The following is a 70,790-nucleotide window of genomic DNA, read 5'->3' as shown; positions in this document are numbered from 1 at the left end:
AGATGAGTCTCAGATGCCAGACCGAGAAGTTCATGCTGTATCATGTAAACACTGCGAAGCCACGAGTCATTTCCAACAGGGGGAATAATATGGAGAAAAATGGCAATTTTACGAAGAGTAACTAAGATAGATTTATACTGTTTTGGGTCACACTTCCTTCCACCCACCCTCTCCTATTAACAAATATCCCAGGGAGATACAAATTATGTCTTTCCTTTAGTAACACTGAAATTTCAAATTTTAAAAGTTAAGAAAGAATATAGATTGATTTTTTTTGTTTTTATTCATGGGAATTCATTAAAACAAATATATTGTCTTCTCTTTACAGTTCATCATCATCATAACTAAATATGAAGTTTTCCCTTGTATCCAATTTAATAAAACTGCATTAGGAAATGCAACATGTGAAACAGTGCCGTTAGAGTTGTGGTGATTAAATCACTCGTGGTACAAATAAAATGCCTCGCCTTAGGGAACAAATGTGCAGTCACAGTGCCCTGGTGATAACTAGACCAGATTTTCCCATTTGCTGGGAGACCCTCATTTTTAGTCAACGTTCAGTCACTTCTCTAATTTCTCCCTCTTAAATAATCTTATTTAATTCAGTTGAAATTACATTCCTTATCACCAATTATAATTTTTAATATTGATATCTATTTCACAGATCACTTTTGAGCAGAAAAACTTAAGACTACATACAACTGAAAGAGCATAAAATTATTTCAAAATGAAAGGAGGATCAGAGCAAGCTAAAAGTTTTGATTTATTTCAACAAACCCCTTTCAACCTATTGTCCAGGCATCTATCAGTTTCCAATGCATTAACATAGGAAACAAACCCACAGAATCTAATGTTCTCATTGTAATAATTATGACTTTTATTCAGGAATTATCTGGTGGGAGATGATATGCATGATCCTGACATTCTGCATGCCAGGGCGTCCATATCACACCCGGGCTCCCTACATGGAGGGAAGGAGAGCCTCAAATTACCTGGTGAGCCACGGAAGTGGAAGCCAGGTGGGAATCTCATGCATTAAATCAGGATGGCATTTTATTTATCTTAGATCCTCTGTGCTATGCCGAAGTGTCTGAAACAGATCAGTTCCTCAGTAAGTACAGATATATCACAAAAATAAAATATTTATGACTTAAGAAATGATTTGTGTATGCACCTATTTTTTCCTCAAATTGTAAATTCCTCAAGGCTATGTGGCCATCTCCCGTAGTGTTTGCTGGAGTGATCTGAATTTTAACCAAAAACTAATCCTTGAATAGAACAGAGTCTCGTTAATAAGGGCAACCTCTTACAACAGAGCTGAAAACTCAACAAGCCAGAAGCGCACAGAAGTGGGTATTATGATTTCTTCTGACCGGAGATCTGGAGACAGCGCCAGAAAACTCACTTTTCTTTCTTTCTTTTTTTTTTTTTTTGAGACGGAGTCTGGCTCTGTCGCCCAGGCTGGAGTGCAGTGGCGCGATCTCGGCTCACTGCAAGCTCCGCCTCCCAGGTTCATGCCATTCTCCTGCCTCAGCCTCCCGAGTAGCTGGGACTACAGGCGCCCGCCGCCATGCCTGGCTAATTTTTTGCATTTTTAGTAGAGACAGGGTTTCACCGTGTTAGCCAAGATGGTCTCGATCTCCTGACCTCGTGATCCACCCGCCTCGGCCTCCCAAAGTGCTGGGATTACAGCGGTGAGCCACCGAGCCCGGCCTTTTTTTTTTTTTTTTCTTTGAGACGGAGTCTTGCTCTGTCACCCAGGCTGGAGTGCAGTGGCGCGATCTTGGCTCACTGCAAGCTCCGCCTCCCGGGTTCACGCCAGTATCCTGCCTCAGCCTCCCGAGTAGCTGGGACTACAGGCGCCCACCACCACGCCCGGCTAATTTTTTTGTATTTTTAGTGGAGATGGGGTTTCATTGTATTAGCCAGGATGGTCTCATCTCCTGACCGCGTGATCTGCCTGCCTTGGCCTCCCAAAGTACTGGGATTACAGGCGTGAGCCACTGTGCCCGGCCCTCACTCATGTAATTTTCACTGTTGCTGAAAACCATCTCCTCATTAATATAGAATCCAAGTTCACATCCTTTGTGAAGGCCAGGCAGAAGTCATCTCTCTCCTTTTGGTTTCTAAAGTCCTTTTACTTTGTCTTTCTATTATGTATAACAATCATTTATAACTGTTGTAAAGTCCTTAACAACCTTATTTGCTGTGGCTTGAGTGTGTGTGTAGTTTTTGTTTGTTTTGTACACAGCGCCTAGAGCAGGTTCTAGTCTCTAGCAGGTATTAACAGATGTTTGAAGAAGCAGAGGCTCAGAAACTTAAGTGGCTTGCCCAATATCACTGAGCTACTTCAGACAGTTTTGAGACCTCTGGTTGAGTGTCCTAACTCTACATTCAGTGGCCTTTTTACCTCCCGCAGCTTACATATCTTATTACCTTCAAAAACGTAACACACCACTAAAACATTTCCATTGCACAGGATGTCAATAACCATCATCTGGACCTCTCCAGTGGAAGGAAAGGACCTGAATTTTTTCTGTTTAACCTCAGAGAACCCATGAATACCAAAGAACTTCCCAGAATTCCCAAACTTTAATATGCATACAAATCTCCTGGGCATTTGTTAAACCGCAGAATCTGCAGTAGATCTGGGACAGGACCTAAGAAGCTACAAGTTCATAGTTAATGGCAATGTTATTGATGAGAGTGAAGTTATATATAACCATTCGTTAAGCTCAATTCCCCAGTTTCCCTAAGGATGAAAGAAATTAGGGCAATGATTTACCGTCTTGGCCATGTGTTGGAATTACAAGGAAGCTTTAAAAACACCCACTGATGTCTGAGTACTGCCTCCTCGGATTCCAGTTTAGTTGGTCTAGGAAGCAGTCTGGACATTGGAATTTTTTAAAACTCTCAGATGAATCTAGTCTGCAGCAAGGCTAAAGACCACTGTTATAAGTGATCTGCTTTATGATTGCAGTGGGAATGCTGAGGACAGACATTCAGGCCACATATTCACTGGCCAGTGCCCACCTGAGACCAGGGTGGACTCAACTTCAGAGTTGCTACTACTCTGCCAACAGTGATGATAATTAAAAAAAAAAAAAGCTCTCTTGTACAGCTGCTGTGTATCAGGCAGTGTTTTGAACATTTTATAAATATTATTAACCCCTCAAAACATGCTGTAAAACTATTATTATCATTTCACAGGTGAGGAAACTAAGGGATGGAGAGATCAATTAATTTGCCTAAGAACAATAATTCAAGATTCCAACCCAAGTAATATGGCTCTTGGGCCCATGCATTTAACCAGGTAGCTCTACTGGCTCCCTACTAAGAATATTCCACAGGTCCTGTTAAAAGCTGAACTGTGGCCAGGCACGGTGGCTCACGCCTGCAATCCCAGCACTTTGGGAGGCCGAAGCGGGTGGATCACAAGGTCAGGAGATTGAAACCATCTTGGCTAACACAGTGAAACCCCAACTCTACTAAAAATACAAAAAATTAGCCGGGTGTGGTGGCAGGCGCCTGTAGTCCCAGCTACTCAGGAGGCTGAAGCAGGAGAATGGCATGAACCTGGGAGGTGGAGCTTGCAGTGAGTGGAGATCGCACCACTGCACTCCAGCCTGGGCTACAGAGTGAGACTCCGTCTCTCAAAAAAAAAAAAAAAAAAAAAAAAAAAACAGTTATATGGCTGACATAATAACGGAATCAGCCTCTTTTTTTCCACATGCATCAGGCAGAGTGCAGAAGTACTGCAGATATCCCAAGTGTTCCACAACCCCCATCTGATCACTGACATGCTGGGCTATTTGAAGAGGCTCTGATTGGTATCCCAAGCCCAGCCTTCTCTCCTCCAATTCTCCCTTCTCTCAGGGCTGATGGTGTCACCTTTCTTCTACAAATCTCCTATGGGTTCCCATGGCTGCAGAGTATATGTGATGCCATAGCTCGACATCCAAGGTCTTCACAATGTGGCTGACCTCTTTTATGCTTTCTCTCCTCCCCAACTCTTCCCCACTATCCTCCCTTCATCTACTCCCAAATGCAGACTCCGTGCTCCAGCCAAAATGCACACTCACTGCCCACCACCATCCTAGAGTGCTCCTCCACGACCTCTCCTCTTCTTTAGTCAAAATCCCACTCTTCTTGCAAGACCCAACTCACACATGCCCCACCATATGAAACACAGAGCGCTGTATCTCATCAGCATCACTCTCTCCTCCCCTGTCCTCCAAGGCACCCTGTAGAGACCTCATGACCACACCTGTCACAGACAGGCTTGGGATTCTAACAGTTGTTACATGTGAGCTCTCTAGGGACAAGGATGCATCATATTTCTCTCTGCTTCCTGGGTACCTGGAGCAGTGCCTCGCACAGGTGTTTGGTAAACTTTTATGGACCCAAATTTGCTAGGTATAATGCACGATTATGTCCCTGAAACACTGTCCTGTTGGAATGCCTGCGGAATGCTCAATGTAGCCTTTAATGAGAGTTGTATGAGCTATTTACTGTTTCAGAAATCAAATCTCAAAAATTACTAAAGCAGCCAAAACACAAGATAAGAATATAAGCAAATTATCCAATAACCAAGACTTTTCCTCTCACTCTTGTAAGAGCTCTGAATTGATTATGGCACATCTCTTTTAGAACCTACAAACTGGCCCAAGGGGACAATGAACCCATTAAAAAATAGGAGAAAGGCAAGTGTTTGTAAAGCCGTTCCAGCACAGGGCTGGACACATTTCACACCATGAATGCAAAATGTGTTCTCTCTAGAGATCATGCCATTTCTGAGTGTAGCCAAGGCTTGAATCCCTGCTTCCTTCTTTCACTTTGCATTTTCTCAATTTCAGGCCATTAAGAGCTGAGAAAGGGGTTCAAATATCGCCAAATGCAAAATATACTGAAGAAGCGATTTACAATGATTTGCATTCTCAAGAAACCCAGCCTCTGCTTTCCAAGGGACTTCTTCCAGGGTATTTGTCTGCCTGGTGCCCTCCAGGTTCCTTGGCCTTGACTAAATCAGTGCTGGCTGTCTGGAAGTGACCCCTCCTTCCCTGGCATTTCAGCAACTATAGCCAATTTTACCTTCTCGCTTTACCATGAGCTATTGTGTTTTTAACCTATCACAGAGGACAGGACAGCCTTAGAGATCTTTATGGTCCCCTCTGTGTTTAGCATCTAGTAACTAATTAGTGAATACTTATTGAATTTAAAAGAAAAGAATGTATCTAGACGAGAAAAAGTTCTAAATTGTCACCATGCCTGTAAGTCAAAAATCAGACTTTCCCCACACTGACAGGGCTCTGTTTCTTCAAACAGGCCAAAGAGCCCAGCCAGAGACGAGGATCAGCAACAGGAATGATTATCAGAACATATATCAATGCACATTGCTTGTATATGATGGCTGCTTAAAAAAATCAATCAAATTCCAAAATATCAATGGTAGCTTTGAATATTTTGGTGGGACTTTGCCTTTACTTCCTCAGTGATAGCTTTGAGCTCAGCAGAGAGGAAGGGAAAAAGGATTTTGTTGGTTAATTTGGGTCTCAGAGGTTTTTTTAGATCCCATACTCTTCTCAATGACTATGTAGCTAATTTTTTTTCAATTTCTCCCAAATACTACAGGTGAATTTATACTTAGGCAAAAGGAAGCCAATAAGTGCCAGAAACTGTGCTGGGCTCCGGGGAAAGAGTTGGAAGGCTAGTGTCTGGAGTTTTCCAGGGGACAGAGGAGGAGGAAAACAATGAACACAAGGAAATGCTTTAAAATCTAGTTGAAAAGTACAGTGAAAAGGGCCAAAAAGAAGTGCAGATAAGCTCTCTTAGTCCAGTGGGAGAGAGGAGAGTGAAAGCAGTGTCAGGAAGGGGATTCCTCAAGGAAATGCTACCCGGGCAGAGGGAAAGATAATTCTATATTCAAGTTCACTAGATCATCTGACCAACTCATTAAAAGAGAAATACAAAGAGAGAATAAACATATGGGGAAAACAACTAATTACACTGACAAATGTCAATCAAAGTATCAACAATATATTATTCATTTCAAATATGATATTAACAAAAATGAAGCTCTTTAGTGATAACCAGAGTTTGTGTGGATATGAGAAATGAACCCTCCTATACATTGGCAGTCAGGGTTTACATTAGGCAAACTGTTGTCAAGAATCATATGGTAATTTTCTGTTTCTGGCATTTGTTGTCTTTCTGGGGTAATGGATTAACAAGAGTGTGGGTTACATGGGTATATGTGTTTGTCAGACTCATCAAACTGTATACATAAGATGTGTGCATTTCACTGCTTATAAAGTAAACTTCAGGTGGGGCACAGTGGCTCACACCTGTAATCCTAGCACTTTGGGAGGCCAAAGCAGGCAGATCACAAGGTCAGGGGATTGAGACCATCCTGGCCAACACGGTGAAACTCCTTCCCTACTAAAAATAGAAAAATTAGGTGGGCATGGTGCTGTGTGCCCGTAGTCCCAGCTACTCGGGAGGCTGAGGCAGGAGAATGGTTTGAACCTGGGAGGTGGAGGTTGCAGTGAGCTGATATTGCACCACTGCACTCCAGCCTGGTGACAGAGCAAGACTCCAGCTCAAAAAAAAAAAAAAGGTACTTCAATAATAAAAAATAAATAAATCATAAATTAATGAATTCACCAAGCTAAATGTACTTGGGCATTCACTACCACATTACTTGTAATAGCCAAAAGGTGCAGATAACTCAGGTGTTGGCAAATATGGACCTAGTAGAATAAACATGACGTATCTATTGAATGAAATATTAGGCAGTCAGTTAAAAGAATGGCAACTAGGAGGGTACACATAAACATCAAGCAGAGTAGTGTCTCTCAAGTGTAGCATGCATCAAATCACCCAGAGCGCTTGTTAAAAACACGGATTGCTGGGCCCCATCCCTAGAATGTCTCACTCAGTACGTTTATGATGGGACCCAGGAATTTGCATTTCCAATAAGTACCCAGGTGATACTGATGCTGTGGGTCCAGGGAGCACATTTTGAGAACCACCGTGTTAGAGAAATTCCTACTGGGTGTTACTTCCCCAGAATAGGCTCATAAAGCCTTCCTCCTCTCTCACTCCCTCTTCTTCCTCCTCATTATCCCATTCATCATCATCATCAACATCATCACTGCCATCACCACCATCACTATAGAGCAGGTGCAGGGAGAAGTCTTGTGCATACTAGCTGTGGCTCATGCACACACTCCTCTAATGGGAAGCCTTATCTGTCTCTTTCACAATCCCAAATGACTTTGTTGCTAACTAAGCTCTGAAATTACCTGTCTGTGCACAGCTTCCCTTTTGCATTGTAAATATCTTGAGTGTATGAATCTATTCTTTGTAACCATAGACCTGTGACAAGTACAGAGTCAACTGCCCTTTCTAGGAGACCTGCGCCCCAGCCAGTTGCCTGACAACCTGTCAGTCACTCCTTCCTGTGCCTAGGATGCAAGACCCACAGCTCTAACCTGACCAACAGGACCCTTCAGGGAGGGGCAGCCCCCTTAACAGCTTCTCCACTGGACTCAATTTGAGCTGTTCACCACACCCATCTCCTCTCAGAGCTTCCAGGGCTGCACGTTCTCATCTCCCCTTGGACAGTAATAACTGCCAGGCAGGGACCCTCCTTCCTGCCCTAGTCCTTTACTTTCATGTCTTAGCTTTAGACTTCAACTCCTCCAGGAGGCCTCCCATGATTGAGCCTCACTGTCCCACATACGCACATGCTAGTCCCCCTCTTGCAAAAAGGTCTCATCGTATCACTTGACACACTAAATGTTACTTCAATTTGTGTGTCTGTCTGTCTGTCTTTCCCAGTAAAACATAAACTCCATGAGGGCAAAGATCCCATCTTTTAGCTCACCATAGTATCCCAAGAGCTCAGTACTGATGTTCCACAGCCCTTTTAAAAAATAAGATAAAATAAATGCTTCCTCTTTTTTTTGAGATGGGATCTCACTCTGTTGCCGAAGCTGGAGTACAGTGGTGTGACCACAGCTCACTGCAGCCTCAACCTCCCAGTTTCTCAAGTGATCCTCCCACCTCAGCTTCCCAAGTGGCTGGAACTACAGGTGCATGCCATTGTACCTGACTAATTTTTGTATTTTTTTATTATTATTATTATTATTTTTCTAGAGCTGGAGTCTCACTATGTTGCCCAGGCTGGTCTCGAACTCCTGGGCTCAAGTGACCCACCCACCTCAACCTCCCAAAGTGCTGGGATTACAGGCGTGAGCCATGGCACCCAGCCAATAAATATTTCAAGAAGAAAAATCTAGCAATGAAATAAAAAACACATTAAAATCTTCAAATCATGCCTAAGGATTCCTGATTAAGAGCCTACTTTCTACCTCTCCTGTAATCTTGATTCACAAATTTGATAGAGTATTTTTACAGACCAAAAGTTCCGGTCTTTTGATTATTGATTAACGTTAAAGAGGCTTTGGCTGGTCAGTGTTGCAGGCTTTAACAGGCATCACAATAAAGTCTCAGTCTTTTTCATTATCCCACAATGTATTTCAGACCCCTGGACAGTAGGACTGAGGAGATTCAATCTGGAATTTCCACGCCTTTGCCTTCACTCCCGTCTCTTTAGTGCTTGAGCATCACATGGAGCCACCAAGCTCCTGCAGTCTGTGCCCCTTGGATTCCTTCCTCTTCAAACCTCTGGTTTTAGATCAGAGGAACTAGAATCCCCTAAAACACTGCAGCAATTTACAAGGTCATACCACGAAGGAGGAACAGAGCAGATCAACTGCAGCCGTAGTCATCTGAACGGCAGGTTCTCTGCAACGTGTTCCCTGTCTCCTACCTTCCGGTGAACGTTTCTGAAAAAAGAAGATATCTAATTTGATACGTTCTGTATTACATTTCCATTTTCCTTTCACACAATGCAATTTACTTTCCTTTGGTTTTTAATGCCAATGTTTAATTCTTATAAATTCATTCTAATGGGTTTTTTCCCCACTAAATGATTAACAGCTGTGAGCTCTGGAGGGCTACACTGTATGTAAGCACCACATTTTGTTTATCCATTCACCCATATAGAGTTGGAGACTTGATTGGCTTCCACCTTTTGGCTATTGTGAATAGTGCTGCTATGAACGTGGGTCAAAGTATTATTTTTAAACTGCTAATTTCCACCAAGGCAGGTAAGAATCAATGCGCATCCATTTCAGCTGGAGATTTCAAGACAAGAGAAACACCTGATTGCCAAAGACTGCATTTTAGATGGAAAAGACTTCAAAAGGTTTCTCTCTTCCCATGACTCCCTTTAGATGGCTCCACCCTTCCTCACATTCCAGCCTCCTGCATACACCCCAATAACTGTGGGTTCCACCTTTTCCTCTGGCTCCCTCACACCTTCTATCAGAACTGTTCATTCAGGAATCTGTATTTCTGAAACCTAGACGGCCTCAGCTCCAGAGGGGCCTGAGGTGATGTAAGCAGTGGGGACGGCAGTGCCCAGAAGCTTTCAGACACAGCTGAGCAGCCACAGCTCCTGTGACTGCTGACACAGCCCAAGGCTCCTGTGTCATCTGTCCCTGCCTCTCTCCTGACACTTACTTCCAGTTAACTCCAACTAACTGATGACATCCAGTATCCAGTGACTAGGAATAACCTGAGCTATGGATTGGAAGCCAAGCAAAGGCTGTGTTTGTGTGGGGAGAAAGTGGTTGCCTGGAGAGGAAAAGCTATTGGGTGGCTTTTATTAAATTTCTCCTATTTTAGGAATAGAAAGATTAAAGGAAATAAATCATGACCTTCACAAAATCCTTCCTTATTATGTTGACATCCTATAATCCTATTACAAATTACAAACGAGGTGTTTGGGTGCAGAGCAGGCCTGGGCCCAGATCTGTGGATGGCAGTGCTCAGCTGCATCCCGTGGTACAGGCAGAGAGCAGCTTGTGTCCAGGCTTCTGGCCTTTTCCCTCTTGTTTCTTGATGCCTTGACTCCAGAGTGTAGGGCAAAGAGACCTTCAGATACAAGAAATGTTTGGATGCAACTGTCTTGGAAATCTTTCCTCAAATGCGCTGATGAAAGGAAAAAAATATATCTCATACTGCAATGGCTGTGGGAACATGTCCTGGAGCCGCCATGTCAGCTGAAGAACAGAGATCATGGAGCTAGTGGGGGCCATGTGCAATTGTAAAACTGGATTGCAGCATGCTCATCAGTGTTCCTCTGAACTGAAGAAAATGTGTAATTTTTTTCTATCTCATTGATAAATATTTCTAACACTTTCAACGTTAAATAGAATTGACAAGTGATGAGTGGAGTATGCGCTTCCATTAGTTTTAATATTTTTTTGAAGGTAAGTTTTATGCCTATGTGAATTGCTGCTAATATATTTATTTTAGGTTGTGAACTTCAGTCGTAAAAAAATAATAAAAATTGTTATTTTCCAGGCTTCTGTTTATGATGAATTTGTCATTTATAGAAGACCCACTGGGAAACTGTAAGAGATATTTTATTTAGATTTTTGTGGAGGTATTACATATTCTTAAAATATTTTGGTCCTCAGTCATTTTCAGGCTCAATAATTTTTTTAAAGCCAGCAAGAAAAGAAATGCAAAGATGCTGAAGGAAAAATCAGCAATACTATGGCCCAAAAGCTCCAGCAGAAATCCCCCATCTGGGCCTCAGATATGGTCATTGATATGGATGGGAGCTGGGGCTGGAAAGTCACCCCCTTCCAAGGCCTGGGGGCTGGACACTGTCCCTCGTATAGGAAGGGTCCCAGTGCAGCCTGGGGAAGCTGTTCCATGAAAGACAGTCAGTCTCATCCAAGCTCAGGATCTGAAAGGTTTATGGGTTTAAAAATAAAAATGAGAAACTGAACAGACAATATTATGTCATTATTTTCAAACGGATATAAACTATAAAGAAGAGAATATTGCCTAGAGGCATTTAGGGGAAAAAGAGGAGTTTTTATTTCATGGGAGAAACATTTGTTCCCAAATGGGTTTTTTTTCCTGTGGGCCAGGCTAATATTGTGATTAAATTGTAATTTTCTTAAAAAACAGGCAAAACGGCCGGGCGCAGTGGCTCCCGCCTGTAATCCCAGCACTTTGGGAGGCTGAGGCGGGTGGATCACGAGGTCAGGAGATCGATACCATCCTGACTAACAAGGTGAAACCCCGTCTCTACTAAAAATACAAAAATTAGCCGGGCGTCGTGGCGGGCGCCTGTAGTCCCAGCTACTCGGGAGGCTGAGGCCGGAGAATGGCGTGAACCCGGGAGGTAGGGCGTGCAGTGAGCTGAGATCGCGCCACTGCACTCCAGCCTGGGTGACAGAGCAAGACTCCATATCAGGAAAACAAAAAACAAAACAAAACAAAAACAGGCAAAACAATCATAATAGCAGATTCCTGTTTGGTTGTAATACACTTTCAAATAAGAGATACTTTCTTGGCATCTGTTACATGTCACAGCCCCTGGCAATGCTATTTTTCCAATGAAACTAGCCCTTTAAAACATTTGCATTAGGCTGGGCACGGTTGCTCACGCCTGTAATCCCAGCACTTTGGGAGGCTGAGGAGGGCAGATCACAATATCAAAAGATTGAGACCATCTTGGCCAACATGGTGAAACCCCCTCTCTACTAAAAATATAAAAAATTAGCTGGGCGTGGTGGTGGGTGCCTGTAGGCCCAGCTACTTGGGAGGCTGAGGCAGGAGAATCGCTGGAACCCGGGAGGAGGCAGAGGCTGCAGTGAGCCGAGATCGCGCCACTGCACTACAGCCTGACAGAGCGAGACTCTGTCTCAAAAAAATAAAACAAAAAAACACTTGCATTAAACATTTTGTTAAACCATGATTTTTGGAGTTGAAATCACACAGAAGGAAGAAAAGAAGGAAGGGAGGGAGAGGAAGGAAGGAAGGAGGAAGGGAGGGAGGAAGGGAGGTCTCTGACTATAAGCTTTAAAATTCTTCCTACAGGGTTTATTAAGGCTTACATTGTGACCAGCCAGTTTCCCTGGTAGTTTATCTTTTAAGCTCTAAATAAACAAATGAGATTTAACTGAGCATCACTATTAACACTATCAGGCTCCAAGACCATAAGATTGTAGCCTCTAAGATCTCGTGGCAATTTAGAGATGATGGCCAGGAGGCAGCCAGGAGCTGGGCACGGCTATTCTTGGTCACAGCATCACTGACTGGGTCCTCGAAGATGCCAGCAGGAGCGGGCCCTGTGTCCTTGGGCAGTTTCTAGTCTGCCCAGCCCACATCACCAGCCAGGACCATGAGCAACGTATGTCCGGGAGATGAGAGAGGGAGGTCGTGAGCCTTTCTGGAGTAGGACACAGAGATGTGTTGGTCCCAGAACTAATGTCTGTGTCCTCAGGAGCTGTGGGGTCTGTGTGCATGGAGGCTGAAGCCACAGGGATGGTGACTCTAGAGGTGTGTGTAGTTCCCTGCACCATTTCCAGGCTGGCTGCATAGCACCTGTGCTCCAAGGAACTCCCTGGGATTGTCTATCATTATCTGACAAACTCATGCCATGGCCATTATTTTATTATTTGCCCATTCAACCAACATATACAGAGCACCTGCTAAGTAGTCAATAAAACAAAGTCCTTACCCATGTGGAGCCTTCACTAGTGAATGCATTCATTTTATTTTTGAAGTCATTACCATCATGATTATTACTGACACTCCCTAACCTGAGGATGCTGGTGTAAATTCTACACCTGAGTGAGGCGCTTGTGTGTCACTCACTGTGAAGTCAGAGGACCAGGAGCTCACGCACCCCTCCTAAGCAGGGCCAAGCCTCCACAGACAGCGGCTGTTGCCTCCATACCCACGTTACTTCCCGTTTCCCGTCTGTAAACCAGAGAGAAGGTGCTGGTCAGGGAGGCGCACAAGTTTCCCTCTGGTTTGGGGGGTAGAGTTTTCCGACAGGGCTGTAGTGAGAGAGAAGCTCGGGCTACACATCCAGCTTCTGTGGTCCAGCGTACTCCAGGGCAGGATGACCGCAGAGGATCATTTGGTACTGTCTTCCGTGAAGCTAGGGGAAATGTGTCACACTTCAGGCACAAACCCCAAATGTGAAGAGCCAGCGTAGAATTCATGAGGATTCAAAACACGAGGATCAGCCTTGGCCAATACACCCGTGATAGAAGTTCATTAATTCCTCCCCTTTGTGAGGCAGCCCTGGAGAAGGCAGACCCCTCACAGTGCTGAGTAAGCCAGCCAGAGAGGAGTACAGATTCACAGCATCAGAAGCAAGGTTGGGACTTCCCTATTCCGGCTTTGGTAAGAGCTGAGAACCAACAGGTGGCCCCCCCTGGCTGAGATGAGGCCTTTCTGCCAGGCGGCTGGTCAGCAGGACCACTCCTGCCCACCGCCCTTTCATCTTGGGTAGGACCAGCAGTGCTGGCCCTTGGGAGAGAAGGCGGGACCTTTAAATAGAGCATGTTGCAAAATACTCCGTCCCCTGCTCCTATAGACATTACCCAAAGCTTCTCCTACTGGGGTGGTCCATGGGGTTGCAGCCTGCTGAACCTGTGATTCACTAGCTCCTGAGGCTGTACTGCCCTCAAATACAGCAAAGTCGGAGCACAACAAAGCTCCGCACAGCGGAGAAGGCATTCTCTGTAGCCCGTTATTCCCCCACAGCAAGCAGCAGCCCGAGTTCAGGCATAGGAGAGATCGCGCTTTTGCACTAAGAAATGTGTGAACAAACCCCAAGGCTTCCAGCCCTCAGCAAGATCCAGGACTGGGATTGATGGGCCCCAAAAGACCTGAAATCAGCAACCCTGCTAACAGCTGCTCCAGACCCCAGGGCGGCCGGGACCACTCTCTAAGCAATCTGCCTCTGCTCCGCTGGCTGGGTGCAGAGGGTATAAATCAGCACAATCTTTCACAAGCAGTTTCAAGTGCATATCAAGCACTATCGCGCTTCTCAAAGGCCCAAGAATGATACAATGGACTCTGGGGACTCGAGGGGAGGAGTCGGAGGGGGTTAAGGGATAAAAGACTACAAATATGGCGCAGTGTATACTGCTTAGGTGATATGTGCACCAAAATCTCACAAATCGCCACTAAAGAACTTACTCATGTGATCAGATACCACCAGTACCCCAATAGCTTATGGAAAAATTAAAAAATAATAATAATTTACATTTTTTTTTTGAGACGGAGTCTCACTCTGTCACCCAGGCTGGAGTGCAGTGGCACGATCTCGGCTCACTGCAAGCTCCGCTTCCCGGGTTCATGTCATCCTCCTGCCTCAGCCTTCTGAGTAGCTGGGACTACAGAAGCCCGGCTAATTTTCTGTATTTTTACACGTCATTCTCCCGCCTCAGCCTCCGGAGTAGCTGGGACTACAGGCGCCCGCCACCGTGCCCGGCTAAATTTTTGTATTTAGTAGAGACAGGGTTTCACTGTGTTAGCCAGGGTGGTCTCAATCTCCTGACCTCGTGATCTGCCCGCCTCAGCCTCCCAAAGTGCTGGGATTACAGGCGTGAGCCACCGCACCCGGCCAAAATTTTTTAAACATTTTTTTTTATACTTTAAATTCTGGGATACATGTGCAGAATTTGCAAGTTTGTCACATAGGTATACACATGCCATGGTCGTTTGCTGCACACATCAACCCATCATCTACATTAGGTTTTTCTCCTAGTGCTATCCCTCCCCTAGCTCCCACCTCCTGACAAGCCCTAGTGTGTGATATTCCCCTCCCTGTGTCCATGTGTTCTCATTGTTCAACTCCCACTTATGAATGAGAACATGAGGTGTTTGGTTTTCTGTTCTTGTGTCAGTTTGCTGAGAATGATGGTTTCCAGCTTCATCTATGCTCCTGCAAAGGACATGAACTCATCCTTTTTTATGGCTGCATAGTATTCCATAATATTTTTTTTAAAGGGCTATCTTGCTTCTGTGCCCCTCAGCCCAGTGACCCCACTGGAGGGATGGTGAGGATGGTGGAGTGTGCTGCTGAGTGTGCAGTGACCATCCTTCCCCGGTTCTTACCATGAGTCATGACTTACATACACCCAGCCACTAGCTTGCTTCTCACTCAGGACCTTGTATGTAAAGCTTTATTTAATTGAAATTATGGCTTTTTGCATTGCTTAGTTTAGCCTAAATTAAGTGTTCCTGGGCAGTGGGTCTCATCAGGGGATGCCCTTTAGAATCACCAGGGAAGCTTTTAAAATATTTCTTTTCCTGGAACCCATTCTCCTAGAGATGATCATTCAATTTGTCTGGGGATGGGACCCAGGAATGTGAATTTTAAAAGCTGCCCAAGTAGTCTGTGTAGCCAGGACTGAGTCCTTGTTTCATCTACAGTCAAGCAGCTGTGTTAAGGGCATTGGGGTCAGATCCAAGGAATGAAGCTCTGTGAGGCAAGCATCAATTTTCTCAACTATGAAGGGGAAAGAAATGGAAATGGTGGCATCCAGATCCTAGGGTCATTGTGAGAGTGACATTAAATAATGCCTGTGCATTGCTGAGCTCAGTGCCCATCTTATAGGAAGTGTTCAGTAAAGGCTTGACAAATAATTACAATTTCTACTTAGGAACATGAGTCATTTCTTTAGGGATAAGTTTAATAAGGATATTTCTATTCATAGAAATATTATCAGGACTAACTTAAGGTAAGGTTGTTTGACCTTCCCAGGGGCAGACGGTTCCTGAATGTGAACTGTTCTTTCTCAGAGCTGCCCACTGTGGATGGCCAAGTGATTGCAGTTGCTCTCTCTTTAAAATATGGTTGTTTTCTGTCAAGGCTACACACTGGAATCACCTTGAGTGTCTTTAAAAAAATAATAATAAAGTGGGGACTGCCCAAACAGTGGAGTCAGGAGCTCATCAAATCCTCTCCCCAAAAAACAATAATGAAACTTGACAAAATTGTCAAAAAAGTATCATTTGAGGAGCCTGAAAATCAGCCAACATCGATCAAATTGAGAAGCATTTATTCAAGAAAAACTACTAAATTTAAGGAACGGACAGTGGGAATCTGTGATCTTCCGCAGCTCTACCCACGCAGAGCGTTTGGTGGAAACCAGCAACTTTGCTGCCAGAGGGCACTGCCTTGATTTCAAGTGGAGCTCAGAAAATTCAAAACAGAAGCAATCTTGGTTTCAAATTAGCAGGGAAGACCAACAGTACAACTAGACTGAGATTGCAGCTGTGGGAGGGGCAAACAAAAGAATGGCAAACTAAGAAGAAATTAACAGTGAGATCCAGGAATGGGCCAGCCACAGGGGACTTTGGTGAGCTCAGACAGTCCCTGATGGTCTGGAGGCATGCACATAGCTGGGTCCCTGAGCAGGAAACCAGAAAGAATACTAGCTGTCCACTTATCCATGGCTCACGCTGAGGCCACGTGGATACCCAAAAGAGACATGAGAAATGTGGCAAAAATCAAAAGCTGGAGAACATTTGTGGACTGCTTGAATTTTGAATGCCTTCTTCAACCACACACAGAGCCATCAACAAACAGTGGAAGACTTACTGGCTCAAGATGTTTGAGCACAAACCATGACCTATCATTGGTTGCCCACGAAGCTGAGCAGACAGAAGGGCAACCCCTGTAAAGCCAGGCTTAAAAATAAAAGCAAGAATGAAAATTAAAAACTGAGCCTAGGCATTAGCAGTCACACACCATAAGAAAGAAAGACTCCACAGATTAGCCCAAGCTAGTTACTAAACAAACAAGAACACAGTTTCAGCCAGGTGGGGTGTGGTGGCTCACACCTGTTAATTCCAGCACTTTGGGAGGCTGAGCGGGGAGGATTGCTTGAGTCCAAGAGTTTGAGACCAGCCTGGGCAATGTATCGAGACCTCATCTCTACAAAAAAAAAAAAATTAGTTTAAAAAAATTGGCCAGGGGGCCGGCTGCTGTGGCTCACGCCTGTAATCCCAGCACTTTGGGAGGCCCAGGCGGGCGGATCACGAGGTCAGGACATTGAGACCAACCTGGCTAACACGGTGAAACCCCGTCTCTATTAAAAATACAAAACATTAGCCAGACATGGTGGTGGGTGCTTGTAGTCCCAGCTACTCGGGAGGCTGAGGCAGGACAATGGCGTGACCCAGGAGGCGGAGCTTGAAGTGAGCCAAGAACACGCCACTGCACTGCAGCCTGGGCGACAGAGCGAGACTCCGTCTCCAAAAAAAAAAAAAAAAATTAGCCTGCCGTGGTGATAAGCCCCTGTAGTCCTAGCTACTTGGGAGGCTGAGGTGAAAGAATCACTTGAGCCCAGTAGGTAGAGGCTGCAGTGAGCTATGATTGTGCCACTGCACACCAGCCTGGGCAACTGAGTGAGACCCTGTCTCTAAAAATAAATATTTTTTTTAAATTTTTTTTTTTTTTTAGACGGAGTCTCCCTCTGTCACCCAGGCTGGAGCACAGTGGCATGATATCGGCTCACTGCAACTTCCCCCTCCTGGATTTAAGCGATTGTCCTGCCTCAGCCTCCAGAGGCAGGAGATTACAGGCTTGGATTACAGGCACTGGCCACCACGCCCGTCTAATTTTTGTATTTTTAGTAGAGACAGGGTTTCACCGTGTTGGCCAGGCTGGTCTTGAACTCCTGACCTCAAGTGATCCGCCTGCCTCGGCCTCCCAAAGTGCTGGGATTACAGGCATGAGCCACCACGCCTGGCCTAAAAATAACTAAATTTTAACTAAAGAACACAATTTTATAACTCCCCATGTTAATGTTGGGGACAGATCCTGCATCCTCAGAACCCAGCACAGTGCCCAGCACAATGCAGGTCTACAGAGAAAACGTTTGTTTAATAAAAATGAAATCATAAATACTTCATCCGCCTTCTTTTTTTTCTTCAGCATCTCTCCCTCCCACAAACACTCTTCTTTCAAATCCAGATAATTTATGGTTTTCATTTCCCTGCTTCTATTCAATTTTCCCTTAAGAGTATGTCACCTCTGATTAATAATCCCTATTTGTCATCATTATTACCCATCTTACAAGATCCATTTCTCAACCATCACTTCTCATCCTCTTCATCTTGTCCTGCTTGAGAACACTTCCCTGATTTAAAAGCCATTTATTTACAAGATTTCATTTACAATTTTCTTCAGGTAGGGCAATGGATATGCACACTCTGAGGATCTACATGTCCAGAACTATGCATCTTTTGCCTTGACGGGCATAGGATTTCTGGATCCTGGTTCATTTCCCTCAGTGAGCTAAAAAGTCTAGCCAGATTTCTTTTCTCTTCTAAGTAACCTGTTCTTTCTCTTCAGAATCTTAGCCATTTTTTTCCTTTGTTCTTATAATTCAGAAATTTCACCAGGATATTTCCAGGTGAGTTTCTTTGATTTTGTTTTTCATTAATTCTGCCCTGGGGATCAGTGGTTTTATTCAATCTAAATCAAGATTTTCTTAGGTTAGAAAAAGTTGCTCCTGGCCAGGCGCGGTGGCTCACGCCTATAATCCCAGCACTTTGGGAGGCCAAGGCAGGTGGATCACGAGGTCAGGAGATCGAGACCATACATGGTGAAACCCCGTCTCAACTAAAAATACAAAAAATTAGCCGGGCGTGGTGGTGGGCGCCTGTAGTCCCAGCTACTCGGGAGGCTGAGGCAGGAGAATGGCGTGAACCCAGGAGGCGGAGCTTGCAGTGAGCGGAGATGGCGCCATTGCACTCTAGCCTGGGGGACAGAGCGAGACTGTGTCTCAAGAAAAAAAGGGAAAAAGAAAAAAGAAGATGTTGCTCCTAATATATGCTGAACAATCACTTTTCTTCCATCTGTTCCTTTTTCACCTTCTGACTCTCCCACTACTCACATGGTATCATAGGATCTAAATTTTCACTCACGCTTTCCTTCTTATCATGACTCAGTTTCATCCTCCAGAATAGCTCTCTGGACCTCCTCAGTTAACACGCTCTTTTTTTGGTTTGTATACTAATTTCTTTATGATTCCAGAAATCATGCTTTGTAAATGCCAGATGTTTTCTGCAGCTGTGTCTCCTTGAGCGGTCTTGTTACTCTTTTGCACAGAGTCTCCTCAGACTCTGGTAGCTGGCCACCTGTCCCATGGACAGGCGGCTTCACTATGTCTGTGTCAGAATTGACTAGCAGCAGCTGTAGTTAGAAAGGAATGGTTGGGATTTGCATTTAAAACGCATTTTCACAACAAGCACACAGCTCTTACCTAGCTTGGAAGCTGGGGGCGATAACAGCAGCGGGCTGAAGTTGGGACAACCTTTGGCAGGGTCGCTGAATGGGCTTGCTCAGCTTGATCTTCCTCCCACAAGCTGCTGAGTCCATTTGAATAAGCTATTACTTCATTTGGTGGACTAGTCCTCCGCCTCTACAAACACCAGGTTATTTGTGCCCCAGAATGTAGCAGACCAACGCTGCCTTCTAGTGGCTTCATGGCCCCAGGAACCACGCATTTATCCAACCCTGACAACCTCCCTTACCCCAGCATCACTGACGTCCTGCCAGTCCTTGGGTTGATGGGGTCCACTCACCTGGGAATATTTCATTTGCCCCTATTTTTTCTTACATGCTTTCAGGGATATGAAATATAACTGAAAATTGTACACTATCATCTCTCTAAAAATCCTTCATTAACTTATATGTTCACAGCCTAATGTGGTAGCATTTTTCATTTATTTATTTATTTATTTTGAGACGGAGTCTTGCTCTGTCGCCCAGGCTGGAGTGCAGTGGCGCGATCTCGGCTCACTTCAAGTTCCGCCTCCCGCGTTCACGCCATTCTCCTGCCTCAGCCACCGGAGCCGCTGGGACTACAGGCGCCCGCCACCACGCCCGGCTGATGTTTTTGTATTTTTAGTAGAGACAGGGTTTCACCATGTTAGCCAGGATCATTTATTTCTTTCTAGGGTCAAATCTATGGACTTTTTTCTCTCTTTCTCTTTATTGTTTTTCCAATCACAAAAGCAATATGTGCGTAACAAAAGACAAAGCAATACACTTTTTTACAAAGAAAATATTAAAATTCTCCTATTTGCCCATACCTTTGAGATAATCATCATTAACAAACTTGGAATAGAAACATTAACTTTCGCCAGGTGCGGTGGCTCACGCCTGTAATCCCAGCACTTTGGGAGGCTGAGGCAGGAGGATCACAAGGTCAGGAGATTGAGACCATCCTAGCTAACATGGTGAAACCCCGTCTCTACTAAAAATACAAAAAATTAGCCAGGCGTGGTGGTGGCCGCCGGTAGTCCCAGCTACTCAGGAGGCTGAGGCAGGAGAATGGCTTGAACTCGGGAGGCGGAGCTTGCATTGAGCCGAGATCACACCACTGCACTCCAGCCTGGGCAACAGAGCAAGACTCCGTCTCAAAAAAAAAAAAAAAAGAAACATTAACTTTCAATTTTTATACACATATACACATTTCATATATACATATATAATGTATATATATCATTCATACTGATGTGCATATATTTTCATCTTACCAAGGCAAGTTCATTCAACTCATATACACATGAATATTCCACGACTTGTTTTATTTTTAGTTAAGAAGTAATAATTGTACATATTTATGGGATGTAGAGTGATATTACACATGTATACAATGTGTAATGATCAAATCAGGGCAATTAGCATATCTAGCACCTTGAATATTTATCACTTCTTTGTGTTGTGAACATTCAAAATCCCCGCCAAAATAAGATGTTTTATTTGGTAATCTCTAAGCCTCTTCTAGTCCTAATGTAATAATTCTATCATGGTGTTGCCCTAAAGTCTGTGTAAGGGTGATGGGAATAAGTAAGGTAATAGGAATAATAAGCCAAATGGTTCTTACTCACAGAAGGGGCTGATCCTGTGTCTTTCCAGCCCTAGAGCTGGGCCAAACCACTGGGAGGGTCTGGGTGCCAAATAGAACACTCAAGTTGATACTATGAAATCTGTTTTCTATCACCCTCTTCCTAGGTCTCATCTGTTAGGGAAAGGTGAAAGTCAGTGCCAGTGAGACTCAGAGGCAGCTGGGAGTTGTGGAGCTACAAGCATTAAGCTTTGAACTGTTTTATGGCCTTAAACATACCCCTTAGTGGCCGGGCATGGTGGCTCACGCCTGTAACCCCAGCACTTTGGCAGGCAGATCACGAGGTCAGGAGATGAAGACCATCCTGGCTAACACGGTGAAACCCCATCTCTACTGAAAATACAGAAAAATTAGCCAGGCGTGGTGGTGGGTGCCTGTAGTCCCAGCTACTCGGGAGGCTGAGGCAGGACAATGGCGTGAACCTGGGAGGCGGAGCTTGCAGTGAGCGCAGATCATGCCACTGCACTCCAGGCTGGGCAACAGAGCGAGACTCCATCTCAAAAAAAAAAAAAAAACACCCCTTAGCTACAGGCCCACTTGACATGTCTGATCTTTCTACATCAACACACTGTAAGTCTGCATAATTCCTTTCACCAATGTCCTGTCATTAGACATCCGTCGGTTTGCAGTTCTTTGCTGTGATGAACAATGGCTGTCCTGACCACCCTTAGACCTGTAACCATATCCACTTACTGATCAGTTCTGTAGGATCAATTGCTGGCGATGAGACTCTAATGTTAACTTGCTATGTAAGATATGGATACATATTGCCAAGTTACCCTCTGAAAAATAGTTTCTTTAATTACAAAAGAGTGAAAGAATAATGGGCTATGGCCTTTCTGGAGGGCCATCTGATGTCATTGCCCAAAATGTGAGGGGCCACTCTCATTGACGCAGCAATTCCACTTTGGGGAGTTGGTCCTACAGAAATGATTGCACCAGAAACTGTTTACTAAGGAACTACTGACACTGAAGCTTTGGGACCACTCACTTGTATGAACCTGTTAAAAGAAAAAACTTTAGACAAATTAAATTTAATACAGTTTAATTGAGCAAAGAATGATTCACAGATGGCGCAGCTCCCCCACCACTCCCTACAAGTCCCTCCGAACCAGAATAGGCTCAGAGCAGCTGCGGTGCTGCGCGTGGTCAAAGAGGATTTATGGATGGAAAGCGGAAGTGAAGCACAGAAACAGCTGGATTGGTTACAGCTTGGTGTTTGCCTTATTTGAACACGGTTTGAACAGTTGGCCGTCTGTGATTTGCTGAAACAAAGTGATTGGTACAAGAGTAGTTCACAATCGGTTGACACTCCCAGTTAGTAAACAGGTCACTGTATACGAAGAAATATTTAGGTCCAATTTAAAATAAGTAAGGAGACAGCTTTAGACTAAACTTATTTTAACACTTCACAGCTACTTTATATTTTTTATTACCAAAAGAATGACGCTCTCATATATGCCACAACATGAATGAACCTTGAAAATATTCTGCTAAGCAAAAGAAGCCAGAAACTAAAGGTCACATATTTTATGATTCCATGTATATGAAATATCCAGAACAGGTAAATCCATAGAGACGGAAGGCAGATTAGTGATTGCCAGGGACTGGGGGGAGAAGGGAATGGGGACTGACTGTTTAATGGGTGCAGGGCTTCCTTTGGGGATGATGGAAATGTTGGGGAATCATACAGGGATGATAGTTACACAACATTGTGAATGTACCAAACACCACTGAATTGTACACTTTAAAATGGATAAAATGGTGAATTTTATGTTATGCGTATCTTGTCACAGTAAAAGTAATTGATTGATTAATTTTTTTGAGATGGAGTCTCATTCTGTCTCCAGGCTGGAGTGCAATGGCTCGATCTCTGCTCACTGCAACCTCCGCCTCATGGGTTCAAGCAATTCTCCTGCCTCAACCTCCCGAGTACCTGGGATTACAGGCATGTGCCACCACGCCCAGCTAATTTTTGTATTTTTAGTAGAGACAGGGTTTCACCATGTTGGACAGGATGGTCTTGATCTTTTGACCTCGTGATCTGCCCGCCTCGGCCTCCCAAAGTGCTGGGATAACAGGCGTGAGCCACCGCACCTGGATGATTAATTCATATTTTAAAAAGGGCAGTGGGCCAGATTTGGCCTGAGGGCCACAGTTGCTGCTCCCAGGTCTGTAGCCACACTGCTGATCTGTGTGACGGCAGGTTCCTTAGTCTCGCTGTGCCTCAGAAGGTTGTGTGAGGATGAGAACAGTTAATACTTACAAAGGGCTTAAAGTAGTGTTTGGAACATAGGACATATGCCAGAGATGCTCGGTGTTATCATTGCTGTTGTTGTTAATAGTAAACCTCTTAGAGTCATGGAGCCCTTTGAGGATTTAAGGAAAATTATGAACCCTCTAAGAAAAAACAATGCGCCTATGCATACATGAGAAAGTTCCACAAGGTTACAAGCCCAGGCAGAGCCAGGGGCCTAACTTCGAACGCCTAGATATCTGTGTCACCCAGCTGACACCATCAACAGGATTTAGTGGCTGAGAGAGAAAAGAGGCCCCAGGAGTCTCCACCTGGGAAGGCACAGCCATCAGGAGGAGGCCAGAGGAAACAGAAATGAAGGTTGAGGGGGTGCCTGAGAAGAGGACAGGAGGGTCTCAGAGTCAGACTCTGCCCAGGTGGTGGTTTATCTAGACACTGCTATGGCTGGGTTCCCCTGACCATTCACAGTGGCTAGCTGCACCCAGGACACAGCAGGCTGGGGGGCAGGGCTGCTGGCACCCTTTGCCTTAGACAGAGCTAGCATGACAGTGAGGTGACACCGATATGGGAATGCCATCCAGGAGGGCCTTCCAGCAGTTATCCAGACCGCATCAACTCTAATGTCTTATTTTCCATATTCTGTGTGCACTGACATTTGGAGCCCTGATCCTGGAGAACCTGCCCCTCCAGGGCAAGCTAATTCCTGGAGATAGCACGTGTCTCCCTGCAAGCACCCCTGTGATATGCAAGTCAACCAGTCCAGAGCCCACACCCCACTATCTCCTTCCCCAAACTCTCCACACCAAGCCAGTATTTCCTTTAAGCCACCCAGGACCAGGAACCAGGCAATAAAGACCACCCTATGGCCCAGAGCCCACCAAAGTTATTCAAACTTGTCAATCCTAAGGTCACCATACCCATCCCTTCCTGCAAAAACCCCAAAAAAGGCTCTGGTCCACACTGTCCCCTCTTGCCTCTCTCTGCCTCCTGACCAACCCTGGTGCTTGCCGCATGCCCCTGCATGGCACGATGGCCGTACCTCTTCTTCCTAGGGATTTGTAAATATGAACTTCTTCCCTCATGACAGTCATTTCTGCATCTGCATGTCTTACTACACTTGATTAAAACAAATCCCAGGTACAGATTTTAATACACATACCTCACAGCTATACTGGAACTGGTCATCACACACACAAAGGAATTGGACCTCAGACTAGCTCCATGATGATGGGAATAAAGGGCTGGATGGTCAAGTGCTATCCACATATCACACGTGTCCAGGCCATGGCCAATAAGCCACTGGTATTATATCTTGCAATGCAAGATGTGAAAACAAGAAGTTTGGAATGAAACATCCAGCAAGAGACCTCCAGTTCTCTATTTACTGGTTCCTGTTTCTTCCCTCCCCACACAGGCCTGTAGGTACATCATTGTCACCCCCTTCTCACCCCACCAGACCCTCTACTTCCAGAAGGAATCTTCCTGGGGCTCATCTGTGAATGTAGATTGGAGCTTGAAATTCCCAGGGCTCTGTACTCAGGAGAAGGGTTAGGTTTCTAGTTTACAGCAGTGCCTATCACTGGGGAGGCTTTCCTTGGCCTGTTTGGCAGATAAGGTTTTTAAATAAATATAGACCTGATTGTCTTCTACAAGATATTTTGTCTGTCTGTGCTGTTTCTTTTTTTCTCTCCTTTACATCTCTTCTTTTGGGTCCCAGAGTCCAGTTGGTATGTACACCTCTACTAAGTGTACAAGATGCTCAGTAACCCCTGGGGCTCCCCTTCTCTTTTGGGTGGCAACATCAGGAAGGAAAAAAAATAAAATTCAAAAAGTGAAGTGGCATAAATTCCCTGTTTCAAAATAAGGAGAAAGAAGAAATGCTCGGGGTAGTAATAACTGTATTGATGATAATGGTAATAATAGCTTCCATTGAGTAAGTGTGCTTTTGTCCTAAAAGCTATGCGGGGGGGCATCCCTGCTTAAATTCTTGAAACCAGCTCCCCTTAATGGGTTCCCCGCTCTGCTCCTCCACCCATTGGGACCCTGGGCCACGGGCAGCTCTTGCAGCCTCTGCTCCTCCTTCCAGAAGTAGGGTCTTGCAGGGGCTCTGACCTGAACACATGTTCTATTGTCTCTTCCTCTTTCAGATAAACTCCTTGTATTGGTAGGGGAATGAATAGTGGAAGTGCTTGGGGCTTGGGCAGAGACATGTGCTGAACATCTCACTTTAGTAAGAGCTTGAGTCGGACAGCCTGGGTTCAAATCTTAATTCTGCCACTTTCTAGCCATGCGGCCTCTGTCTTCCCAATCAAATCAAAGATAAAGTCAAGATCAAAATGTGGACATCCCTATACTTATAGATTAAAACCTTATTTGAACTAGGAAGAGCATAAATGCTCATTCCTTAAAGTGGAACAAATTGTTAATTGTGCAAGATTCTATATTAGTAGATTAAGTAAGTGTTTACAGAATTGCTATAAGCCAAGTGGAGTAACACCACATAAGAAATAGTTTGATAACCTTTCTCTTGGAGTCTTGCTAATGGCTTCAATAAAGGCTGAGGCATCACATGTAGCCAAAATAACTTTCACAGGAGAGAAAGAAAAGGAGGAAAGAGGGAGGAAGGGAGGGAGGAAGGGAGGGACGAAGGAAGGGAAACTAACACCTAGTGATCTGTTAGCTGCTAATTATTCAAGTTTCTCTATATTTTCTTAAGTGGAAATATACAAATATGTATATAACTTCACTTCTGTGATTTCAGTATACTCCTTAGAAACATTTTTGTTGAGTTTTTTCTCTTTAAATTGTTGATTTTATATAGGTGGGACCCTGCATGACGGTTTCAGAATTAACTCCTCTCTTTCCTTACCAAAAAAAAAAATTTCATCTCTAAAATTTGGTTCTGCTATTAAATAAGGCATCCAGCTTAATGTAAAGGGGCTTATTAAAACACTTTCACAGACTCAACATTAAATATCACTTCAGCAGGATAACATCTGAACATCAATATTAGATGAGCTTGACATGTATAATGTAAGTTATAAATTTATACTCCACTGAACCAAGTAACGGGTGTGCAATTAGTAGCATAGTTAAAGGATTTGATAAAAACCAAAGCTATTTTTGTTATCAGATGAGTGAGGATTCTAAATGTTTTTCCTAAGGACAAAATGTGCTCCTCCATCATGGGATAAGAGCCACTCTAAAATGAGAAGTCGATCTCACTTGGATGCATTTTATTGGAAAACACTCACCGGGGTCAATTCCTGCTCCAACTGGTAGAGAACTCAGCAGACCATGATATGTCATCACCAGATTCCATTCAAGGATTAATGGCTCCAAAGAACCAGATGCCTCTCTAAGTCTTCCTGTAATGTTACACCCAAGTGTAACTCGTCCCACCATTCCAGTCCCCTTTACACACCAAGGTGCAGAGACTGGCTTTTCACAAGTCACAGGGGAATAGGGCACATGGATAATCCAGCCTCTGCTCTAAATCATCTCTCTTGGTTCAGGCCAAGTCATAGTACTTGTGGGACCTGCCAAAACAGAAGCTCGCCTTCTCTGGGGAGGGTGGGGTAGTACGAGATGGGATTTGTTTAGAGCCATCTCTCACCACGAGGGAAGGCTACAATGTCCCTGGAAAGATATTGTCTGGTTCTGGTACTAATTTGGCTCAAATGACCTTGAAAGGTTAAGGGATTTCTGTAACTCCTCCACTCCTTATATAGGGGCTGCAACAATGTGATTTCAGGACAGCATCTGTGGCCTTCCTGAGCCGGACCTGAGGAATCAAGAGCAGGCCCGGGAGTCTTGCCCTCCTTTGCACCCTAGCCGGGTATCACCTGCAAATTCATCTTTAAGGTACAGTACATTGAGCTTGTGTTGTCAAGTGTGGGAACATCTTGCAACTTGGGCTGAAAATTGAAACAGACATCACCCCTTATATGTGTGTCCTTTATTGACCACTTGAATTCATTTTCTCTTCACCTTGAACACCTACGCTGTACCAGTTGGGAATAACAGATGGGCCAGTAGATTTTTTTCCATCTCTGATGTTTTTCCATCTTTTCCTAAATGTCAATGATGCAGAAATTTCATGTTAAAGAGTGTGGAAAAAGCAAGAAATTCGGGTAAATCTCACAGAGCAAGGCTTTTTGGAGATTAACCAAAATAAAGATATGTCTCATGTTGGTTGATGGATAATTTAGTCCCAAGGAAATGTTCATTGTAGATGCTGGATCATGGAAGCTTCTCAGGAAGCTGATGGTGGGGTGATTAATCATGAATTTGGGGTTTTTACTTGACTAACCTGAGACCTGGGAAATTCAACTGTAGAATTCCCTTTCGTCTGAGTTGATACAGTTGACTCTTCCCTAGCCCCTCATCAGATAGACTCAAGTGCATGAGCCTCACACAAAGTCAAGCTTCAATAAATGTTATTTGATTAAATTGATATTTAATTTTTATTATAAAAGTGAGTTCTAGCACTCTTTAAGTGTAAGTTAATTAGAAAAGTAAACTTAAGAACTGCTGTTGGAATTATGACTTTTCCAAATTGGTAACATTTTACTGAAAATAGAACTAATCCTCTCAAGAGATGTACACTGTAGAAAAAACTACTTTTGCTGGGGGTGGGGGGGGATGCAGAGAAACAGAATTGCTTATTTATCGAAGAACAGTCTCCTTTTGCTAAAGCCTAATTATTGATATTTGCCCTTCACATATGTGCAAAGCAACTAGATACCCTCATTTGAAGGTGAAAAAACTGAAACACAAAGCCCCTGTAATTTTGAAGATACAGATTATTCCCTTGAACTTGAGGCTGATGATTTTTTCCTGACTATTAGAGCCAGATGGACCTCAATGAACCTGTAGATCAAACACCTCAACTCACAGATGAGAAGACTTACGTATCTTTTCCAAACTCTTTTAAAAAAAATAACTATTCAAAAAAGTGAATGAAATTCATAAAATAAAAAACATCAAAATGTATTTTAGAAATAACTGTATGTTAGTATTAATATGGTAACTCTAAGCCAAATATAGCATTCAAAGCAAATAGGAGAAACAAATTTTAATTGACCATTTAAAATAACTATCTACAGTTAGGACTTTGAACATTTTTTTTTTTTACTTATCTCAAACTATGTATATGTCCTATTAGCATAAGAATGCAATGAAACTGATTAATGTTTATGTTTATTTAAATTATAATTATTTTTTATTTTTGATGCAAAATTGAACTGAGAAATGTATTGGTTACTTCTCTATGGGCCCTGCCATGACTCATCAATTCATTAATTCAGCACGGTATTTTTTTGAGTTAGAAAAGCCAATTGTTTTCCAGGGTCTGTCTTAAGGTGGTCCATTCAGATATGTTCTCCTGAGTCCAAGACCTAAACCTGTGCTTGTCTTTTCATTAAGAGGTGAATACATTGACAGCCCATACTGTTATGTCATTGAGACTGAAAGGACCTCTACAGAAGAAGTTCTGCTAAGTCCACAAACATTCCAACACTTCCGTGACAGCAGAAGGCAATATGGAATTATGCTGTAAACATTTCAGGGTACCTGGACTTTGACCTGCAATTATACTTCTAGGAGTTTATGCTACAGATGTACTTACAGATGTGAACAAAACATGATTTACTCTGGAATTTTTTGTAATAGACCCAAGCAGGAATTAATTCAAATGTCCATCCATGCTAGAATGGTTAATTATGGCATATCCATAAACAGATTACTACACAACCATGAAAAACAATGTATGCTGACAAGCAAATATTTTCTTAGTTGAAAAAGGCAAAATGCAAAACAGTGTTTATTGTATGGCCCTGCTTGCAAAAACAATATTTTGTACACATACGTACGCATATATATGCTTCCAATAAGATGGAAATACAAATATGACATCATTAACAGTGGGTGTCTTTGGGAAGTGTTGCTGACTGCAGTAAAGTAAAATGGGAAACACTTCTTTATTTCATATCCTTCAGTGCTTTTTGAAATATTTTACCATGTGCACAAAACGACGTTCACATTTTTAAAAACAGAGTCTTAAAGGAGCATCTTTGCTAACAGTGTAAAACTTTGTAACTCTTGGCCGGGAGCAGTGGCTCACGCTTGTAATCCCAGAACTTTGGGAGGCCGAGGCGGGCGGATCACGAGGTCAGGATATTGAGACCATCCTGGCTAACACGGTGAAACCCCGTCTCTACTAAAAAATACAAAAAAATTAGCCGGGTGTGGCGGCGGGCGCCTGTAGTCCCAGCTACTCAGGAGGCTGAGGCAGGAGAATGGCGTGAACCCGGGAGGCGGAGCTTGCAGTAAGCCAAGATTGCGCCACTGCACTCCAGCCTGGGCAACAGAGCGAGACTCCTTCTCAAAAAACAAACAAACAAACACCTTTTTAGGGTGAGACCACTACTACACTCAGAGTCTCTCGCTATACTCAAGAGTATTTTTTAGTAGAGACGGGGTTTCACCCTGTTGGCCAGGATGGTCTCGATCTCCTGACCTCGTGATCCGCCCGCCTTGGCCTCCCAAAATGCCGGGATTACAGGCGTGAGCCACTGCGCCCGGCCAAAACTTTGTTAACTCTTTGACCAAATTATGCTGGGGATTTTCTTTGAATAAATGATGGCATGCAGTAATTTCCATGAGCATCCCAAATATGTAGACCATCCCAAGAAAAGGGAAACAAAGGGAGAAGCAGCCTAAGAGAGGGAAGCCGAAGCCCCTAGGAGCCCCCTGCTCTTTGCTTCCCTGGGCGCTTCCCTCCACACCTTCCCGAGGGTGCCGAGTGTGCCGTTCTTCCAGATGCCTAACTGCGTCCTCCGGGGGCTGTTCCATTTAGACCTGGCTGCCTCTCTGGGGTGCCTCAAATTTCTGAGGAGTTACACTTGATTGATGGAAAGCACACAGTGTGGGGCAGGAATGTGGGACATCCACCCCACAATTCTATTCTCACTCAACAGGATGACAGAGATCACTCATGAGCCTTCGTTCCAGGTAGTCCATTTCTAAAAGTAAACAATGTTTCTGAAAACGCAGCTATTTTGGGAAGTCAGTTCCTGGCTAGAGCGCACTCTTAAGAAATATACATAGCCCGTTTCCGGTTCAGGAAAAAAGTAACATTCATTAGTGAAGGCCAAATAGCCACTGGACTGGCAGTTTGGTGAAGCAGAGGGGAGAAACAATATGTTAGCCAATTTTTGTATTTTAGCCACCTTGCCTTTTTAAAAGCTTTTAATAGGAGCAGAATATAACATTTTCTAGAGAAGTAATTGCTTTTAGCTCTAAATTCTTTGGAGAATTTTGACTGGCAAGTGGCATGAGGGGATGACAGGTTCTTTGTCCACTGAGCACACTGTGTGAAGGGGACCATTTTTTAAAAAAATTATTTTATTTAAGAGCGGAGTCTCACTCTGCCACCCAAGCTAGAGTGCTGTGGCACGATTTCAGCCCACTGCAAGCTCCGCCTCCCCAGTTCAAGCGATTCTCCTGCCTCAGCCTCCCGAGTAGCTGGGATTACAGGCATGGGGCACCATGCCTGGCTAATTTTTGTATTTTTAGTAGAGATGGGATTTCACTGTGTTGGCCAGGCTGGTCTCGAACTCCTGATCTCAGGTGATCCACCTGCTTCAGCCTCCCAAAGTGCTGAGATTACTGGCTTGAGCCACCGCACCGGGCCAAGGGCACCATATTAAGTAAGGTCCTTGCCCCACAGTAGTTAAGGGTCTAGTTGAAGGGACAAGATTATGGGGTCAAAGCCCAAGAGAAAAGAGACCTGCCTCGGCTCCTGGTCCCAATCCAAACAGGCATAGAGGCAAACCCAGGAGCATCTCTGTGCATGGCAGAATGAGCTTAAGGACCTCCCAGTTCCCTTCTAGTCACAATTAAGTGACTAGACATCAAATTGAACAGCCTGGTTGTGACCAATAAAACTGCAGTGGTTAACAGTAACCGGGGAGGGGTGGTGCTTTCTCTAATTGCTTTCACTTTGTTTTATTTCGACTCTATGTGCACCCAGTGTATGTTTCTCCAGGAAGCTAAGGCATAGTTAGCTACATGGTCCATGGGGAACTCAGAAGTTTTCTCTATTAATCCATATGGACCTCAAAAACTAGTGACCCAAAGGCCAAGTCCAGCCAACAGACATATTCTGATGCTCTGCACAGAGCTTTGAAATGTCTGTAAATTATCATCAACATTTAAAAATAAAGAAATTACATAATGTTTTAAAAATCAGATTTCCAGCTTCTTTTGAAAAACTTGAATATCAGGTAACTCTGGGACCATGCCCCATGGGCAATAGTTGCTTGGAGTTGAGTGGCAGTGTCTGTTTGAAACAAGCCATGCATTCAAGAATTTGCCACAGAGCCTTCTAAACACACCAGGACTCCACAGGCTTCCGAGCTTGTGGCCTCTGACCTATCAGTAATCTACATAAGGATATAAATTAGGCAGTCCAGGATTTTATTAAGCACTTATTGTGTCAGGCAAAACATTTTTCACAGCAGCCTTTTCCACTGAAAACTGGTTAATTGGGAAAGTACATGTTGTTCCATTTTACAGATGAGAAAACAGAAACTTAGTTCAAGTAACTTGCCCTGTAAAGAGTGTGGGGGGGTCTCCTAACTCCTAGTCCTGGACACATGACACAGGGCTAAACAGCAGGACGCTGCTGGCTCCAGGACGGAATATCTCTTTGTGCACTGAAAATGTTCCTCAGGCAAACAATGCTCCTTAATTCCTGTCTGCTGATGGTGTCAGGAAGATGCATGTGCTTTTTACTTTTTATTTCAAAATAATTCTAGATTTAGAGAAAGTTACAAAGATAGTACAGAGTGTTCCCATATACCTGTCACCTAGCTTTCTCTAATATTAACATCTTACGTAGCCATGGTACATTTATCAAAACAATAAAATTAGCATTGGTACAATAAAATTTACTGCAGAATTTATCAGATTCAGTCTTCCACTACTTATTGTCTGTTTTTCCTGTTCCAGGATTCAATCCAGGATGCCACGTTGCATTTATTGGTGTATATATCTATCAATCATATCTCCTTATTCTCCTCCAATCTGTGACCGTTTCTCAGTCTTTATCTTTCATGACCTTGACACTTCTAAATGAACAGTGTTCACATATTTTGTAAAATATTCCAGAATTTGAGCTAGTCTTCAGTTTTCTCATGAATAGACAGCATTCTGGTGTTGGGAGAAGTGCATCATAGAGTCAGCGTGTCACATCATGTCACATCAAGGGACACATGATATCCACAATACTTATTAGTAGCGCTGAGAGCCTTAACCACACTTATTTAAGGGGGTATTTGTTTCTCCACTGTAAAGTGACTACTTTCCCCTCGGTCACCAAGTCATCCCAGACTGAAGGGGAGGGGGACTTAACTCCACCTTCTAGAGAGAGGGGAGTATCAGACAATTTGTGATCGTATGTTAAAACCACCACAGTAATTATTAAATTTTTAGAGACATATCTTTGATGTCATGCAAGCATTGTGTTCCTCCTTAAAATGTCATCCACTCATTTTTACCACTGATCAATGGATTCTGCCTGCAATAATTATTACTGTGGTGTTCTCATGGTGATTTTCTCTTTTCCTCATTCTTTCTACACTTATTCACTGGAATTCTTCTGAAAGTAATAGTTGTTTTTTCTCCTCCATTTGTTTATTTCAATAATTTCTATCAATTTGAATTCATTCTTTGGGTTGTAACTAACATCATGTTGTTTATTTTGTTGTGCATATTGTTCCCTCTTTGGATATTGAGAACTCTCCAGTTGACTAATTCTGCAATGCCCTTCACCTATTTTTTTAAGCCTCTGTTACTTTGTGACACTACAAAATGTGTTCAGGGTTTATTTACAGAGATTGGGGCTCTGCATAAGAAGTTGTGAGGGGGAGGGCAATAAATGGAAGAGAAACAAAGTAAATAGCAATTTTTCTCTTGAAAGGAGATAAAAGTAGTGCTTACTTTTTAACATTCATTTGGCAGTAATTTCAAAATTACAGAAAAAATAATTCAAAGAATTCCTCTATAGCATCAGCCAGATGCACCTATCATCACCATTTACCTTGCTTATCATTTGCCTTGTCAATCTATATCTTTTCTAAATCACATGAGAGAAGTTGACGCATCATAATCTTTCCCCTCTAAATGCTTCAGTGGCTACCTCCCAAGAACACAGTCATCTTCTTACATAATTACAGCACACTCATCAACTTTGGGAACTCCATAACACTGATGCAATCCTGTAATTGTCCGTGTTCCAGTTTTGTCCATTGATTCAATACTGACCTTTACAGCATTTTGAAATCTAGTTCTTGAACAGATGATGAAATCTAGTTCTTTTTTTTTTTTTTTTTTTTTTTTGTTTGAAACGGAGTCTCACTCTGTAGCCCAGGCTGGAGTGCAGTGGCGTGATCTCGGCTCACTGCAAGCTCTCCCTCCCAGGTTCACGCCATTCTCCTGCCTCAGCCTCCCGAATAGCTGGGACTACAGGCGCTCGCCACCATGCCCAGCTAATCTTTTGTATTTTTAGTAGAGATGGGGTTTCACCGTGTTAGCCAGGATGGTCTCGATCTCCTGACCTCGTGATCCGTCTGCCTTAGCCTCCCAAAGTGCTGGGATTACAGGCGTGAGCCACTGCGCCCGGCCGAAATCTAATTCTTGAACTAGACTGATGTTTATGAGCCTACTCATCATGATCCCTGGAGTGGTACCTATCACTCCTCTACTGGGTGAGGTTCCTATTTGATTTAGTCAGCAAGGCTCCCTGAGCCCACTCACAACCTGGCAGGATTGAGCACGCAGAATGGACCTGGATGGATCCAAGCGAGACCCTTGCAGAGCATCTTAGAATAATTTTAGTCTATGATGACAGATGCTAACTAGTCTTTATTTTTCTAGGGCACACGAACTTTTCCCTAAATGAAGGAGGGAAGTGGCTCAAACTGTGGGGGGTGAAGACAGGACTTTTGGCATCAGACATTGTGGGTTCACAGCCCAGTATCAGCACTGACTGATTCTGTGACTTAGACAAGAATTTAAACCTTATTACCCCTGGCTTCTTGTCTGGTTACAGGGAAAATAATAAGATTTATTTCCCAGAGCTCTTAATATCATTAAGTGAGATAATTTTAAGATCATATTAGCAATTGCCAAATGTGATTCATTGTTCACTGTCACTTCTGTGATGTCAGCACCCAATGAATAGACATTCTGGGTGCTGTGAAATCAGCAGGTCTGGACTCCTGGCTCTCCCCATCATTAGCTCTGGAGCTTGGGGAAAGTCAACCTCTCAGATTCACTTTCTCGCTCACGAATACAGGAATAGTAAAATCTAGCATAATATGCTGAGGATTAAATGAGATGGCATTTGGTACTGTCTGCAATGCAGGTTGCTAATAGAAATATAGATAATGATGATGAGACACATTTAATATTGAGCAGATACTATGTTAAGTACTTTTCATGCTCCAATGTCTCATTTAATTCTAAGACCAATGCATTTTTCATGTGATAAAAGAAAGCTTCATAATGGTCATATGGACTAAAAGTCACAGGGACTTCTCTCATAATTGTGTGTCCCTCTTTCATGACTTGGTGTCACTGCAGTGAATTCAGGTAAGCTCTGAGGGAATAACAGGGCTGAGTTATTGTGGACACGTCCAGTATAAGCTTTTTTCTCCTATGTAAGTCCTTTTTTAGTTAAAACTCCAAGCTACCCAAGAACTCAGTCATATTGCCCAGACGATGTTGTATTTCCCCTGAGCCTCCTCCTAAGACTCAAATATACTGCCGGCAAAATCTGAGGTGGCTTTGAAGGATGTTAATTATAAGGAGATTGTGCAGAGGGACTCAAGACTGAAATTCAAGTAGCCTGATGGAATTTTGGAGGGGAAGTTAAAAAGAAAATGTCTGTAATCCCAGCACTTTGGGAGGCCGAGACGGGCGGATCACGAGGTCAGGAGTTCGAGACCAGCCTGACCAACATGCTGAAACCCCATCTCTACTAAAAACAAAAAAAATTAGCCGGATATGGTGGCACGTGCCTATAATCCCAGCTACTCAGGAGGCTGAGGCAGGAGAATTGCTTGAACCCTGGAGGCGGAGGTTACAGTGAGCAGAGATCGAGCCACTGAACTCCAGCCTGGGTGACAGAGGGAGATGCTGTCAAAAAAAAAAAAAAAAAGAAGAAGAAAGAGAGAGGGAGGGAGGGAGAGAGAAAGAGGGAGAGAGAAAGAAAAAGAAAATGTTTTCTGAAAAGGTGTTAAGCCAAGAAACTAAGGAGAGCACTCCCACATTGCACTCCAGCTTCCATCTGAGAAGGTGAAAGAGGAACGGGAGGAAGCTCAATCTGCCCTCTGTCCAGTGGGGCCTGAAGGTGGGGTGGGAGGAGAAACCCGTCCAAATGCATACGGGCCACAGTCAGGTGGAGCCATCTTAGCTCCCAGACCTAGAAACTTTGGACCTAAAGGTATTTTCACCTTGGGTGAAAAAGACCACCTGAGTGGAAATGGAGTGACAGTGAGTCCCCTGCACCTGTGGAAGCAGAATCTCCATGTGAGGGGGCTAAACAAACACGTTTGGTGCTGGTGTCAGAGGGAGTCTAGTTTTTGTTTGTTTGTTTATCCTTACCATGACCCACTTGAAACTGGCCACAGCGAGCACTTCGACAGAAAGTGCGGAGAGGAAAAGGGATGTGTGTCTTGATGTGATGCGCAGAGAATCATCTTGGGAGAAAGTTAATCTAGTTCTGCTTTGAGAAAGCAGTGATGACTTGCACATTGCTCTCAACAGATTTAACTGGATGCCTGCTTTCTCGGTATCCAGCTGTTGTCATGAGCCGCCATCTCTCTGTCCCGTGGCTGGGTGGTTTGCTGGTGATGACACGGGCTTGGGAGTTGGGTTTGGTTTAAATCTTAGCTCTATCACCATCAACAAGGTGACTTCGGGCAGTGGCTTGCCTCTTTGTACGTCCTCTGTAAAATGAGGATAAGAAGACGCTTGTTGTGGGAATTGAAGGTGAGATGTAGAGCACTTTGAAGAATAAAAGGCATTCCATAAGCACTCAATAAAGAGCATAAAAATAAGCCAGAGACCACAGACCTGCAGCCCACCAGCCAGTAGGCAAAGATACTGTGGGCAGTTTTGTCTGACCACTTAGTGGGGGCAGACCTGCTCCATTTCTGAACTCACTTCCACGCCCTGTCGTTGCAGGGCTGAGTTTCATTGGCCAAAACCAATGCATTTCCCCCCACTGCCTATACTTTAAAAAGGAGAACTATTGCCCTCTACCCATGAGTTTATAAAAACTGGGGAAACAAAAAGATAAATGCAGTAAACCTGATTTTTAGAGGTGGGAGTCAGAAGCAGATAATATTCCTAAGTGTTTATTATAAAAATAACCAGAATAACTCAAGTATGTGGCCTTCTGGACACTACAGTTATTTAAATTTCCTGCTCCTGCTTTTTGAGCCCCTGGGGAATGGAAGACAACACAGTTATCTGGGTTCTAAGAAAAATAAATGATCTTATATTCTGAGAGAATCTCAGGTTTAGAGGGAATTTAAAAGACATCAAGGCCGAGCGCTGTGGGCTCACACCTGTAATCCCAGCACTTTGGGAGGCCGAGGCAGGCGGATCACGAGGTCAAGAGACTGAGACCATCCTGGTCAAAGTGGTGAAACCCTGTCTCTACTAAAAATACAAAAATTACCTGGGTGTGGTGGTGTGCACCTGTAATTCCAGCTACTCAGCAGGCTAAGGCAGGAGAATTGCTTGAACCCGGGAGGCGGAGGTTGCAGTGAGCCGAGATCGAGCCACTGCACTCCAGCCTGGCGACAAAGCAAGACTCCGTCTCAACAACAACAAAAAGACATCAAGAGCACATACACGCTCCCCTGAAAAGTCTCTTCTCTTCCATCTGCATACACATGGGATGAAAGTAGCAAGTGGAAACTTAGAAGGCACGTGAGTGTGCACCTCTGAAATTGAGTTTATAAACAAAAATCAATTGCACAACAATAGAATGGAGACACCTGAGTTTGAAAAGTTGCTCATGTAAAAAATAGGAGCTTAATCTTACAGATCTTTAGAAGTGGCTTAGGAGGGTTCAGGTACCTAATGGGTTTATGTGTCTGCACATTGCTTAGTATTTCTTATTTCTGTGACAATAAAACCCTACTGGTCCATCCCACAGGAGATCACAGCGGCTTTCCCTTCTTCCCGACCACACAGAGAGAACAACTTGAGAAAGCAGCGCCTTTCCACTCTCATTTGAGCCCCGACGGGGGCACCACCATATGCATATGGCATAGAGCTAATGATTGTCTCTGCCTGGGCCAGGTGCAGAGGCAGAGAGAGCCACTGTTAGTGCCTAGGTTTTCCATCAATACCGCCAGGGAAATGTAAACATCTTTCATTTCCTGTTTCCTGCCTTATTTTGGTGTTTTCCTAAAAATGCTTTTCTAAAATTGCTATCAATTCTGTTCAAAGAGGGCCATACCAGCTACAGTGAGCCTGGTAAATGGGAGCAATAAATATAAAACAAGTTTTTTAAAAGTGGAAGGAAGAAGATGGCACAGCTCATCTCAAACAAAATGCACTTTCTTTTACAGAAGTTCTTGCACCTGCTGAAGTTCAGATTCACCAGCAGTTTTCAGCAAAACAAGCAGTGAGGCTGTGAAATAACATGGAGGGGTTGAGGCCAAGAGTCAGCACAGTGGCAACTGTCAATTTTAGTAAGACAGTCACTCCTTAAACATGTTCAGCATCACTCAGTAAATGTGATTATAGGGCCTGACCACAGAGAGCCCACAAATATAACATCCTAAGTGATGTAAGGGTGAAACTCATCACCAAGAGCTTTGCTAAAGGCTTCACTGGACGTGGTCCAGCACTGGGTCTGGGACAAGACGGGAAGCCTCTTATCCCCATGATCTAAGGCTTTCTAATTCTTACAGCCCAGCAACAGAGATAAATAAGCCTTCAATATGAGCTGAGTCAATAAGAAGCAAAGCATTTGATATCACGTATAAACTAAAGACAAGGAGACTGTATTTAGGTGGTGGTTCAAATTCAGTTAGCACTTTTGATGCTTGCCAGGGATCAGGAGATGCATTGTGAGTCCCCTGAACAAGCATGTGGCATGTGGGGAGGGGCATTTGGGGAATGAATGGTGGGCTGTGTTGGGGGCACTTTCCTGTATGTTACCACACTTCATCTCCACTTCATGGCTAAGCAAAGGGGCTCCGAGCAAGTGAAGGGCTTTCTTGCTCAAAGTCACAACAGTGCAAGTCCTCCACTGAGCTTTCTCTCCATCCTGGTTGTCAGGATGCAGCCTCCTGGCCTGACAGGGGAGGTAGGGATGCAGCTGTGTTTCGCAGGCAGGACAGCTGTGTCTACATGACCCCTAGTGAGTGGGCTGTGGCTTGGTGAAGAACTCCAATCCCGGTTCCTGCTGGAATGACAGCAATAGCGAGCCTGAACAGCCAGAGTGGTATCTGCATGCTTGGGTGCAGAAGCAGGATAGGGGGCTGCCCCATGAGACAGCGTAGGAAGGAGGAAAGCATAGAGAAAGCAAAATAGTTCAGGGTGCCCTGCAGCGAGAGCACAGGGAGGAGGTTTCGAGAAAAGCTAAGGAAGAAAGACATAGGTTCTACCTGCAGATAGAGAATGCATCCACTAGGAGGGGCAGGTAGGTAGCCCTCTGACTGCATCCAGCCAAACGCCATGTTTTCTTTGGCCAGTGTGGTGTTGGACCCTTTTGGAATGCATGTCTTGAAGCAGAGCACGTGCCCTTCAAGACCTAGTGCCACTGCTCCCAGTGGCTTCAGTCCTTTGGGATGCTTATGGATCCCTGAAGACGTCTGAGTTCATGTCCCCTCCTAAGTCCTTCCAAAGTTCATGCCCACTACTCTCAAGCTACTCTATGAAAACAGAGACCCTATAAGTGTTTTTTGATCAAAAAGGAATGAGAAGCAGAGCTGGCATGCATCAGATACTTCATAGCCTGATTTCCTTTGGGTTCACCCTAATTTTTTTTTTTTTTTTTTTGAGACCGAGTCTTGCTCTGTTGCTCAGACTGGAGTGCAGTGGCGCTGCCTCAGCTCACTGCAATCTCCACCTCCCAGGTTCAAGCGATTCTCCTGCCTCAGCCTCCTGAGTAGCTGGGATTACAGGCATGTGCCACCACGCCCAGCTAATTTTTTGGTTTTTTTTTTGTTTTTTTTTTTTGTTTTTTTTAGTAGAGACGGGGTTTCATCGTGTAAGCCAGGATGGTCACCATCTCTTGACCTCGTGATCCGCCTGCCTTGGCCTCTCAAAGTGCTGGGATTACAGGTGTGAGCCACCACGTCTGGCCCAGGTTCACCCTGAATTAATTTACTCCTTGGGTGTGTAGACAACACCCTGCTTTCAGCTATTTTCTGTAACCCAGTTCATGACTGTGCAGCTACAGTATCTGCTAGAGTAAATCCTCCTTCCATATCCAAACCACACCTTCCTCCCAAACAGAGAGGATGTAAAATGCCGTGCGGATGTGAGCAGGCTGTGTTCCTGCACGGGCCTCTCTTGTCTTCATAATGAATTTCTTTAGAATAAAATGTTCATTATCAATTTTGAGAAAAGAAGAGCATTTCAATGAGTACCTGTTTGACCAAGCTATCCTTTTTCTAAATACCGGGTACCCAATATGAACTTGCAATCTTTAGGGGTATTTTGTAATTTAAAAAAATCTGTGAAAATATTATGCATATAAAAGGCATTACCTTCTGCATACTTACATTGCAAATTCTGCATTTAACACCTTCCTCGCAGTTAAAAGCAAGCACTGTCTTCTTATCTTGAACTTGTACATCAGGAAAATGAGATGCCTTAGATGTTCCTGGAGCCTGAACAAAACCCACAGGAAACCTAATTGCTAGAGGAGGGCATGCATTCCACACCCTGGTTCTATGAATGAAAATGTAAAATCAGATGTATTTTGTTAGTGGCTTCTCTTTCAATGTCCAGTGGCTAGAAATTTATTAGAATTCTGTGCACTGAATGATTATCCTGGGAAAGAAAATAAGTGAGAAATATGCCCTTGAAAGACAGGAGCGTGTGCTCGGGTCAGGCTGGAGGACAGTCCCAGGGTGCAGAGAGAAATTCCAGAGGCTCCACGGCGCAGCTCCAGCCTGGCAGACTGCAGAAGGTGACTGGATGTGAGCGTTTCCCTTACCCAGAAAGCAGAAAAGCAATCCACGCTCAGACCCTCAATGTCTGAGATACTCCAAAGGGGCCGGCTCTTGGAAGGGGGTCATTTAACTTGAATAACTGAACACCCATTAAATGCTTCAGTGTATTAAAAACAAAATACGACTGAGCTTCTGTTCAAGAAGCTCTACCGCTCTAAGTCACAAACACCCCAGCGTCCATCAGTCACAGGAAAGGGTAAGGTCACTGAGCACCTGAAGTGGGAGAGGGCACCTAAGTCAAACTTCCTCTTTCCAGGGAGTGTCCGGGAGCGGTGGGAAGAGTGCAGGCTCCAGGTCCTGACAGCCACACTGCTCTCAAGCTGTGGAACCTCAACACTGTCTATCAATGCCTCTGAAAATCAGCTCCTTTATGTGCAAAATGAGATGTGAATTAGCTCGATTTAGCTATTCCACAATGTGTACACATTTCAAAACGTCATCTTGTACACAATTATATACAGCTTTTATTTGTCAATTTAAAAATATATTTAAAAATTATTTTTAAATGTTTAATAAAAAATAAAAATGTTTTAAATAAGAAAACAATGGCCCTCACGTAGCTGTGTGTGACCAGTGAGAACCACCCGCAGAGCAGCTGGCACTGAGGAAAATGTTCTCTCCCTCTTCTGTCCCTGCATCTCCTTCAATCGTCCCTACCCTGACCTGCCTCGCTGCCACCACCCACCCACATGCTCAGCAGCATGTAGTCTAGGGCAGCTCTGACTACAGAAATAAGCAGGTGATTGGAAGATGGGTCCAGGAGGAAGAACACCGGAAGCAGATTCTTAAAATCTTTATCGAATACCCAAAGCTGTTTTCAGTTTCAAGCTTCTTCTTACCTCAGGACACTTACACATGCTGTTCCCTTCAGGTGGGAAGCTCCTGCTGCCCCTCTGATGAGAGCATCATATTCTACTATTATACATATAAGTGTAATACAAATAAAATACAAATTATTCCATATCATAAATATAAAATAATAAATGTTATTTCTTCTCTGAAGCTTTTTTTTTTTTTTTTTTTTGAGTTGGAGTCTTGCTCTGTCGCCCAGGCTGGAGTGCAGTGGCGCGATCTCCGCTCACTGCAAGCTCCGCCTCCCAGGTTCACGCCGTTCTCCTGCCTCAGCCTCCCGAGTAGCTGGGACAACAGGGGCCCGCCACCACACCCGGCTAATTTTTTTGTATTTTTGTAGAGACAGGGTTTCACTGTGTTAGGCAGGATGGTCTTGATCTCCTGACCTCGTGATCCGCCCGCCTCGGCCTCCCGAAGTGCTGGGATTACAGGTAGGAGCCACCGTGGCCAGCCTCTTCTCTGAAGCTGTTTCTAAACTCCTCTCTCGCCCCTAATCCTTTGGGTGCCCCAGGAAAACCCAGCTTGCACGGGATCATAGGGACTTTGTAGCTGTGAAGTAAGGGACCAGGTCTCTTTCCAGTCTCCAGCCAGGGCTGAAGCACTTCTCTGAGCAGGAGCTGCCAGCAGGCAGGGAGGGATCTGTTGTGCAGGCATTTGTATCTGCCTGCCTGATGGCGCTCCTAAGATCTGGAAAGTGAGCCACGTTAAGGTAAAAAGCAAACAATTTTGGGTTACATATGTGTCCCTTCATAGGATGTATATACATATGCTGAACGAGCTTGCCCCGGACATACCCATTTCCAAATGCAGTGGGCACTTCGTGTGAGCAAAGAAGATCTGTAGAGCAAAAAGCACTGGCTCTGAAGATGGACAGACCTAGGTTCAAATGCCAGCTCCTGCATTTTCAGTGATGGCCACAAGCAGATTCTCTCTCTAGTTTCCTCATCTGAACAGTGAGTGGAGACAGAGCTGTAGTGAGCATCAGATGGCACAGTGTGTAAAGCGTGCCCGGCCCACATCGGGTCCTCGATAGACAGCAGAGGCTCTTGCTATTCTGTGAGGAAGGATGGAAAGAGCGCACTGTTTACTGGGTGTTGGCCATTTGTCATGCATGAGGCTTAGCACTTTTGTTGATGATGTGCATCTTACACATGCAGACACACACACAACTGAAGTAACTCTTAAAGGATAGTTTTTTAAGAAAGCTAAAATAATGAATCATTCAAATATAAAATGAAGATTATCAAATATTTTATTTAACTTATAAATAAGGAAAAAACTAGTAAGATATTACAACTGAGTCAAAAGAAAATTTTAAAAATACATCAATGAAAAAATTGATATTCGTAGGTAGAGCAATTGCATTCCACTGCACAGAATTTCTTTGGATTTCTCTGTTCATGAACATTTTCATTTCTATAATTTTTCTATAATTTACAAAATTGTCAAATAGCTCAAAGACAGTGAAAAGGGCAAGCCTTAAAATCAGATAATTTGGAAGAGTTACCAGATACTCTTTTTGGTTTTGTCTAATTCAAAATTTTTCATGATGTTTTCTGGCATAGCTATTATTATTCCCATTTGCAGTTGAGGAAACAGACTCAGAATACAAGTGTGTGATGTGTCTACAGTCACCAAAAAAAAAAAAAAAAACAAGTGTAAATGGCAGTGTCTACATGCAAGCTCATCTTTCTATCACTCCAAACCTAGAGTGGCTTTATTTAAAGAAGTGGGATTTGCTTTACTTGTATATTTCAGGGGATGAACAATCAATACATCCGTCGAGAAGTCTTCTGCTGTGGAACTTGTCATGAGCTCAAAAGCTTCTGGGAAAAAGAAATTAGCAAACAGACTTTTTACCGAGAACTGGAGGAAGATCGTCAAGAAAGAAGCGCCCTGAAAAAGTATGTGAATTGTTTCTCTGTTATTACTTTTAAAGTGGATTTTCCAGAGATATGCCAGATATGAAGACTCAGGTAGGGAATTCTCTTTGGTACCCACTGCTGTAGGAAGGTACATATGCTGTACATGAAAGCATAAATTCTGTGCAGTGACAGGAGGAAATGCGAGGTCTCATGAGGAAATGGGAGCAAGACTTGGAAGGAAGAAGTTTACTGTGCTCACAGGTCCCAGAGGAGGGGGTCACACATGCATGTCCCACAGGGCCAGAGGGGAAGCTCCTGGTTTTGGTCAGGTGGGAGAAGAGCTAGCGGGAACCTCTTAGCCAGAGTCTTTATTGGGGTTTCTATGAAAAAGGCAAGGCAGTGCAGAGTGTATAATTCAGGACCAGTTAGTTTGAGTCATTCTGTCAGGATTTGGGCTATAGGAGTTGTTTCCAGTTGCCTGGTTCCTGGCCCCAGGATAATCAAGTGCAGGGGAAATAGTGGCTCAGTGTATGAGAGTTAGACAAGGAGGTGGCTAGGGCTACAGACTTGAGATCGGTTGGTCTGGAGATTGGCCAAGCCTTTTGCTATCTCTAAAATAGGGCTAGTCCTAGCAGGGGCAGTCTCTCCCTAGCCAGCAAACTTTGTAAGATGTCAAAACATCATAAAACACAGAAAATAGAAAATATCACCAATACATCCACTCATTCAGTCTTGAGAGTATACCAGGGTTTTTCCACCTCAGCGCTATTGACATTCAGGGCCAAATAATTCTTTGTTGTGGAGGGTTGTTCTGTGCTAAGATGTTTATCAGCATCCTTGGCCTCAATACATTAGCTATCTGTAAGATCTCCACACACATTTTGAGAACCAAGGCCACCTGGAGGGCAAAGTCATCCCCGATTGAGAACCAATGACTTACAGATATGGACAAGACTTTTTTTAATATAAAAAATGAAGTTACGTTATTTATGTCTTGATAAACTAAAACAATCTGTTCGCTACCCTTTCTCTGTTACAATCTTTAGCACATGTGGTTACACTAAATTTCAGGGTTAGGTTGACGGATGTGTATATGTGCGAAAAACTAGTGTAATAAAAAGATCCCTCATCTGGGATAATATGTACCAAGATTCTTGGGAGAAGGGTAATGTGGTCTTTCCCTCACTGGCAAGTGAACTTGTTGTTCTATTCCAAGGAGTCTGCTGAGAGATGAAGTTTTGCTTATGTGGGAAGACGTGTCATATGTGTCAACCTCAGTCTGAATGCCAGGGCCAGCACCTACCCTCACACGTCAAATGCCTTGGAGCAGAAGGATCAGCTCAATTCTTCTGGGCCTGTCCGGGTTCTCTGTCCCTAAAATGGGAGAGGCTAGCCAGGCTGTCTGTTTGCTGGGACGTCTGCTCACAGGTGGAATGGTAGTCATGTGTTCTCCACAGCAGAGCACTGTGATTCCATGTTTCTGTGCCTGCCTGGTGCATGCTGAGCTGAAAACATGAGTAATTCACATGAGTAAAACTCAAAGTTAATTTTTAAGACAAAATCCTTTCTTAAGCCAGAGAGGACCCTTCTTCCATAAGCAGAGAAGAGCTCTGCCAACATTCCAGCCACACTCCTGGTGGCCTAATGGACAAAACTAGGCCTTCCTACATGCTAGAAGAGTCTCATGTTAGAGCATCCAATCCTGTAGATTCTCAGGGAAGTGAAGAGAGTCCGTTGTGTGGTCCCCACCATCTTCCGTCCCCCAGTCCTGGCCCACTAGCCCACTGGAAGCCAGATCCCATCTTGAGCCCTGTGCTGTATCTTCCCTTCCAGAAAGCAAAACTTGCAATATGATCTTATTTTTGTCAAGATAGTAAAACTTTTATATATATAGTATGTAAAGGAAAAAGATTAGAAGAAAATACACTAAGATACTGAAAGTGGTTATTTTTGACTAATAAGATGACAGATTGTGTGTGTGTGTGTGTTCTCCTATTTTTTCCAAAGTTTCTGTAATGATCCTGTGCCATTTTTAAGTAAAAAATAAGTTATAAAAATGGCAATCAATTGCAAATTGTCCATAGAACAAAATGCATTAATTCTCCAGGCTCCCATGTTCCCTAGAAATGACCCCCTCTTCTAAAGTTTGGAGCAGTTTCCTCTAACTTCTATGACTGAAAGAATAAATCTTTGTGCTCATCATGAAACATTTCATCAGTCTCCCCCAACGAAGTGTTTGAAGACATGATTGCAGCAGCCACAGGACTCAGAACCAGGATACCACCAGGAGCTGGGGAAGCGAGGCTCCCTGTGGTCTCTCCTTCAGCCTCGAGGCCACCCACCAGAGCCATCACGCTTATCAATTGTGAATTAAAATTCTCAAAAGCTTTTTTCATTTGGCAAACAATGAATTAAAACCTTGTGGTTTTACTGTTATTTTTGCTGAACAAAAAAGCAAAGCAAACACATACACAACTCACATGAACCAAGTTTCACAAAAAATCTAGAATTTTTAAATTAGAACGAAAATGTCAGAGCCCCCCTTTGCTTAAATCCCCGCTGAGCTGAGCAAATAGTTTGAAACATTGTCCTAACAAAGTAATAATCTCCCAACGTGTACTTGCAGACCAATGAATATCATAGACCCCTGAGTCCCTATTCCACCCCTGTGGGCTCTGCCTCCCCCAACTCCACTATACGCAAATGCCCACCTTCCAATGTACACATACACACACACACGTAACACACAGACCTTTTTAAATTCTACCCTCCATTTATAAAAGGCAAATCCAATCCACTATGCAATCAAGAAATGTTCTAAATGTATGAGTGAGCAGTAGAGACCAAAAAACCTCCAAATTTCCCACCAAATCCCTTTGTTGACAGGAGAACAAATCCAGTAATGTCTTACGTTCCTCTCCCTCTGCTGGGCTAATCTGGCAAGATGTTGTTCCAGAGCTGGGTGAAGTGTGTTAAGCACACACCTGTGGGTTCAGTGACTCAGAGAAGGAGGCTGGGGATGGAGACAATCCATTTTTCCTAGGAACTGATATGCTGTATCTGGCAGAGGTCCCAGGGTGAGATCACAAGACAAAGTGGGTGGCCCCACAACTGGGTACTTCTTTAATTTCTCTGAGTCTGGATAGAGAAAAGCAACAGAACATGGATGGGTTAGTCCCCCAAAGAAGTTAGAAAGTGTTTGCAAACAACTGATTGAGGCAATTCGAGAAGAGTCGAGTGTCGTATAGGCATGATGTGTGACCATACCTCCTGGTTTGCCTGGGGCAGTTTGGATGGACACCTATCAGTTTGGTATAATCATTGACTACAGTCTCTTTTATTTTCAAAAGTATCTCAGTTTAGATAATAAGTCTTATGGACACCTAAGTGCCCAGCCAGTAGCTATAACTAAGAAACTGGACAGTGCTTATATGAACTACTAATGTTTTCGGGCAAGAAGTGTGGTCTTCAAAATTCTGCTTCATAATTTAGCAGATCTCAACAGTGTCAGGTAGACATTAAATCTGGGGGTGCATCAAGCCTCACCCCAAGACCACTCACCTCTCTCTTGCTCTGAAGGCTGCCTATCAATTGTATCAATTAGGATATTTTCAGCTTCAGGCAATAAGATATTGGACTCAGAATCTACTAGCCAGATGAAATCGCTATTTCAAACTTTTTATAAGACAAGAGTTAGTCTACAAAGAATAAGCAGGGAGAAAATTTTTAGTTAGATTTTTCATTCAAACTGAAAGGATAGGAAATGCAGCTGGTAAACTGAGTTGGTCAAATGAGTATGCCAAAGCTTGTCAGCCTGTGTGAACACACTGAGCTCTGCCCCTTGACCAGAGATGCAGCCAGTGAGCTGCAGGCCACAGGGAAACCAGACTCAGGCCCGCCTCTTCCCACTATGAAAAAACAATTGTCAAGGCATGCTTCCTGCCTACGAGAATGGAGTAGGTGTAGCAAAATTGTCATCTGACTTTTCATACTAAAGTAAAAGCACAGAGATCAAGATTGGAGTACTGAGATCTGAAATGGGAGATCAAGAATTCAGTCAACTCTAAATTCCTTGAGGACAGGGAGTATTCGATTGCTCTTCTTTACATAGTGTGGTAGCCACAGAAGTGCCCCACTCAGAGGACCTTCAGGATCATTTGCTTTGGGAGCATAGTTGACTGATAGTGCCGGCCGCTCCCTTTCTGGATCCACCATCGTGTATGAGCCAAAGCCATACTTCCCCCAGGCCGCTCCCAGCCAATTACTGAGGGTGGCAGGGGTGCTAGTTCCAGGCAATTCCTGCATGACATGGCTCCCCTGTGGGCAGCATTTGCTCAGGGACTCCCCACCAGCCCAGCTCAAGCTTCCTCAGAACTGTGCTGTGGGTTGGGTTCTTCCTACTCAATCGTTACTTCCCCCCTCTCTTTTCACAGATGTCAGACCAGCGCTGAAGTCTAAAGGCTATTCTTGACTGCTTCAGTTTCCTCCCTTCTTTACTTTTCGCAGGTGTTTCCCACAAATCTGCTTCTTGGAGGACCCAAACTGACACATATGTTTAGTGCCTAGCATAAGATAGGAAAAATATAATTATAGATCCAGTTGTCCTCACCCACTCCAGGAATAACATTATGATTATGACTTAAGAGTCTCACAAATATCATCCTGCTTTCTAGGTAAGCCCCGGACTTATCAAGGAGAAACTGTGCTCCTAGGAATTAACAACTCCTCCACAAATCAGAAGAATCTAGAACAAGAAATAGTAAACATTACTTGGTCTCAATTTGAAAAGTGAGGCCAATATTTCTAGGCTGAAGGTAAAAATGTTCTCTCTGAGCTTTAATGCCAGTTGTATGGCTCTTCTGATGTATCTGAATTTGTAAGTCAAGTTTTAAGCATTATCTTCCTCCTATGGACCTTCCCTACTTCAAAAGGAAAGCCCTACATATAAATTTTTATTCACCGGTTTACTGAGAACCCCAAAATAAACAGAAGCAACACAGTAATGAAAGATATCAACCAAAAAGGAGCAGCAAAGTGTCTGAATATTCATAAAACAAGATTTAAAAGACATTTGGATAGATGGAGGCCTGAATTCCTTACCATTTAGCAATAGTGTATAACTGCTGTGAAAAGTGAATTAATATATTATGAACCCCAGATTCCTATTTTTTTTCCTAGAATGAATGCATCATACCAAATGTGTTAACTCAGGTCCTCTAAGAAGCAGAGGGCAAGAGGAGAGTAGATGTGTATGAGATTTTTTGGAGGAAGCACCTGTGAATGAAAAATTGGAAGGAAACTGGTGTGCTGATGAATGTTTACCTGGCTCTCTGGAGGAAAAATGTATTGTGTATATACATACATATGTTTACAAGTCTGACTGATATGAAAGCTGTGTAGCACACAATTTATAAATAATAAGAAAATGCACAATGCCCATTATAAATCCCATATAGTCACCTGATTCTCACAGAGAATAATAATGAAATGTGATTTTATTCATTTTTGCCAACCTCTTGTATCTGGGCCAACTGGTGGTTGCAATTCAACCATAATTTGTAAAAATCATAGAACAAGTAAACATTTGATTACTATCCAATTCAGAAAAGAAGTCATGTCGTTGAAGATAATAGTTTTCTAGTACTGAAAGAATATTTCCTCAATTTTTTTTGCTATTTATAATGTATTAGCTACAGACATGACACACTTCTAAATTTAATCCATGTTAACATTTTGTCCATCATTTTTTTAAGTCGAGACCAAGGGTCATAAAAGGAACCAGTCAGTAAATATTTTTGGCTTTTTAGGTCATATGATCTGCATTGCAGCTCTTCAGCTGTGCCACTGTAGTGTGAAAGCAGCCATAGCCATATGTAAATAAAATACACAAACAAGTGGGCAGGGCTATATTTCAATAAAACCTTATTTACAAAATGGGTAGCTGGCCAGATTTGGCCTTAGGGCCAAACCTTAGTTGAGACAATGAACAAAATGATACATCAAGTCATGTATGATTTATAGTGTTTGCCAACTTCCATGATGTAAATATTCCCACCACAGTCTATTTCAAGCTACCAATGAGATGTCAATGAAGACAAGTTCAGAAGAGGTGTTTGGTAGTAACACCTCATCATGTAGTACTTTCACCATAACAGGTGAAATAGACCTAAGTAATCTGAAGAGCATACATTGTAAAATGTAGTAAAATAATTAGGAAGTAATGAATTTTGCATAGTCAGTGTCCTTGTTTTAAAATAACTTAATTATAAGTTTATATAATTTACTTTTAATAATGTCTACATTTAAAAATTAGCTTATAAAATTCCTGAAAAGTTAATAATTGGTTGTCATGAACTGTTATGAGCCAGCGTCAGCACACCACGAAGCCAGAGAAATGAAGGAAAGTCATCAGACTGTGATGCGGGTCTGACCTCCATGAAGGAGAAAAAGAAGGAGTTAGGATTGGGAAGACAGCAGGGCAGCCCTGATAAGTTTTGGCCAGAGTAATGGGGAGTCAGTGAGCCAAAGCCACCTGTTAAAGAAGTTCTGCAGTTTGCTGGGACGGGCCTGCATTAATACCACGGCCATGCCCAGTCACTGTCTTAGAGCAGCCTGCAAGAAGTTTGGCCTTGGCATTGATCTGAGGCAAATACAAAGGGAAAGAAGCTGCAGCCACCAGTCAACTTTGCTCCTTACATCTGAGTGGCGCATTTTCATGGCCACCACACCCAGTAAAAGTTACAGTCCCTTTTGTTAATGAATGAATCCACATTAGGTTAAGTGCATCAAGTTCAATGAAACACCCAGGCAGCAGCCCTTATTAGTGAGCTTTAAAAGATCCTAGGTGACAAAAGTCATGTATTTGGTGGCAGATTTATTTACAGAGGCTTTCAGAGATGTGTAACAAAAAAAGCTTGTGAACCTGGGTATTCTCCAGGTTGGAGAGGTGGATTACAAATTAAAATATGGGATAAATACTTAATAACCATGATACAGAAATATAATTATGAAAATTACTAATCTGTGGATATCAAAGTAGAAGGTCATATAAGCTCAATAAATCATCACTTTTTTTAATTTTTGAGACGGTGTCTCCGTCTGTCGCCCAAGCTGGAGTGCAGTGGTGCGATCTCGGCTCACTGCAACCTCCGCCTCCCAAGTTCAAGCGATTCTCCTGCCTCAGCCTCCCGGGTAGCTGGGATTACAGGCGCCCGCCACCATGCCCAGCTAATTTATTTTTTTTTGTTTTTAGTAGAGGTGGGGTTTCACCATGTTAGCCAGGATGGTCTCGATCTTCTGACCTGGTGATCTGCCCGCCTTGGCCTCCCAGAATGAATGTCTTGACGGTACTGCCCCATGTGCCTCATTCTCTAACAGTATTTCAACTTTCAGGCCCTGCTTGCTCATGTGTTTATGCAACAGGCACCACCCAGCAACAGGCCCGTGTGCCAGATTCTTTCCATTCTTTCCTGGGCCCATAATTAAGCAGAGTTGTAAGTAAGAAGTTTTCCTGAAGCCAATCTGGTAATAGGTGCCTACAGCCTTCAAAATATTTATACCTTCTAAGTGGTAATATTTCACCTCTGGGAGCCACTCCGAGGAAAATAGACTGGGATGTAGAAAGAGTATTAAGTATTATACTCGTTGTGGCGTTATTTATAAGAATGAAAGATGAAAGTGAATCAATTTTTAAAATTCTTTTCTGTTTATTCTGATTTTCCTGTAATATGTGCATATTATCTAAACCCAGGACCTCAGAGCAGGACTCCAGAATCTTCCCATTCTTTCCCGGGCCCATAATCGAGCAGAGTTTAATACCATCCCCTTGGAAGTTAGGAATTAGATATATGAATTTGAGGGGAAACACACACGTTCAGACTGTAGCAGATTCCAAGCCCATTGTTTGAATATAGATACATAATGTTCCAGCACCATTTGTTAAAAAGCCTATCCATCCTCCATTGAGTAGCCTTAACCCCTTGTGAAAAATCAACTGGCCACATTACTGCGTATTTATTTCTGGACTTTCTATTATATTCTGTGCTAATAATCTATTTGTTTGTTCACTGCCTTGATGATGGTAACTTTATGTTAAGCTTCAAATCAGGTAGTGTGAGTCCTTCAACAGTGTTCTTCAAACTTCTTAAGGCTAATCTACTTTTGCCTTTCCATATAGAAGTTGGAATCATCTTCTTGATAGCTACAGAAAATTCTTGCTGGGATTTTGATTGGCATTACATGGAATCCACCTATCAATTTGGGAAGGATTACATTTGGGATAAAGCCATCTATCCATAGACTATGCCCTTGTGACTATTCATTTTTTTCTTTATTCATTTGTAAAAAGCATTGGTTTGTTGTTGTTGTTTTTGAGACGGAGTCTTGCTCTGTCGCCCAGGCTGGAGTGCAGTGGCACGATCTCAGCTCACTGCAAGCTCCACCTCCCAGGTTCACGCCATTCTCCCATCTCAGCCTCCCCAGTAGCTGGAACTGCAGGCACCGCCACCACGCCCAGCTAATTGTGTTTTTGTATTGTTAGTAGAGACGGGGTGTCGCCGTGTTAGCCAGGATGGTCTCGATCTCCTGACCTCGTGCGCGATCCGCCCGCCTCGGCCTCCCAAAGTGCTGGGATTACATGCGTGAGCCGCCATGCCTAGCAGCATTGGGTTTTTAAAATTATTACTTTACTTTAAGTTCCAGGATACATGTGCAGAATGTATAGGAATACATGTGTCATGGTGGTTTGCTGCACCTATCAACCCGTCATCTAGGTTTTAAGCCCCGCATGCATTAGGTATTTGTCCTAATGCTCTCCCTCCCCTTAACATAGGAAAAGAAAACCAAACACCACATGTTCTCACTCATAAGTGGGAGTTGAACAATGAGAACACATGGACACAGGGAGGGGAACACACAATGGGTTTCTTTTAAAAATATCTTGGAGAAGAAAAACAAAGCCACGGTTCAGTCGACCAGCACAGCTGGAGACAAATGCACTGAGCATGTGCACGGTTTCCCCTCCGCAGACTCAGAGAAGAATGGAGGCAGAGGCTGGAGAGGAGGCTGAGGATGCTGGACAACCCTGTTGAGAAGGAAAAGCCGGCACACACCGCGGACTGAGCTCTGCCTGCCTCACCGACTTCAAAGATAGCAAGCGACCACTTTTCTAGGGGAAAAAAACTAACACTCAAGTTGTGCTGATTTACTAAACAGGACGCTCTCTATTTGTGCTTCCATTTGCTAGGGGATTTACATGTGAAACCTCCCCCAGTGCTAATGGGAGTTATTATCCTGCTCAATCCCCTCCGCACAGAGGACAGGATGACCGCAAGTGGGATAGGACGCTTGGGCTATTTAATAAAAGAGCTCTTGGAATTAGCACTCTCCAGGTCTCACAGACCCATGTAGCCTAGTATATTTCCACATTTCCTTGTCATTTTGAAATGTTTCAAGTCTTGAGACATTTGAAGTGTTTTCTCTAAGCTTACCGAGGGCAATGACCTTGATGAAAATTTGGCTTTGCCAGGTGTCCTGGAAAAAGAGTCATAAAATCTTGTCCTTCTTTCCCCGCTTTTTGTGAACACAGAAATGTAACTGCTTGCAGAAATAAAGCTATTATTATAAAAAGAATTTAACAATATGGCTTGAAAAGGAACTCAATTTATTTCTTCCTGTAAATGTGTTGCTTTTTCTTCATAAACGGGTTTAATTAGAAAACTGCAATGAGAGCATGCGGATAAACTTGGTTGCCGCGCCCTCAACGTCAAGTCCCCCATGTGGACGCCCTTCACACTTGTTGAGTTAGTTCTCTGGTGGCGCAGCAGGTGTCCAGACACGTTCTGGAATTTTAAGTCACCCTCACGTTAGCCTCCTCTCAGGCCCCAAACACGATCACAGGGCAGGTGGCCTTCTATGGGGGCAGTAATGATGGGGCTTCCACTGCCCGGGTTCCTCCCTGCAAGGCTACAGCAGAGGGATGTAAACGGGGAGCTCTGGGGGGCCAAGAAGCACAGACGGCCAGAGAGACACAGAGGGTGCAGTGGGGGCATAGTTTGAAACGGTGCTGGACAGGTTCCCAGCCCTCGCAGTTGAGATGCGCTGGCATAACTGCTTCCTTCTGCTCCCACAGGAAATAAACGACCTCATTTCAGCTGACAGAGCCACGGGTGGCAAGAAGGGTTGGAGAAGTGTTCTACCCTGCCCACCGTGATGAGATCCAGGGTGCCCTACTGGTCCCTGCCATGGGCTCTTACTCAATTCAGATGCAACAAATTAGCCGCAAACTACAGCTGGGAAAATCTGCACAAAGTTCAGAAACGGTGGAGACTAATAAAGAAATAGACCTGTCAGGGCGCGGTGGCTCATGCCTGTAATCCCAGCATTTTGGGAGGCCGAGGCTGGCAGATCAGGAGGTCAGGAGATCCAGACCATCCTGGCTAACACGGTGAAACCCTGTGTCTACTAAAAATACAAAAAATTAGCCAGGCGTCGTGGCGGGTGCCTGTAGTCCCAGCTACTCGGAAGGCTGAGGCAGGAGAATAGCGTAAGTAAACCCGGGAGGCGGAGCTTGCAGTGAGCCAAGAACATGCCACTGCACTCCAGCTTGGGCGACAGAGCGGGACTCCATCTGAAAAAAAAAAAAAAAAGAAATAGAACTTTGGCAAGGGCAGAGGGCCATGGGAATGAACATCAGGAAGGCTAACCACATCTGGGGGTCAAGGAAAAGGGAAAGCTCCCTGAGAAATGGATGCTTAAGCTGAGGTCTAGGTGGTATTAATCATTTCATTATGCATGTGTACATCAGAACACCATGGTGTACACCCTACATATATAGAATAAAGAAAGAAATACAAACAAGTAAGAATCATCCAGGAAAATGCATCAGGGAGGATGTCTTGGGCAGAGGACAAAAGCAAGTGTGAAGAACCAAAGAGGAGCAGGAGATAGGGGGTGGGGACCCGAGGTCCCTGGGGAGATGTGTCTGTAGCCCAGAGACTGGGGAGGGGACTACTCCATAGGAGGGGGAGGGGTGCAGGGGCCTCCGCAGCCAGACAAGAAACTCTGGATCTAACCACAGGGTAACAGCAGGCCATTGACAGGTTTCAGGTGGAGGAATGAGCTGATTAGATGTGCATTGTTAATTTTTTCAAACACACATATACGTGTGCATGTAACTTCGTGTAGGTGCACAAATATGATCGTATCATGCACGCCGATAGGGTTCATTACAATTTTTTGCTAACCTTTTCTCCTTCGTGTCTGTGGTTGGTACTTACTCCCTCCCTTTTTCCTCTACTCTCAACTGTCAGTGACTCTCATGTCTCAGTAACAACCTCACCTAGTTTTCTACATGTACAAACACACACATACACACTCACACACACTCACACCCACTGTATATCTAAAAGGCTTTGTGTGGATGTGTTCATGGGGTAAAATCTTACAAAGGATCATATTCTTCTGTGTATATTGTGTTCCTCACTCAACCATACCTCATACAAATGCTCCCAGGTCAATTTAATTCCAATTCACATTTTTAATGGGGCCATATTATCCCATGATGTGGATGTTCCGTAATAAAGTTAACAATTCTTTTAGACATAGACAGTCACATAATTTCCAGGTTTTGCATTTGAACAATGCAGCAGTAAATACTCTTGTCTGGAGGTCCTTTATCCCAGGGGTTTCATACTAGAAAATATATTCCCGGGAATGGAAAATTAGAAAATGGTATTTGCGATTTTTACTTTTAACATGGGCTTTCCAGAAAGGCTGGAGAAATTCCCATTTGAACAGACAGTTTACGAGAGTATGCTCTCCCCACGTTGCTGAGAGCATTAAGTGTCATAGCTAGCTTAAATTTTCTGTAGTCTGAGGGGTGTTGAGTGACATCAGTAATTGGAGTCCCTTCATTTGGTTGTGGATTAGGTGAATCTTCTCATCTGTGAATCGCTTATGCCTACTTTATTGCCCATTTTTCTAAGATGTGTCTTTCATGTCAATGTGTACAAACTCTTAATATATTATAAAATGTAACCCCTGGCTTGTCATTTACATTAGAAATCTAGAGGGCTGGGAAGGCCTGCTTAAATACTCATTATTAAGTTTGAAAAGCTTAAAGCTATCAAGGCAGAAATAGACATATTTATTTATATAAAAATGAAAAGCTTATATGTAGTAAAATGTACCATAAGCAGAGTAGCTTTGGCAGATTTGCAAGTTTAAATGATCACTCCACCACAGCTGAGAGAATGAATTTGAGGGGAGATGGTAGGAGATGGTGGGAGATGGATTAGGAGGTTGTTTCCCAGGTCTCCATGACAGAGAATGGACGTGAGCAAACCGAATGGATAGATCTTGCAGGTTGACTGAATGCAGGGGAGTGAGGCACAGTGCATCCACAAACACAGATATTCATGTATTTTACCTAGCATTTATTTAACATGGGCTAAGAAAGAAGAATGTGAGTCCAAAGAGATAAGCAGAGCCGGTTTTGTTAACATTTCCACTATGTACTAGTGGGGACCTCAGACAAACCCCCTGAGCTTGAGTTTCCTCATCTGGAGGTGGTTGAAATCGAATGAGCAGGTATCAAAGCTCCCAGAGCAGAACCTGGCACAAGGCGGGCCCTCAGTGCACCTGAGCTCTCAGCCTCCTCCTTCTCTCTCTGCTCCCTCCTAGCTGTCACCTGGCTGGGCCCATGGAAAATGCACGCTCATCCTGGGCAGTGGTTACAAGGCCTGCTTGCCAGTCAGAATCACCAGGAAAACTGCTTTAAATTCACAGATTCCTGGGCTCTGCCCCCAGAGGTTCTAGTTCTGTTGATCTGGTGTGGGGCTCAGGGATGGTATTTTTATCACGCTGCCCAGGAGACGAGATGCTTAGCCAGACTTGGAAACTGATTCCCCAGAGGGTGCAGAATCTAGTGGAGAAGACAACATGATATAAACTGTGTCTGCTTGGTTAAGTTTTTCAGAAGAGCACAGTGGTTCTCTGGGGGGAAGCATGGAAGTCTCCCAGAGAGGGTGAGATCAAGCCTTGAGGTAGAGTCAAAGGACATCCCGGACACAAGAACCAGCTGTGTAAAGCCAGGAAGTGGCCTCTGTGCTGTCCCTGTAGGGGGTGGAGGGAGGCAAGGTTGGGGTTAAATGGGGAAGGCCCTTGAATGCTGAGCTAAGGAGTTTGGACTTTATCACGTAGGCAATGGAGGCTCATCAAAGGTTTTTAAAGCAACCAAGTAACGTGCTAAGAACTTGTCTTAGGGACTTAGTCAAACAACCCTGGCAGCAGTGTGGAGAATGCACTCTACAGATGTTAGGGATTGTCTTTGTTAAAACTATGATGATCCAAACAGCTTTATTTGGAAAATATACCCTTTATGTGATCCTCTACTCTGGTCAAGGTGAGTGGAAGTACAAAAATAAGAATGTGGTCTAAGTGATAAGACACAGAGAGCAAAGCATTGCAACTGTGCCTTATGCTATGACTCAAGACAAACACGTTTAAACTTCCAGCTTCTCATTTCAAAGTTGTTAGCACTTTTCCTTTAATAACCTTGTGTGAAACACAGGTTGAAAAATGGCAAAATTATTCTACCAACTAAGAGGTGACCTCAGCTGCTCAAAAAACTTCACTGAATTTAAACCATAACTTTATGTTTGACAAGGAATAGCAACAACAGATCCTTTTTTCTTTTGGACAGCTACACATGATTCAGTATTAGTGACAGAAGAAATTAAACCAGAAAGTGTCCCTTTTTGCAAAGCAATTTAATGATGAAATCAAAAAAGAGCTCTCGACTTCCAGACCAGTTCACAAGTCCTCAGGCTGTTTTTGGTGCAGAGGAGATGAAATGCGCTTGCCCAGCCCAGGAGACACAATGGCACTTGGAGGCTTTGCTATGGGAGACGTTACAGATGGGGTGAGGGAGAGGGAAAGGGAGAGAGATACTGGTTAGAAAAGATTTACTGTCCTAGGCATGCGGACGAGATGGGCAGCACCCAAAGACAGTTTGGCAAATCAGAGGATTATTTGCAACACTAAGCCACCTCCCCCAGACTCCATGAGAACTGAAGCAGTGCTAAAGTGCAAACAAGGCACAAAGCCAGGCTTCCCAGGAGGATCACAACAATAGCGGCAGCAGCAGCAACAGCAGGGGAAGGAGCTCCAGGGCAATTGTAACATTTTCCTTGAAAACATGCAGATTCTAAGGGAAGAAGATAGGATTCTCTCACACTGAGACTCTCCCATTAGCTTAGAAAATAATGAGTTTTCTTTGAAAATAATAAACAAATTGACTTTTTCTGATTATAAAAATATGTTTGTGGTAAAAGTTCAGAAAAGGAAAGAATGTAAAAATAACCCACATTGCCACCACCCAGCAATAAACACTCCTAATATTTTGAAAACTATCTAACATCTCTCTAGTCATACCTACTCAAAAAGATAAATAATTTTTTAAAACTGAGGCCTTACTGTTTTTCCATTCAGTAATATATTGCGGACATCTTAAAACTGATAAATATAGATCTACATAATTTTTTGTTGGCTGCATAATATTTAGATGTGAATGATTTATTTGAACAATTTTTTTTTTTTTTGAGACGGAGTCTCACTCTGTGCCCAGGCCAGAGTGCAGTGGCGCGATCTCGGCTCACTGCAAGCTCCGCCTCCCGGGTTCACGCCATTCTCCTGCCTCAGCCTCCCGAGTAGCTGGGACTACAGGTGCCCAACACCACGCCCGGCTAATATTTTTGTGTTTTTAGTAGAGACGGGGTTTCACCGTGTTAGCCAGGATGGTCTCGATCTCCTGACCTCGTGATCCGCCTGTCTCGGCCTCCCAAAGTGCTGGGATTACAGGTGTGAGCCACCGCGCCCGGCCTTAATTCGTTTTTAATAAAACTTTAATAAAATTTCAGAGTTTAACAAAACTTAAGCATATTCTACTTTACTAGAATTTACAAAGAATTCCTTGAAAATGTTATTGCAGACATGATAACATAGAAAGGTTGTGTGTGCCCTGTTAGAATATGTCTTTTTTTTTTCTTTTTGATACGGAGTGTCGCTCTGTCGCCCAGGCTGGAGTGTAGTGGAGCGATCTCGCCTCACTGCAAGCTCCGCCTCCGGGTTCACGCCATTCTCCTGCCTCAGCCTCCCGAGTAGCTGGGACTACAGGCGCCCGGCTAATTTTTCGTATTTTTAGTAGAGACGGTTTCACTGTGTTAGCCGGGATGGTCTGCATCTCCTGACCTCCTGCTCCGCCCGCCTCGGCCTCCCAAGGTGCTGGGATTACAGGCGTGAGCCATCGCGCCCGGCCAACTTTCTGGTTTTTCAGTGTGTGTATACATACACACATGCTTATCCAATTGTCTGTTTTGGATAAAGTCTAAAAGTAGAACTGCTGTGTCGGAAGGCGAGCCACAGAATGGACAGCTCCTAGCACACAACCACCTCTCCCTGTCCCCGCACTGTGGACACTGTAGGTTGTGCCTGACCAGTGTCTAGTCCGCCCTTTCCCTTACAACAGACTGTAACGGTTAGAGAAGAGGACGACACCCATCTCAACTCACCTTCCCTGCGGTGAGGACAGGGCAACTCCACCCCTAGGTGCTTGATACAAGCCTGGCCAATTGAAATGCCACAGCCTCCCAGTGCCAGCGATTGGCTCAGGGATGGTCCCCTGACCCAATTGAGTCCAGGAAGAGCCAGGGCCCAGGCTTGGGCTGGAGCTACAGGAAAGGAGATTGCTGGGTCGGCAGTAAAGATGATGGAGCCTGGAGCTGCTGCCAGTCACCCCGGGAGAGTGTTACCCAGGAATGAAGCCAGCACAGGAAGGCAAAGCTCAGGGAGAGAGAGAGAGATGAAAGAGAGACACACAGAGTTTTAGTCCCTGGACCCAAGCGATTTGGAGCCAACTTTATCTCTTAAATCTTTTAATTTTCTTTTCTTAAATCATTGTAGTTGTCTATCTCTTGTAATTTAAAACTCCTGGATACCGGGGGAAAAGTCATTCACTGAGACTGGCCCCAGTACAGGGGCCTCTGCCCCCGGACCCTGCCTGCATCTAGTGATCTTTCCTGCCCTGCCATCGGCCTTAGCGACTGATCCCAGTCGGGACACTTGAGCGGAGCCGGGCGCAGAGAGACACCCCGCCCCGAGCCAGGAAGAGACGCTTCTCCCAGGCGCCTGCGCAGAGAGCCTGCGGCGGCCCGGGCTCACCTGCTTCTGTGTCCTGAAGTCTGATCACCCCACTTAAAAGAAAGCATGACTCATCAACTAAATGGACGAACTCTGGAGTACAGAATAGAAACAACTTCATTTTTAAATATTTTCTGCTGGACTTCTCAGAGTCACTAGCATGCTAATCTGCATCAGGACTCTCCGAAGGCCCAGTGTGGTCAGTGTGCAGAGCAGGAGGCGGGCTCTGGGGCCGGCCAGCCCGCAGGCTTCCGGGTGAGAGTGCCAGGCAGTGCCTCGAGCTGGAGACCTCAGACAAGTAGCTTAACCTCTCGGAGCCTCCATTCCCTCCTTCCTAAAGCACCTACCTCATAGAGCTGTTGTGAACATTACGAATGCAAAGTGCTTGAAGAGCACCGGAAACAAACAGTCTGCAATAAATGTTAGCTATTAACATTTTAGCATTAACGTCTAGAGTGTCCTCTTTCCATCCTTGCCCCGTCTGAGGACTGTTGTCTTCCTGACTGGAATGCAAGCTCTTCTGCATTCTGTTTGCACTCGGGTGTGTCTGGCCTCCACACTGTCCTCTTAGCCCTGCTGGAGTTCTTCGTGGATGGGCTGCAGTCCCAGTGCCGGGATGGGGCCTTCCTGCGGAGCTGCTCTTCTCCCCTGATGTTTACTTAGGGCTGGCGTTCAGGGCACTTTTGTTTTTTCAGCCTCAGAATGTTGTTTTTTATTGGAATGGTGCGCCCTGGAGTAACAAGAGTAAATAGAGGTGTTTGGCATCCCCGACCCCACACGCCCTTCCTCCTGGGGGAGGAAGAGGCAAGTGGGCAAGAGAGGGGGCCGTTGGCACTCGAATTGCAGTTCAGAAGGACCCCTCCGTGGCGGTGGTCTTAAACACAAGACACCCTGCCTGTGAACTTCTGGCAAGGGATCCTTATTTTAAACAGCGTTTGTTTGGTTTTGGCTGGGCTGCATCCCCCCCACCCCCACCCCCACCCCCACCCCCATACCAAAATATGGAACGGTTCTTCCCAGGGAGAAAATTCTTACCTCTTCAGACACCTACTTGATGCCCCAGAGCATCGCCCCCTGTGCACTAAATATGGAACTGTCTCCTTAAGAGTCACGTCCATTTCCAGGCACAGGTGTCCAGGGAGGCCTCCTTGTACTTGAGCCCATAGTGATGCCTCAAGGTCAAATCAAAACTGAACCTTCTCATGGCCTAGCACTAGAAAAGTGGCCAAGTCAGGAGGGCACGTTGCCCTCCTTTATCCTTAAGCCCTTTCTTGAAAGACCATTGGACAATATATTAGAATGCAAGAACTCTCCCACTGGGTGAGCACCAAAGACTGAGCAATGTGGCGGGCAGGCAGGCTGGGGAATGTTTCTTGTTATTCTGATATTAATATTTCTACTGTGGCTTTCCTCTGTTTGGCATTTGCCTGGATTCTTTTTCCATCTCTCTATTTTCCACTGTCCCGCATTGTACACAAGGATGACACACTATTGGTGAACATCACTCTTTGCTTCTACTGCCTACTCAGCCATGTGCGGGACAGCAAAATGCTTCCAAGTGCAGCGCAGGACAGGGTTCCTGCCAGGTTCCTTGTGCGCCTCTACCTGTGATGCTGAGTGGGTATCTGGGGACCCAGAGAGGTCACTTTAATTCCCATGTTTCTTCTTTCCCCTGTCAAATCATGCATGGGAGAACCAGGCCAAGAGATTGAGTTTGGGTGCTAAAATAAATAAAAGAGATTAAAGAGCTAACTTTTTACCAAGTATGGCCTGATAACATTTCTCTTCCAAGACTTTTCCCAGGACTGAGTTCCAATTTTTAAGCAAATATGTAGTAATTAGCAGTCAACAGTTTATGTGCATCTATCCATTGTGGAGCAGTGGGTGGGAGAGTGGCTAAGAAAGAAACAGAAATCTACAAATCTGGCTTTCACTGGTTGCTTGCTGGGACTGTGACCAAGACTCAAATACAAATAGTCAATTGTTATTCATAGAGCCTGGGAATTCAGTGCTTGGGCTTTGGCGTCAGGCAGATCTGGGAGCTAATCTCAGTGCTGCCACTTATTAGCACATTATCTAACTTCTGTAAGCGTTAAACATCAGTTTCCACACCTTCAGGATGGGGCAATAATTCTACTTCACAGGCATTTGGGGAGGATGGCATAAGAAGATCTACCTGATCTACTGTAAAATCAGAGCCTTGGTTCATGCGGAGATGTCATTGGGAGAATGAGGAGTCAGGCCTCACAGTGACGGGGATGTTTTATATATCAGAGAAGGCTGGCATCCAGAATGTCCTGAGGGTCATAAAGCAGGAGCAGATAACCCAGTGGAAGAATGAACAAAGGAACCAAATGCACACTTTTCAGAGGAGCATACTCAGGTGGCCATGGAACACAGGAGTGTTCAACCTCATTGACAATGGAAAATGCCAGGCAAGACACAGAGAGCTGCCATATACACCCACAGGACAGCTAATGTGAGGACAACTGGCAACATCCCATGTTGGAGAGAGTATGAAGCATGGGACTGTGAACTGGCGCAGCCACTTTGGAAAATGGCTCAGCTTTGTCTACTGGAGTGGAGGATGCTGCACATGGCCTATGGCCCAGCAGTTCCTGTGGGCATCAGGAGGCATGTGCAAGAGTGTTCAGAGCAGCACTGTTACCATGAGTTACAATAACCATAATCTGGAACTGGCTCAGATGTTATTCAGCAATAGAGTGGAGAGGTGGATCGTTTGTCATGCAGCGGAATGTTAAATAGCAATGAAGATGAATGGATCACGGCTCTATGCAGCAAGATGGATGAATTCCAAATATTGAGCAGAAAAAGCTGAACACAACACATACGTCCCATATATTTGAAATTCACAAAATGCAAGACAAAATTCAACTTTGGAGATGCATATTTGGTGATTGGCAATGCAAAGCAACAGGGAAGTGATTACCTTAAATGTCAGGGAAGTGATTACCTACCTTTCATGAGGAAAGAGGGGCTAGTGGCAAGGAAGGGGAATGGACATGATTTCTGGGATGCTAGCCGTATTGTGTTTCTTTTTTAATGTAAGTGATGGCATACCAATATTTGCTTTTGATAATTCACTCAATTGTATATTTTTGCTTTGTAAACTATTTCTGTTATGTGTGTGCCATATTTCACAATAAAAAGACTAAAAAAAAGAAAATGCACGTCAAACCTTTAGCACTGTATAAGTTCTCATTAAATGAGATACTTATTTGCTTCAAGAATACTAACCTGGAGACGTTTAATTAGAACTGCAAAACTAAATGAAGTGTTTCAAAATGACAACTCTTCTTCTAGTTGTAAAAGTAAAGAGTGAGACATAAGGTGCCTGGCCCAAGAATGCATCTGGAGACACAGCCATGGAGCCACCTTTCCTGGAGATGTTAATCAAACTAGCAGGTTGCAGGCAAATGCAAGACACTGTGCTCTGCAAGTCCACACCCAGCAGAGCCCAGGAGAATCACCTAGCCTGAGAGGCAAGAATTTCTGACGGTGGAGACAGCATGGGCATTTTATTTAACCTCCCTGATGATTCTAACCTGCAGCCAGGGTTGTGGAACCTGCACTGGTGCTGAGGTGGGAGGTGAAAGCTGCTGTCAGAGGCCCCCAAGGAGAACAGCTATCCCAGGGGTGGAGCAGAAGGGCCTTTAGCAGAGCCTGAGCTGACAGTTTTGTGGAGCAGGCTGAGAGGAGTAGAAATGGGGACGGCTGATCCCCAACTCTGCCTCCTCTGAATGAAAAGTTGAGAGAAATTGGTTTCTTGAGACAGCAGCACTTCTGTGTTCATGAATCTGTCCCTTGTCCCTTTTAAGGATTGATCCTGGGATTAATTTTTCAAAGAAGGGCACTGGCATCACTTGGCTCAGCATCATCCTGGATAGCAGGCCACATACTGGATGCACAGGAACCAATGGTTGCAAATAGGATTTTCAGACCTGAGAAATTCTGACTTTTTAACTATTTAGAAAAGTTACAAGGCGTTTCAATGATAGAACAATAAATGAAAATTCTGGTGTATACATTTATGAGTCTTTCTCAAAACACGCCTCTAGAGACAAAAGACATGGTATGAAATGAAGTTAAGCGAGACAAATCTCACGTGAGGGATGTGTGTCACACATTCCCCTCTCATCCGTTTATTGTGAAATACGGCACACACGTCCAAGACCACAGGACCTCTGAGCAGGCCACTGATGCCTCTTCCCCTGCCGGGAGTGTAACCTTTCTGGACTGCTATCACCTGCAATTTTGATTTTAATCACCCAGAGTTAGCAGCAGACTCCACAGATTAAAGGGCAGGATACCCAACAAGATTGCTCTTATTTCAGATGCCAGCCACAAGTTTTGGGATCCCCATGCCACCCACACTTCCGACCAAATGTTGTAAGATCAGGAGGTTCCCATAACTCCCCTCAGTTTTAGTAATTTACTGGAATGACTGACAGAATTCAGGAAAGCACTATGCTTAGGAATAGCAGTTTTATTATAAAGGAAGGTGCAGGAGGTTTATTATATTGGAGGCGCATCACCCTCCAATACATCAATGTGTTCACAAACCACAAAGTGCCACTGAGCTTCAATGTCCAGGTTTTATCGGAGTTTCTCTGTGAAGGTATCATTGAAACATTGGCCATGTGTGTGACCTCAGCCTTCAGCTCTCCTCCCCTCCTTGGGGGCCAGGCTGGCTTAAAGCCCCAACCCTGTAATCACATGTCTGGTCTTTATGATGACCAGCCGCATTCTGAGTCATCTTGTTAGGTAAACTAAGACAGTCAAATGACTCAGGAAATTCCAGGGATTTAAAGTCTGCCTCCCAGGAAATAAGGACAATGGCTAGTCAGATTCTTTATGATCCAACAAGCCTTATACTCTGGGACACCATGTCCAGAAAGAGAAAAATAGGATCCTGCCATCCCAAAGACAGCTTTCGTCTAAGAGCCATATGTAAGAGAGTATTTAAGCCAGCCCTGATACGAAACGGAGCTCTAAATAGAACAAATGCTCAAATTCAGAATGTTCTATTTAAAGTAAAATGCTGTTAATTGGCAAGTGTGACGCTTCCTGCCACCCCATAGGCTGTGGGCTCATGGGAAAGATCCAAGCAGTTTGGAGAATACCTACCTGACCAGCACTAACCTAAGGAGTTTGTATAAATCTAAATTACAATGTAGCAATTTATAGTCAGGAATATTTTGATTAGGCAATTCAGAATCCTTGTACCAGCCTGTTAATGCCTTCTTCCATCTGCAGCAAAGCCAACAAGCAGAGCAAATGTATAAGAGAATGGTGCTTGGTGAGTGTGGAATTGGAGCATTGCAGAACACCACACATTCTCACTTTGGAGCCCTTTTCCAATACTCTGCATGCACGACTTACCTTCATTTTCAAAACAGAATGTTGTCCTTAGATAGGCTTATCATATTTGTTTCTATGCAACCTTACATATATCGTGTTGTGTTTCCTTGAGGACATATCAAGATCATCTTGGTTGACCTTCACAGATTAACAAGTTTCTTTCAGTACATGTTTACCCTTAAATGTGAGAGTGAGTCATTGCTAAAAATGGTTCAACTCATATTCTTATCCAGTTCTGAATCAATTATGACCAGCCACTTTTAGAGGGTTAAATTTCTGAACTTACCCCAGAATTTGGCCTGAATGCTTCTGTACATAGTATGAAGACTTCATCTGTTGGCATAATAAAAAAGCCATCCTTCATTCCAGCCCATGTTTACTCCTCGAGGCATGTGTGACTAATTGCAGGCATTTATTACATGCTTAGTGGTCTGGGTGGTATGTCCTAAATGTTGTTTTTTTGATATTTGATTGTTCAGTCGAAGCCTTTATACATCTTTCAGCAGCAGGGCATGAATAAAGAATGACGTTCCTTCACAATGGCACTAGGATAGGCCCAGGGATTGCAGAGGAATTGGTGGGAGGGAGGAGGAGAGAAGCTCACAAATACAAGGCCACTTCTGCCTCAGATGGATCTCAACTGGGTATGATTTGTTTGTTTGTTTGTTTTTGTTTTGTTTTGTTTTGTTTTGTTTTTTGAGACACAGTTTTGCTTTTGTTGCCCAGGCTAGACTGCAATGGCACAATATCGGCTCACTGCAACCTCCGCCTCTCGAGTTCATGCAATTCTCCTGCCTCAGGCTCCCAAGTAGCTGGGACTACAGGCACGCACCATCATGCCTGGCTAATTTTTTGTATTTAGTAGAGACAGGGCTTCACCATGTTGGTCAGGCTAGTCTTGAACTCCTGACCTCAGTGATCCACCGGCCTCAACCTCCCAAAGTGCTGGGATTACAGGCGTGAGCCATCACACCCAGCCAGTATGTTTTCGTTTTCCAAGATTGTTAAATGAAACGGCAGCTGTTCCAGAGAGTCAAGCCTTGCAACTGAAGCAACATTTAGCTTCAATCACTCAGCACAGTGTCTGCCTCGTAAGCCGATGTTTCAGAAGTGCTCTGAGAGCTGCCCACCCTGGGGTCTACAGGACCCAGAGTTGGACACACGGTTAATTGGCAGGCCTAAAATACCAACATGCCACGGACAGTCCAGTCAGGATGCTGTCATGAGGCCAGTGTGGTTTCTTTGGGAGCAGCCTTTCAGAAGAAGAAGGGAGAATTTTTGTCAGCTGCCCTGGGAGCAGGCCCGGCTGCTGCACGTGGCAGATGGGGTGTTCCATCTGTTTTCTCTCGGGAGTGGTCCTGAGTCCTCACATGTCCCGTGACAGACATGCCTCAGAAAACAGTGCAGTACATAAGCGGGTAGAATCACCAGAGACTCCACCAGAAATTAGTGCAGGCCTTAGTGAGCCCTGAGTCAACGACCCGTGCACAGGATCTTCCCCCGCTGGCAGCTGCAAACCTCACTGAGGCACAAACTCAACACCATGCCCAAAACAAGCACCTTTATCCATCCTCCAACCCCTTCTCTCTGTGCTTCCTGCCCCAGTTACTGGCAGCACCGTCCACCCAGAAACATGGAGATCCATCCCAACGAGTCCCTTCTCTCACCCCCACAGCAACCCATCAACAAGTTCAGCCATTTGTTCTCCAACTTTTCTCAAATCTACCCACTTTTCTACATCTCAACTCCAGCACCTTACTCCAAGTGACAGCCATCTCTCTCCTGAAGAACTCTGACAGCTTTCTACCTGGTCAGCCACATTCACTGCCCCTCCAACCACTCTCACCCTGGTCCAGGGGGATATATTTTTTTAACACAAATTATGTCACTGCCTTAATAAAAGCTTTTCAGTAATCTTTCACTGGCCTTGAGACAAAGACCGATAACCAGGTTCTGCAATTCCAGTCTCATCTTGGGCCACACGCCACCCCACAAATCTCAGCACACAAGTCCTGGCTGCTGGGTTTCCTCTCGGTTCACTAACACTTGGACCTGATGCTCCCTCTGCCTGCAATGGGGCTTTTGCAACTCCACCCATTCTCTCTTTTTAAAAATTGTGATATATATTATCACATACATAACATAAATTGTACCAGTTTAAACACTGTAAGTGTACAGTACAGTGCCATTTAATGCCTTCACATTGTTCTGCAGAAATATGAAACGCTTCACGAGTCCTCCTTGCACAGGGGCCATGCGAATCTTTCCGGGATTGCTCCAATTTTAGTATACATGTTGCCGAAATGAGCACCCTACCCCCTTTTGTCTATAAACTTTGACTCATCTTTGGATTTTGGCTTAAAAGTCACTTATTCAGAGAAGGCTTCAAAACCAGGCTCAGTGCCCCACTGCACATCACCTTGGCTTCACAGCACTTGGTGGCAGTGATGTGATGGTCGGATTGGTGTCTGTTCCTCTTACTAGACTGCAGGCTCCATGCAGGCAACACTCAGGCCTGGAGGGTGTAAGGCACATGGTTGGGTTCCATATAGCCTAGTTCAATGAACAATGCTTGAATGAATGGAGAAATGCGGTTCTACCCACAGTGAAGACCACCCTTGACATCATTATAGAAAATCATGTGGTTCTATGGTGTCTTAAAAACTATTTCAGAGTAGGATCTTGGCTTCACCTTTCGAAAACCAAAACGCACAGTGAAGTGTCTTTTCTCCCTTTTCTCAAACAGAAGAGCAATTTTCCTCCAACCATTAATTTGGGCTTCATCTCTTACAAAAGAGGAAGCCACCGGGTAGTTTCTAAATGGTAGGTTTTCCATTGATTTTGTTCATCAAAGTTTCAAAACTAGCAAATCTAGAATCAGACTTCTGAAGCAGTTCGTAATTTCTGAAAGCTAATGTGAAGTGGAATTTCTTTCTTTCTTTTTTTTTTTTTTTTTTTTTTTTTTGAGACGGAGTCTGACTGTTGACCAGGCTGGTGTGCAGTGGTGCGATCTTGGCTTACTGCAAGCTCTGCCTCCCAGGTTCACGCTTTTCTCCTGCCTCAGTCTCCCAAGTAGCCGGGACTATAGGCGCCTGCCACCACGTTCTGCTAATTCTTTATATATTTTTTTAGTAGAGACGGGGTTTCACTGTGTTAGCCAGGATGGTCTCGATCTCCTGACCTCGTGATTCGCCCACCTTGGCCTCCCAAAGTGCTGGGATTACAGGCGTGAGCCACCACTCCCTGCCGGAGCTTCTTTTACAGTAAGACACTCAGCCCGATCCTCCCCACCATGTCTGCAGAGAAACACTCTCTCACCCATCGGGGATTGAGTGTGGAACATGCAGATGGGTCTCCCTGGAACCGGAAGTGTGTCTGCACCCGCCAAGTTCATGAAAAACTCAGCCACGCTGGACTCTAGGAAGCCCTGCTATGGGGCCAGATGGGGTGGATCTAGGATTTCATGGGACCAAGGACTCAACCCAGAGTTAGAGCAAGAATAGGTAACATTCACTTATGCGACCGTTCACACTGTGTTACTCATAACACCAGGAGCAAGAGATGAACCTCATCGGCATCCACAATAGCATCCTAAGGAGATAACATTCAGAGTTCAAGCAGCTGCCCCAAGAGGCTTTCAAGGAGTGCTGGGCCAGATTTGTTATCTGATTTTAGTACTAAAACTCTTGTGCTTTTCACTCCAGTTTGCTCCATATGGCATTCACCACTGCATTTTTGGAAGCAACTTCCACTATAATGGCACCCTCGAAGTGGCATAAAGATCTGGTCATTTGCACCATGGGCAAAGCCATACAAAGTAGAAAGATTTGTGCCCTATGACTGTAAGGCCTTTTAATGTGACTGAACACTCAGACTTGACCACACACTCTGTGGTTGTTCAGAGTGTGTGGACTCTCTGGCTGATCAAAAGCCCGAGAGGGGGCAGCACATGATGAGCAGGACTACCCGGTAATGCTAAGCCCCTAAAAAGTCCTGGTCCCATGAGCCATGCCCCAGGCTCTGCCTCGACTGTTCGGAGTGTCCTGTGTAAACACTGTCTTGAAGCTGGTGTCTATTCTGGCTTTCTGCAGTTTCACTTAATCTTGAGGGGAAAAGCAAGGATGCCCTCTGCCTCCATGCGTAGATTCCCATAAGCTGGGTCCCCCGGGCTTCCTCTAAATCCTGCCTGTCCCCACCCTCCTCATGGAGATCCCAGTGAAGAACACGCTAATCTCTTTGAGCCAGTGAGGAATGAAACGCATAAGTCTCCCACTGCAGGATCAGGGCGTGCTGAGATAACCCCTCCAGCTCTTGGCCCAGGAGGTGATAAAAGAGGCACCTGCCATGAAGTCACCAGCTGAAGCCTTCACCCTTGGCCCTCAGCACCCCCGTCCAGCCTTGGCCCCACTGAGCCAACGATTCCAGTGACCCTAAACATCCCACAGTTCCATATCTCCCGTCTCCCCATGAGGCTTCCCTGCTTTCTGTCGACAAAGCTGCCTTTCATCACCTCTGTGGCATGTTCCCCTCCACTCGCCCTCCATGACCCTCACCTCCTCTGCCCTTGGCCGCAGCTCGTTCCCCTCCATGTCAGCTGTCAGACTCCAACTGCAGCAGCCCTTGAGGCACTCAGCTTTATTCACACAGCAACACAAACACACATCCCCCCAAACTTTTGTTCTCTGCCTCCTTTTAGGTTTTCCAAAGCTCCTTTGTTTGGAAAAGAAATCTTCCCAGGACTCCCTCATCTTACCTCCATAGTCTCACCTTCCACCAGATTCCAAGAAGATTTCAAACAATTTGGGGTGTGGGGGAAGTGTTTTATAATGATTTCTGTTCTTTTTGTGATTGCTAAAAAGTCATTTTCACCATCATTGTAATTATTATTTACTCTTGATTTTCACTCTGATCCCTACTTATACAATTATTTCTCCTGACATAAAAACCTTCTGCTTTTGTATTCCTTTAAATTAATGGTTTTATTGTTGAATCTTAACTTTGTCCCCTTAAGAATAGTTTCCAGTGAGTTCTGCATTTTACAGTCTGTACATGCTCATTTTTCCTTTCAGGTGTGTGTTTTCTCACATGATGACTTCACATGAGGACACACTGTAAGTGTAAAGGCATCCAAGAACATGCTACGGTTGGGGATCACATCTCCCTGAGGCACAGAGGACTGCTCTGTTTGTTCAGGTATTTATTCCTGTTCATTGACTCTTCCTTGCTTTTCGGGAAAAATCGATGCCCTTAGAAAACCACCAGAGGACCAGGCAGAGTGGCTCGCGCCTGTAATCCCAGCACTTTGGGAGGATGAGGTGGGAGGAACCCTTGAGCCTGGGTGGTCGAGACTGCAGTGAGCCATGATCGTGCCACTGCACTCCAGCCTGGGTGACAGAGCAAGACCCTATCTCAACAATAACAACAAAAAGAGCCACCAGTGGTTGTAGAGAAATGCTAATGATTTTTTAAGGGGAAATTCTTAAGTGCAACGAATCCATTATCAAGTGCTTACTTATTTCTAGCACCTATAGTTTAAACAATTTTACAATTTTTTTTTTTTTTTTTTTTTGAGAGAGAGTCTCGCTCTGTCACCCAGGCTGGAGTGCAATGGAGCGATCTTGGCTCACTGCAAGCTCCCGGGTTCATGCCGTTCTCCTGCCTCAGCGTCCCGAGTAGCTGGGACTACAGGCATCTGCCACCACGACTGGCTAATCTTTTGTATTTTTAGTAGAGACAGGGTTTCACCGTGTTAGCCAGGATGGTCTTGATCTCCTGACCTCGTGATCCACCCTCCTCGGCCTCCCAAAGTGCTGGGATTACAGGCGTGAGCCACTGCGCCCGGCCCCATTTTACTATTAAAATTATTCATGACCATGCATTTTAGAGGGCTCACTTAACAAACTTACTGTTGAAATTGCAGAAGTGGAAAGGTGGGAAAGCAGCACTGAGGAGGAACAGCACATGGAACTGGAAGCAACCATGCAACTTTCTTTAAGCTAATCTGAAAGGGCAGTGCCCAGCTACAAAGTTGGGCATTGTGTTGGGAATTAACTTGTCTTTCTGTACTGAGTTAAGTAAGGAGAAGGGTTGCTGTGCTCTTCCATGTAGAGAGTTTGGTGGTGGGGGAGGATCTGAGTCTTCTAAC

At 44.3% G+C, this 70,790-nt stretch overlaps 1 protein-coding gene, 1 long non-coding RNA gene and 1 pseudogene across 4 annotated transcripts, besides 6 other annotated features; 1 reads left to right on the top strand and 2 right to left on the bottom strand.

Moving 5' to 3' along the window:
- Positions 13,447 to 13,947: an enhancer, noted in NCBI's record as "H3K4me1 hESC enhancer chr9:38733012-38733512 (GRCh37/hg19 assembly coordinates)". NCBI's record gives its function as "activates a minimal SCP1, AML or CMV promoter by ChIP-STARR-seq in primed H9 embryonic stem cells {active_cell/tissue: H9 hESC(primed)}" and the evidence as "EXISTENCE:reporter gene assay evidence [ECO:0000049][PMID:30033119]".
- Positions 26,829 to 52,696, top strand: FAM240B (family with sequence similarity 240 member B). 2 transcript variants are annotated; one of them, NM_001394922.1, is made up of 3 exons: positions 26,829 to 26,940; positions 42,960 to 43,105; positions 52,093 to 52,696. In NM_001394922.1, the coding sequence occupies exons 2-3, from the start codon at positions 42,963 to 42,965 to the stop codon at positions 52,184 to 52,186; spliced, it is 237 nt and encodes a 78-aa protein (NP_001381851.1). In that variant the 5' UTR covers positions 26,829 to 26,940; positions 42,960 to 42,962; the 3' UTR covers positions 52,187 to 52,696. The 2 variants fall into 2 exon arrangements, with proteins under 2 accessions (NP_001381851.1, NP_001373740.1); NM_001386811.1 differs by lacking the exon at positions 26,829 to 26,940 and adding an exon at positions 41,481 to 41,632.
- Positions 56,498 to 57,479: an enhancer, noted in NCBI's record as "NANOG-H3K27ac-H3K4me1 hESC enhancer chr9:38689480-38690461 (GRCh37/hg19 assembly coordinates)". NCBI's record gives its function as "activates a minimal SCP1, AML or CMV promoter by ChIP-STARR-seq in primed H9 embryonic stem cells {active_cell/tissue: H9 hESC(primed)}" and the evidence as "EXISTENCE:reporter gene assay evidence [ECO:0000049][PMID:30033119]".
- On the bottom strand, positions 56,817 to 59,430 carry LOC124902156 (uncharacterized). Of its 2 annotated transcripts, none has more exons than XR_007061490.1 (2): positions 59,285 to 59,430; positions 56,817 to 56,964 (listed from the first exon to the last, which is right to left on the bottom strand). It is a non-coding gene; the product is annotated as an uncharacterized LOC124902156 (long non-coding RNA). The 2 variants fall into 2 exon arrangements; XR_007061489.1 differs by lacking the exon at positions 59,285 to 59,430 and adding an exon at positions 58,636 to 59,232.
- Positions 57,480 to 58,462: an enhancer, noted in NCBI's record as "H3K27ac-H3K4me1 hESC enhancer chr9:38688497-38689479 (GRCh37/hg19 assembly coordinates)". NCBI's record gives its function as "activates a minimal SCP1, AML or CMV promoter by ChIP-STARR-seq in primed H9 embryonic stem cells {active_cell/tissue: H9 hESC(primed)}" and the evidence as "EXISTENCE:reporter gene assay evidence [ECO:0000049][PMID:30033119]".
- Positions 58,463 to 59,444: an enhancer, noted in NCBI's record as "H3K4me1 hESC enhancer chr9:38687515-38688496 (GRCh37/hg19 assembly coordinates)". NCBI's record gives its function as "activates a minimal SCP1, AML or CMV promoter by ChIP-STARR-seq in naive H9 embryonic stem cells {active_cell/tissue: H9 hESC(naive)}" and the evidence as "EXISTENCE:reporter gene assay evidence [ECO:0000049][PMID:30033119]".
- Positions 58,996 to 59,290: a silencer, noted in NCBI's record as "tiled region #1016; K562 Repressive non-DNase unmatched - State 8:EnhW". NCBI's record gives its function as "represses a minimal TATA promoter and a strong SV40 promoter by Sharpr-MPRA in K562 cells {active_cell/tissue: K562}" and the evidence as "EXISTENCE:reporter gene assay evidence [ECO:0000049][PMID:27701403]".
- Positions 59,445 to 60,428: an enhancer, noted in NCBI's record as "H3K4me1 hESC enhancer chr9:38686531-38687514 (GRCh37/hg19 assembly coordinates)". NCBI's record gives its function as "activates a minimal SCP1, AML or CMV promoter by ChIP-STARR-seq in naive H9 embryonic stem cells {active_cell/tissue: H9 hESC(naive)}" and the evidence as "EXISTENCE:reporter gene assay evidence [ECO:0000049][PMID:30033119]".
- RNU6-765P (RNA, U6 small nuclear 765, pseudogene) lies at positions 66,858 to 66,956 on the bottom strand (annotated as a pseudogene).

Source organism: Homo sapiens, chromosome 9 (assembly GCF_000001405.40).
Source record: "Homo sapiens chromosome 9, GRCh38.p14 Primary Assembly".
NCBI classification, from domain to species: domain Eukaryota; kingdom Metazoa; phylum Chordata; class Mammalia; order Primates; family Hominidae; genus Homo; species Homo sapiens.
Note: the sequence above shows the minus strand (reverse complement) of the source record. Positions and strands in the feature narration are given on the sequence as shown.

Excerpts from the sequence above, each read along its gene's own strand:
- FAM240B (NM_001394922.1), top strand. The coding sequence starts at position 42,963 with ATGAACAATCAATACATCCGTCGAGAAGTCTTCTGCTGTGGAACTTGT. Across the intron at positions 43,106-52,092 it reads GAAAGAAGCGCCCTGAAAAA|ACTCAGAGAAGAATGGAGGC; the intron begins GTATGTGAATTG and ends TCCCCTCCGCAG.